At 35.5% G+C, this 50,664-nt stretch overlaps 3 protein-coding genes across 4 annotated transcripts; all 3 read left to right on the top strand.

Annotated features, from left to right (window-relative positions):
- Positions 1-12,835: 12,835 nt before the first annotated feature.
- LOC120179276 lies at positions 12,836-16,530 on the top strand. Its single transcript, XM_039184912.1, has 6 exons — positions 12,836-12,994; positions 13,533-13,768; positions 13,860-14,118; positions 15,509-15,688; positions 15,763-15,918; positions 16,020-16,530. Exons 1-6 carry the CDS (start codon positions 12,962-12,964, stop codon positions 16,191-16,193), a joined length of 1,038 nt encoding a protein of 345 aa, XP_039040843.1. The 5' UTR covers positions 12,836-12,961; the 3' UTR covers positions 16,194-16,530.
- Positions 16,531-17,718: 1,188 nt separating this feature from the next.
- Positions 17,719-40,728, top strand: LOC120179315 (polyadenylate-binding protein RBP47B-like). Of its 2 annotated transcripts, none has more exons than XM_039184946.1 (6): positions 17,719-18,198; positions 19,527-20,007; positions 20,368-20,450; positions 20,527-20,657; positions 20,882-20,993; positions 40,148-40,728. In XM_039184946.1, the coding sequence occupies exons 1-5, from the start codon at positions 17,812-17,814 to the stop codon at positions 20,991-20,993; spliced, it is 1,194 nt and encodes a 397-aa protein (XP_039040877.1). In that variant the 5' UTR covers positions 17,719-17,811; the 3' UTR covers positions 40,148-40,728. The 2 variants fall into 2 exon arrangements, with proteins under 2 accessions (XP_039040877.1, XP_039040876.1); XM_039184945.1 differs by having other exon boundaries at positions 20,858-20,993.
- Positions 40,729-42,933: 2,205 nt separating this feature from the next.
- On the top strand, positions 42,934-43,897 carry LOC120179316. Its single transcript, XM_039184947.1, has one exon. It carries the CDS (start codon positions 42,969-42,971, stop codon positions 43,893-43,895), a length of 927 nt encoding a protein of 308 aa, XP_039040878.1. The 5' UTR covers positions 42,934-42,968; the 3' UTR covers positions 43,896-43,897.
- The last annotated feature ends 6,767 nt before the right edge of the window (positions 43,898-50,664 follow it).

The following is a 50,664-nucleotide window of genomic DNA, read 5'->3' as shown; positions in this document are numbered from 1 at the left end:
GTGTTCTCAAATGTGATTAAGCTTCCTGGAATTGGGCCTTTGTTTTCTTCTCGGTTTAAAGATTTCGGCTTGAAAATTCTTCCAGAAAGTAGTTCATCATTGTCATCGAGCTGAATGAAATCGAACTCGTCAGGTCTTTAGTTGACAGATAACCCTTCTAGCCTTGAGTTATGTTGTAAATGATGTGCCTTGGAGCTGAGCGTAGTCGAACTCGAAGGTCTTTGTTGGCAGATAGCCCTTCTCGACTTAAGCTATGCTGCAAATGATGTGCCTTTGAGCTGAGCGTGGTCGAACTCGAAGGTTTTTGTTGGCAGATATCCCTTCTTCGTGAAGTTGAAACCGTAGATGGCCCCTTCGTTGTGAAGTTGAGCCACGAATTAGATATCCTTCGTCGTGAAGTTGAAATACAAGTAAGTTGTATTGTTCCAGGTCCAATATCCTCCGCCGTGAAGTTGAAATTGGCTCTGAAATTGAGAAGTTGTTTATTGACAACCAGCGGTCCCTTCGTCGTGAAGTTGAACTTACGTTGTCTGGAGTCCAATATCCTTCGTTGTGAAGTTGAAATTGGCTCTGAAATTGAGAAATGTTTGTTGACAACCAGCGGTCCCTTCGTCGTGAAGTTGAACTTACGTTGTCTGGAGTCCAATATCCTTCGTTGTGAAGTTGAAATTGGCTCTGAAATTGAGAAATGTTTGTTGACAACCAGCGGTCCCTTCGTCGTGAAGTTGAACTTGCGTTGTCTGGAGTCCAATATCCTTCGTTGTGAAGACGAAATTGGCTCTGAAATTGGGAAGTTGGTTATTGACAACCAGCGGTCCCTTCGTCGTGAAGTTGAACTTGCGTTGTCTGGAGTCCAATATCCTTCGTTGTGAAGTTGAAATTGGCTCTAAAATTGAGAAATGTTTGTTGACAACCAGCGGTTCCTTCGTCGTGAAGTTGAACTTACGTTGTCTGGAGTCCAATATCATTCGTTGTGAAGTTGAAATTGGCTCTGAAATTGGGAAATGTTTATTGACAATCAGCGGTCCCTTCGTTGTGAAGTTGAACTTGCGTTGTCTGGAGTCCAATATCCTTCGTTGTGAAGTCGAAATTGGCTCTGAAATTGGGAAATGTTTATTGACAACCAGCGGTCCCTTCGTCGTGAAGTTGAACTTGCGTTGTCTGGAGTCCAATATCCTTCGTTATGAAGTTGAAATTGGCTCTGAAATTGGGAAATGTTTATTGACAACCAGCGGTCCCTTCGTCGTGAAGTTGAACTTGCGTTGTCTTGAGCGACCCGATATCCTCCGTCGTGGATTTGAAATCGTGGATATTTGGCTTCGAGCTAGATATCCTTTATTGTGAAGTTGAAATCTACTCTCGAGCAAATTGTGAGTTCGAGAGAAAATTTTCAATCTGTCGAGTTGGTCGAAGTGTAGCTTCTTGCTGCCGAGCTAAGCAACCACCATCGTTCTTTAAAGACGCTTACGAATCAAGTATCCTTGACTCTAAAAGCTGCAAAAATCATGTATGCTAAAATGAGGAATGTGATGCACCTAAGTATGTCTAAGATGCATGCAACATGAATGAATTATGTGTTATCTCTTCGTGCTTTGTCTGCCAATCTGGTCCATGGAATCGATCGTGCCCCATTTGCTTCTCGAGCTTGGGCTTTACAGATATTTCATATATGAGATTGTTCTGTTTGAAAATGTTTTTCTCATTTTTCTTGTTTCAGGAGAGAAAATGATAAAAATGCTGTAAAATATTATTCGCAATTGAATCAAGTTATAAACGTGAGTTCAAAAAATATCAAAGGAATCAATAGCTCTTTTAACGTTTTCAGAGTTACAGCTCTTTGACAAATGTTCAAATGGATGGGTTGGCTTTAGCTTGACCTCCTTTCTAAGGTTTTGGAAAAAAAATGTCATTTTTTTTAAATATCGCAACATGCTTTGGCACTTCAATTGGGTGCGGACAAAATGACGCAACTAGCATGATCACTTACTAGACCTTTTATTTCAGTCCTCTGAAATCTTCTATTTGTTCAAGCTTTGTAGGCTCCTCTAACAAAGGCAGTGCAAAAACATCGGTCTAAAAACGAAATTCTTGAGTGCTCGTGTGTAGTTGACTATAACAGGTGTTTCTTAACTCCCTTAGTCCATTTTACCGAAAATTTCTTGATTAGATAAATTTGATTTAACTTGTCATTATCTGGCTAGCTGAATCCATAAAGCCGGGGCATTAAACCAATTGCTTTAGAGGGACAGCTTGATATTATAATCACTCTTATCAAGTTAACTGAAGGGTTCATCTCATCACAGAGTCTTCGGCTTGACAAGAGCAGTGGAGCAAACACCGAATTGCCAAGTGTCCGAGCAATGTCATGGTTTGAACGTAATCTACTCATAAGGCCAGGGCTTTCAAGTTTCCTCTATAACCAATTGCCTTAGCGGAATAGCTCAGTTTTTACGGATTTAATTTCTTAAGATTGTCAAGAAGAACCTGTCATAGTCTAGGTGTTTTTGAAAGTCAAGGAATCTCATCTTTATAGTTCAATTTTCAAACAACTGACCTAAACTGGATTCACCTACTCGACTTTTCATTTGTAAAGATCATCATCGTCATTGAACGTCCTAAATAAAAAGCATAGTAATGGTCATATGCAAATGATGCCCCATGTTGTCCGCACCTTATGAAAGGAAAAGGGTATATTGGTTAATTACAAGAGCAGGGTATGGTGTTTGAGGGTATATTCTGGATAAGGTCAAAGTCTTTTTTTTTTTAAACATGTTACTTTGTCAAAGATCCGTAACTTTGAACCATTAACAGAGTTTCTTAATTCAAATGGTATTCAAAGAATTGCAAGTTTGCAAATGTGATTTATTGCTCGTCATCATTAAAGCAACATAAATTTATTTAAAAGTCCTTGCAAAAACTTGAGAAAAGAATGAAAAAACAAATCCAAACAGAATGGCTCAAATGATGAAATGATCTTCTCCACTTGGATGCCCCCAAGTTGTTGAAGTCGATCCGATTCTTGTAACGTATTTTCTGTATGATTCTCTTGATTGTGGAGTAATTTTCGATAGTGCGCCCTGGTACTCCGCTATGATTTTCGCAATGAGTGTTCTCATCATACTACCTGGGGTACGGGGCTTCATGGACATCACGTGTGCATCAAACAACTGTTGGTAAAGCTCCTTATATGTCATAGGATCGAATATTCTCATTTTTGATGAGACATGTGAATGCAATGAAAAAAAAAAGGAATCATAATGCGAATGTAAAGAAAAGTAACAAAATGCACAACATGTCTGAATGTATGATGCATGAAATGTTCGAGGCATTGATCCGAAAAATGTGCCTATTATTCTGAATAATCCTTATTGGGGACAAAAATGTTACGTCTGAAGAGACAAAAAACTTTTTTGATGGTATAGATCCTGCACAGCCTCTGGAAAGTTGATTCGTCTTTCGCTTTTTCACCGGTTGAATACCCTGTCGAACCATTCCGGTTCCTTTGGCTAAACTTGTGCGGGTGATAAGTTGCTTGCCCCAAAAAAGGTCTCGAATGACTGCATCTCCGGCCTTCACTCTATGCCGAGCTCGTTCCAAACGAAAGTGCCATTGGAACCCTTCATCCGAAGTTCGTCGACTTGTTTTTGGAATTCATCAATGATGGTCTCCGGCTTAGCTAGGGTTTCACCATTTTGTTCTCGTAATTTTTGAAAGGACTCTCCAGGTCAGTAACCCTTTCCTCGTCTTGCCCCTGCAACCCTTGCCTCTGAGTATTCTTTGATCACGGTTGGACTTCTGAGCTTTTTGTCTCTTTGTATTATAACTCATTTGTCCATTAATGCAGATTATTTATGTTTAACAAACACATTTTTGGTGGATCAACACCTCGTTTAAATGATGCGAATGATGAAAACAAAACCAAAAGAGAACAATTAATGAAAAAGGTTAGTGATGTGAAAATAATAAAAAGCAATCATGAAAATAAAAGTCCTACCCCACATGATATCTACCCCACATGCTTATGATTCCTACCCGGACATGATCTCTATCCCGCATGTTAACTAGTCCTAACCGCATACATTTCTAGTTCACATGCTTTGAACAGAAAGTAAAGCAGGAAATAATTCCGGCATCCTAGGGTTTGAAATGAGGTTTTGAGGTGGGCTCTAACTCCTTGTAGTCTCCCGAGTTAGGTTCTAAAAAAACGGTACCCGAGTTCTCCTTGCTGGTGCCTCCTTAGGCTTATCAGACCCTTAGTCCTAAACTCATCACAGGCTTGTGTGGACTAAGTTAAACTCGAGAGGAAACATTCCCTTATGCCCATACGGAGAATAAATTCACACGAAGACATAAGGTATATGAATCCCGAAGGCTACTTGCTAGGCCCGCACGGTGAATAAATTCACACGAAGGCGTCGCTTTCACCCCCACTTAAATAGGGTTTGGAGCTCGGGTATAGAGCCTGAGATGAAAACTTTGAAAAATCTGAAATCATTAAAAAATGTTAGTACAACTATTTATTTGAAAATAATCAAAGATAAATAATTGGAATCAAATAAATAAATTAAAATTTAAACTTGTAATTTTCGCTAAAAAAGACAACCGAAAATTAATTTCGGCCTGACTCACTTACATGTCCCCAGCGGAGTCGCCAAGCTGTCGCAACCGTCTTTCGGTTGGGCCCCATAATTGGGCTTCGACTTGGATGAATGTGGATTGGGTTAGAGTCGCCACCGACCACTTTAAAACAAATTTAGGTGGGTCGGACACCATCTTACCTGATCTGCGTTGCACCAGAAACGTGTCGGGTTCGGTAGTCGATTACGGTTAAGGAAGGATTAACACCCTTAAACCGCCCTTTCGGTACCAATTAATTTGTCGGTTGTCTTTATTAGCGAAAATTAAAAATTTAAATTGAAATTTAAAAATTCGGTTCACATTACTTACATTTGATTAGTTGTAAAGTATCCCTAAAGTCAAAAATATTGTTAGATTGTAAAGTAAAAATAAATATGAAAAAAGAAAAAAAATATTAATATAAGAAAAATAAATATAATAAATAACAAAGAAAAACATAAGTTAGTAAAAAAATAATAATAAATAAAGTAATAAAATAAATAAATAAATAAAAAAGACCAAAACGAATGTTGTTCAAAGATGGGGACCAAAAGAAGGATTTAGCCACAAAATCTGAATAGCTATGGAGTAATTTACCCAAATAACTGAAGGACCATGTCTAGAATTTACCCCAGTCCACTTCACGTGGGTTTATTCAAAATAGACAAATCATGCCAATGAAACATGGGTCCCAATTTACTTTTATATTTCTCCATTTCTTCTGTCTGGTAAAGTTATTAGCCCGAGAAAGCTCCAAAAAGAATCAGATGGCTTAAAAGCCTTGAGAGCCAGAACACCTTGATTAAACCTTGAAGGATCGTAGATAGTGCACACACCCCTCCTTATATTCTCATGATAATTCATAAAGGTCTCGATGAGCTCGACTGTCTGATATGAACCCAAAATCGTTGATTGGTGCCATCCAACAATGTTGTTATCAACATTAACCTCCTTCAGGCATCGCATCATCTCGAGCTGATAATTAGCTCCATCAGCTTTAATCTCCTCGTCCTCCCTGCGGACAAAGCCGGTGAAAACTCCTTGCAGTGCTTGATTATTTTTAAGATAACCAGCCCTTCGATCTGCACAACTCGGAGAGGCGAAACGACCTCTTCCATGGCTGCAACTTGAAGGAAAGACCTCGCCGTCGAACCCGCTGCCATTGTCGAATGTTAGCAAAAATAAACTGAAGGAAAACGACGACCTCAGCAATATCAGAGAAGAGAAACCCTCCATTTGCTTTTGTTATCCGTTTGTGCAGGTCCCCCTGGCCACACGAGCAACCATGCATCAATAGCTTTGAACCCATGCTCCAGCAAACCCCCACGCTAGAAAGTGAAGGTGGTCCCGATTGTTTCACAACGGTGGGGTTTCTTCAATCTCTCTCCATGGCTGCTTGAAACCCACTCGTCGGAGGGATGAATGGAGCAATATTTAGAAGTCTCGATCGCGACATATTTAGAGATATGAAGAGACTGAGAGTCTTGGGGGTTGTTGGATTCGATTCAAGACTATCGGACCGCCATGGGGAGTGGTCGAACTGGAAGATGACCACCATGGCATGGTGGCCAACAAGCGGCCTCTTTGAGTTTGGTGAAGGTGATCGCGTGGGAGAGAGCCCCAATACGGGTTTTGTTTGGGAATAGAAATAGAGAGATTCTGAGCCCCCCCTTTTCCCCCTTTGAAGTGGAACTTCCTTCTCCTTTTTATTGGCACGGTCTGGAGCAAGTGTATTACCTAGTTAGTGGAGTTGTGGTTATGGACGTTGTGGGAGTAGTGGATGGAAGGGGAAAGCAATAGAGGTTCCCTCATTTTTGGGTAGTGGGTAGTTTGTTGGAAATGAGGGTTGAAAATATGGCCTACAAAATTAAAAAATAAAAATATTATTAACAATAATAATAATAACAATAATAAATAAATATATGATAAAATGTTTTTGTAGACCCGGACAAAAACGGGTGTCTACAAAATGTATTGATATAGCATGTATACGGTTGATTTATTTTTTCATTGTTTGATTGTGATTTTGTGAACGTTTTTCTTTACTTTTTAGACAATAAAATGAATTTATCTAAAAATAATAATCAAACTTCATTTAATATTTTCTTCAGTCACATAATTTAATTTTAACAAAGGGAAATACTATATTTTTTTAACAAATTTATAAAATTTTAGATAAATTATGTATTTAGTCATCCTACTATCATTTTGGTTCCATTTTATAATAGGTATTCAGGGCATTGGGCATTCAGAGTATTGAGCGAACACATGATTTTATATTAGAAGCAAATTTATAAAATTTTGGATAAACTATGTATTTATAATAGTTGGATGACTAAATATGTAGTTTATCTTAAATTTTAGGGTACAATACTATATTATTAATATAAATTACAAACAAAATGATAAATCAAAATTTTCAAGAGGGAGGATCCATCAAATGGTCTCATTGGAAAAAGAAAATATTATTCTCCCTAGAGGTCTTAAGCTTTGACTAGTTGTGTCTGTAAGGTATGTACATTGTCAATAGATTAAAAAAATTAAACATATATTATCTTATAATAATAATAAGTTATTAAAAAAATCATGAGCTAATCTCCTCTTAATTCATCCCTGTAGGCATTGAATGGCTATACTTGTATGGAGTGTCTAGAGATGATTTATGAGAAACCTATAAACTATCGACCTAATATGTTGGATGGATACGATGACATATAAATAGTAAAGAAATAATATAAGATGATACAATCAATGACGGTAGATGGAAGCTTGAGACATGCAACGACTATAAATTTAATTGCTTTTAATTGTCTAATCTTGTAGATGTATATAATACTCTAAAATACTATATACTATATTGTATATGGGTGGGATATGTTTTGCTGAAAATATCAAAGTGGCTTAGTTATTGGAGTTGTTAAAGTGATAAGATGTCATAAAAGAATTTAGGATTGTAGCAGATGGGAATTTAAACATAAATTGAATGCTCCAATCAAGTTGTATTTGTTCCCGAACAAGCATTAATCAGAGATGGCCCCTCGATTATAATATATTGCTTTGTTTAATTCTTCGACCATTAAAAGTTAAAAAATGATCACCTAACTATTCATATGTATCAAATTTGTCTTTTTTTCGTTTAAAAAATTGAAGTCGTATGAGCTAAACGTTAACTTGCTGATTGAGAATGATAAAAGCATATTTAAATGACGTCTATTAGCACCACAGTTACTTTCAAACATTGATTCGACAACATAATGTTTCAAGTACTGATTCTGCGACATAATGTAAATGGAGAATCGATCCACAAAATATATGTCAAACAATTATGAGATCATATTTTATCATATATCAGTAAGCAAGTTAACGTCCAACATAGACAACCACAAATTATTTGATAGAAAATAACAAATATGAAATATATGAATAATTCAGTGATCATTTTATAACTTTTAATAATCATATAACTTAATAAAATAATGTGCTATAATCGAGAAATTATTTAATAACTTTTAATTATAAAAGAATTCAATAAAACAATGTTATGTAATGGATCATTCATGTAGCTTGTCTTATAATACATGTACCCACTTTTTGGTTTGGCAATCAGAACTGGTCCCGTTGACATATTGACTGTCACGGTGCTGGTAAATCAGGTAAGGCTTTGTCAGCTTGCACGTGTTTAGATGCACTCTTCTTACATGTACACATTTATGAACCATCTAACTCAAACTAGTTCTTCATGAGTATATTTTCTTACTTTTTTTAAAAAAAATATATTTGAGATTTTTCTTATCCAAATAATCACATATATTTCAACTATATACAAAGTATATTCATATTTAAAACGGACATAATTCGTCATTGCAACAGTAGTTTAAAACAATGAACAGCAGGCGTACCAACATGTCTGGGGAAAAAATAAATTTCCCCTAGCATCTATATTTGAATTTTAAAATAATTATACAAATAGAAATTTATTATAAAAATTACATAAATCCAAAAACACAGAATACCTCCTGGCACGGTAGCTTTACTACACTAACCCTCAATAATTCCATAAAAAACATAGGCATGCAGCTACTGGACCATTTGTTTCCCGAAGGGTTTTCTCAATTTCAGAACCAGTCCTAATATATATATATAGACATTCATATAGTACAAAAAACCCATAAATAAAGTCTACTTTTGAGGCTATAAACATCTTTTCATCCTCAAAAAAGAAGATGAAAAAGCCCTGTGCTGAATGGCTTTCTTTAAGCATAAAAACAAAATGTTCTTTCGGGGACGGTAGGTGATGATGTCCACACCTGCATTTTTTTTCGTTTTTTAGTTAACGTAAGATGCATGCATGATAAAAATAGCATAAACCTAAAATAAAAGGATTCCACTCAAGAAAAGTGGGCTTTAGCCCTAAGCAGGCTTTAAAAATTCCTCAAAAAACAACAGAAAAATAGGAAAACGAGTCGTTGCCATCAGTTGAAGAATACGAGTCATCATCATTAATTCTTTTAAGCGTTTTGAAGTTAGGAGAGCTAAAAAAAACCCTATACAGATGGAAAGGGTCTTGGTCACCGAGGAGATATCACAATCGACCAAGACTACTATGAAAAAAATCTACATCATACTATATTTATATGTTAACGGGAGGAAATATATCTTGAAAAATTGTCAAACAAACACTTGTAGTTTTTTTACTATGACAATAGAGTTTGTAACATATTATGACTCATAAAATTTTATTACAAAATTTATCACTTGATTGTGTACTTTAAAGAAAGTAAAAAGATCACTCAAATTATTTTATGACAATAAATCACATTATATCCCAACAAATAATACAATCATGTCTAAGTCAAAACATAATGACATAAAAATTTTACTGTGAAAGAGAGTATGAAATGAAAAAACTATCCATAGAACACACTAGAACAAATTCCATGATAAAGGATCTACGCACAAAAGGTTTACTACCTAAAGTCTTTCATAAACACATTGCTCATATAAATGTTATATGATTTGAGGACATCATCATTTAATTGAGAGTTTGTAATTTATTTGTTTTTAGAAATTTATATATATTTTTTTATCAGAAATGAAGTATTTAATTTATTTACTCTTTTGTTATTTTGATACCAATCTCACTTAAGTTTAAAGAGAAACAATTAGACATAAATATGTTTGGTTCACATTGCATATAATTTCTATGATATGCATCCATGATTGATCTGTCATTTGATTATAATTGTATGTGTGACTAATGATGAATCTAATCATGATTAATATGAAAAATGTTACTTTGATCTTATATGAATATAGTTTATGGACGAGATTGTTATAGAATATATATATTATATGATAGAAAATTTTTGAGTTCACAAGGTTATACATTTATCATGTAAATATATGTTGTCCAAGTGGAAGATTGTTGGATTAAAATCCCTGATTGTGAGCATATATGTGTAATTTATAATTCTATTATAAAGTATGATACAAAATTAAGTGACTAATTATATTACATGTGTTATAGATATCAGTTTCAAGTTAGAACCATGTACATATCATTTGATATTGAATGTTTATACATATGATATACATGGTGCTCGAACATGAGATTTCAAGGAATAACAATAGTTCTTTAATCACTAAAATCACTTGATTCGTGTGTGCAGTTAAATCTTTGAATAATAATAAATTAAATGTTAATTTTCTTTGTAAATGATCTTTTTTTGTTTCCTCAATATATAACACAATTTTTTCCGATATATTCCATTGTCAGGGAAAACTATTAGATGGATCCGACTATAACCCCTAAACCCAACCTGGACATTATGATCAAATCTAGGCAGTCACATATCTTGTATTCAGAAGTTCTTTTCATATTTAAAATAGCGTTGAAATACATATATCAATATAATATGAAATTATCATCAGTGAGATTCATATGATAAACATATGTATACATATATCGGAAAAGCCGTATAAAACATATATAGAACAAAAATACAAATATATCAAAACAATAGAAAAAATACGTGTCACCAAAGTATAACAAAATGACATATAGAGTTATAAAATGATACAAAAATGAAGAGTAGCCACTCCTTCTGATACCAAGTCTGCTAAAAATACTAAGCATTTTTGGATTAACAGGCTTGATTCAAGACTTTCGAGTCAGAATTTGGTAAAACGGACAAGCAACTCAAGACGTCGAAAAACATTTGGATGAAGCTTTTCGGAAAAAGTCAACGATTGGCTGGTCGGATCAGGCAGGTAGATCGGATCAGCTTCTAGAAGCCCACTAGGCGGTAGACCTTCCCCACGTGCAAGGGTGGCGTATAGGGTGCGTGTGGGGCCTTTGGGGGTCGAAAAAAATCCAAAAAACTCCTATGTTTGATTTAAGGAGTTTAAGACACTTACCAAGCTCAGTTCACAACGGTGAACGCCAGAGAGCTCGATTTCACAACGTTGAAAACTTGTTCATCCTCACCCCTACACAAGCCGGCAGCAACGGAAACAAGGCAGACATCGATCGATTCGGGGCGACGTAAAGAACATTATAATATGGGAGGTGTAAAAAACGAAACAATGATCGACGACGAAACGTCGATTAAAGATTTCCTACTGAAAGATAAAAAGTTGAAGAAAAAGATATGAAAGGTTTAAACTTTCCAGAAATGGAAAGTTCTGGTTTTAGGGCTTTTGAACCCACATTTAGGGGGAAATGGTTTAATTGCATAAGAGGTCCTTTAGTTTTAGTTACCTTTTGAACTTGGATCCAAATTTAATCAAATTTTTACTTTAGTCCATGAATTTAGTTAAAATTTCACTTTGGTCCATGAATTTAGTTAAAATTTCAATTTAATCCCCAAAATTAATTTTAAGAAAATTTTAGGCCCTAAATTAGGGTGTGACACTGACTCATTATGTCATATGTGGTCTCAACCAATAAAATCCATAAATCTCATTTCTTAAGGTGAATCTTCACTTCTTTTCTACATGCAAATAAAGAGTAGATAGTTACTTAAAAGTTATTTTAAGATTGATAGACCTTATTAGTTGGAACCACAGATGACTTGATTAACCGAACCCATATAATAATTTCTCCATCATTGTGATCAACAATGTAGAAGATTGCTTGAAGTTCATGGGAGATGAAGTGTTGATTATGAGTATGTATTTATAGATTAAGGGTGACTGAAGTTATTTCTTAGTACCATAAATCAGAAAGAGAATCATTTTTAGCCATTTGTATCACGATATTTTATAATTTTTAAATTTTAATAATTAATAATTTTTTTATTTTTTATTTTTAATAATGTTTTATAGGTTTGTTTTATTTTTATTTTTAGTAATTTAATTTTTATTTTAATATATATTTTTAATTTTTTTAAATACTTTTATTTTTTAAAATTTAAAATATTTTTTCCTAAAAAAATTAAATAAGCTCTTGAAATAAAAAATCAATTTGACCATCGAACTCGATAAAAAAACTAATTTAAATCATGTCTTACGTCATTATTCATCGTGGATAGTCAATGTTAGCATCATGGATCATCACGTCAACAATATGTACTGTCATATTAACATCATAACAATCAACGTTTGATTTAGTCAAAGAGTCAAATTTGATTTTTTTTTCTTACTTTAATAGTTACATTGTGTGATTTTTTTTAAAAAATCACATGAATCTTTAAGAAAAATTCAAGGGCTTCTGATACAATTAAGTCTAATAATAATAATAATAATAATAATTCATTCAATCCAAAAACTCTCAAGAATGGACATTAGAAATGTCAATGGACGTCATTATGGCCCAACAACAGTTGTTGCAAACAGGCCCAAGGAATGTTGGGTTTGGTTCAGAAATTCCTTTTTTAGGCTCATTAAATTCATCTGCTACATTACCTTACATAATAGCACAACTAATTATTTAGTCAAATCTTTTAAAAGAATACTTTGGAATACTTCTTTATTACATTCTTTTTTTTCCTGAATAATTCAATCTAAATCTAACTTTTATGAATTATTCATACCAGAATAAGAATAAATATATATATAAAAAAAGGCAATTCTTCGACGCAAATGCAGGCAGGCACCAACACAATTATTTTTACAATATAAATACATTTTAATCATTAAAAAATATTATAAAAACAGAGGAACGGGCGTCTGCTCCATCAACGGCAAAGTCTATCGGAGGAAGAAACGAAGCCTAATCATTTTGTTCTTCACCAGAATCAGCCTATATTTATGAGGGTTTGGGGTGAAAGGAAAGAGAAAAACACATAGAAGAAATAGTTGCCAATGCCCCTTTTGATTGCTTTACTTTTTGAGGTTTAGAGCCATGGCCGACGATCTGTGTTTCTTCTTCAGCAAGGTTAGTGTCTTTTTTTCTCCATTTGGGTATGTTTAGCTGCTTACGTTGTCGTCATATAGAGTGATATTGAAGATTCTTTTATTAATTCTTTTCTATATATTTAGTGTCATGTGAAATATACTTTATTTGGTTTTCTGTACAACGATAATTCTTTTTTGTATTAAAACACGCATGATTTTAAGGGGGTTTGTTTCCCTTTTATCGCTTCTTTAAGATACAAGCAACACCCAGATTTCATTTTCATGAAAGATGTGTGTTCTATCCTTGTAGTTTCGATGTTGATGTTTTTTTCTCCTCTCACGTGAAACGTGATTAATCAATTAATTAATGTTCAACTTTGATTAAACTAGTGAAACTAATGTCTTGTTCAGCACACAGCTGAGATTTTCTAGCTAAATTAGATCAGGGTTTAATGCTACAGCAATGGCAATACCAATACCGTATCTTTCCAAGAGCCTCATTGAATGGATTATCATCAGTGAGGAAATGATAAGTTTTCTTTGGTTTTTTAATTACCGGGTAATTCGTTAAATTTCAGGATTCTTTCATCCTAAAGTTGCCAAAGAAGTCTCCGTTGGTGTTGAGGATGGTTGTATTGTTGTTTGTAATGGTTTGTGGTGTGTATATATGCTCAATTTGTTTGAAGCAAATTAGCACCAGCAGGACGTCTGAGTTTTTGAACATTGGAGTGATCCAAAAGCCGTGTCCAGAACCTAATATCGAGCCGTGGGAAATTCCTTACGTGCACCATCCGAACCCCAAAACTTTTAGCAGGTTTGAAGCTGATTTTATTGCTCCTGAGATTTGTTTTTTTTTTGTTTTTTTGTTATACGACTTAATAATGGGCTTTCTTGTGTGTGATTAGGGCTGAGTGTGCGTGCAATCCTGTCCGATATTTTGCCATTATGTCTATGCAGAGATCTGGGAGTGGATGGTTTGAAACGTTATTAAACAATCATACTAACATAAGCTCGAATGGGGAGATATTCTCGGTCAAAGTTAGGAGGACTAATGTGTCGACAATATTTGAGACTTTGGACAGAGTTTATAACTTGGACTGGTTGAGCAGTGCCTCGAAAAATGAGTGCACAGCTGCAGTTGGCTTGAAGTGGATGCTTAATCAGGTGTGCTTTTCATGGCTGAAACTTAGCTTCTAAAGTTCAGTCGCAATTTGCTAACATTGTTATAGCAGAAATCTGTGGCCTTATTGAAATATCTTTACATTCTTTACCTCAATGGTTTTTGAACAGGAATTAACCTTTTAAACTAAAAAATGGTTTACTGTATTGGTTATCCGAAGATGTATTTATAACAATTAGATTCATATTAGGAATGGCTAATATAGTGGGTTGAAGCAAACTCTACAATCAGTGTATTAAGCATGAAGCAGAAGACACCCAAAACATCCTTTATAGTTATAGTTACACCTGTGCTTATAGTATTAGTCTTCGAGTGACTGCAACTTTTTGAACTCAATAGTTTCTAGAGCATTGTCTTGAATTGGTCATCTCTTTCTGTGTTTCATTTTCTTTTTTCTTATTCGAATTTATCCACAATCTTTGTTTCTAGCTCTAGTTTTTTGCAATTCTCTTAGCATTCAGTTGTGTTTGCCCTGCAATTAGAAACACAGTCCCTGTTGCTCCCCAAAAGTATGACCATCCTAGCTTGTTTTACCAAAAAAAGAAAAGAAAAAAAAAAGACATTCATCCTATTCGTTTTGTTATTATTCCAAAATACCACCATTCATATATATTCTTAATCCAGCCAATGGCTTTCTGTATAACTACCACTAATTGGAGCCTTATTTGCATCTAGACACACCTTTTTACTTGGGCAGCATGGTGCGGTGTTCTTGCATTATAATTATCAGATACCATATAGTATTTCACATCTGAGAATAATTTAGGGAATAATTCTTAAGTGCCTCGTTAAAGAGGGAATAGCTGTTGCATAAGTTCTTCGTACTTTTTGGTTTTATTCATTTTCTAATGAGAAGCACAATTGTTGGTAAATATTCATCATTATATTGATGGGGAGCAACTATAAAATTTGGTAACCTTGAATGAATGCGATGGAGACATTAGCAAAATCATGTAAGGAAAACAGGAGAAAGTTTCTATACAATTTAACACAGGAAAGAAGAGATGGCAGGTTATGCAATTCTGAAGGAGTCAGATAATTGAAATCCGTGCTGGCCTGCTGGGAAGTTGAGAAAATGTGTATCAAAAGGAGATTATCCCCCTTATTCGATGTGCTGGGGACCCGAGAAAATGTATTCAATGTTCTTAGTAAAGTCGTATTTCTTTTTTGAGCCTTTGAAATAGCAACTTCTTCATGACTTGAGAACAATTGCACTGATGAAAATATTCATTAATGAAACAGTTTTCGTTGTGTTAAGAACAATATAAAGATGGTATTTTATGAACAGACGTTGTTCTTGGTATTGAATTCATAATTTAAATTTGTGATTATGCTCGTCTCTAATGTGTTCATGGTCATAATCCTTTACTGCAGGGACTGATGCAGCACCATAAACAAATAGTGGAATACTTTAATACTCGGGGTGTTTCTGCTATTTTTCTCTTTCGAAGGAATCTTTTGCGGAGGATGATTTCAATACTAGCAAATTCTTATGATCGGGATGCTAAGCTACTGAATGGAACCCACAAGTCTCATGTTCATTCGCCACATGAGGTTTTCATCCCCCTGTTTGTCTTTCTCTGTCACTCTCACGCGCCTAACTAAAACTCTTACATAATGATTTTCAGGCTGAGATACTTGCTAGTTACAAGCCTGTAATCAATGCAACATTGCTCATCCCAAATATAAGGCAGGTTGAAGAGACAACTAAAAAAGCTTTGGAGTACTTCAAAAGCATCCGGCATATCATACTTTACTACGAGGATGTAGTTAAGAACCGCACTGTAAGAAAACAAATACCAGAAAAAAAGTTGAGATATTTTTCTTGGTGAATATTGATCCAATCCAGGGTTATTAAGCGAATCATTTTCTGTCACTTGTGTAGAAATTAGATGAGGTTCAAGAATTCCTAAAGGTTCCAAAGATGGAGTTAAGGAGTCGACAGGTAAAGATACACAAGGGATCGTTATCGAATCACATCCAGAACTGGAACGATGTAGAGAAAGCACTCAACGGAACACATTACGAAAGTTACCTATATGGAGATTACAGGAGGTAAAACATCAGCATGATGTACATTCTATTCTTGACCCTTTTTTCCCTCTCTTTTTCGGTTTCAATCTCGAAATGACAGGAGCCAACAGGGGGGTTCTTGGAATTTTGGCCATATTGTTTCAACTTTGCTTCACACGGACTATTCTATTCATTCTTTGCCCTCTCAACACATCAACTCTGCTGTATGTTTTCAATCAAAGGGGAAAAAAAGTGCCTTTATTCTTGCAATGTATATGTTGATAATGCTATCTGTTATTTGTTTAGAGTATTATCCATTATGGATTTGGTAAACAAATAAGAATTTGGAAACACGTAATAAACGCCCTGACATTCAATTTTCAGCCTCTTGGGGGATTGGGCAAAAGCCACACTTTATTTTTAGCACACCACATCTCTCCTTTTTGACCACCAAACCTTTACAATTTCCAGACGCCATTTTCACTAAAATATTTACGTCGGTAAATTATGATTATAATATGCTCAACTACTTTAAAAGGGATTGGTTGCTCCAATAATGGTCAAACTAAGGTTAACAAACTATATATGAATTAGAACATAAAGAAATTAACAAATCCATGCCCATTACTCCGAACCTGACTTTGTTTCATTGCTTTATTGAAAATTATTAAGTTTGATTATATAATTGCAAGTGGTGCATTCATCCCTCTCTAAATTCTGTTACTTAAACTCATCATTACTTTTTTTATTATAAGTAAATAAAAAGTATAACAGATCTATTAGGACGGCTTGACACCGGCTCCAATTATTGTTTTGCTCCACTTGTTTTATTTTAATTTAATATTATTTGATCTCTTATTAGTCAGTTCAGTTCAATTCAATCAATTAATACTTAATGGTTTATATTTTAATTTGATATTATTTGAGCTCTATTTTTATAATATTATTAATTTAATTTAATTAATTAAATATTTTATGAATTTATTCTGTGACTTTAGTAGTTAAAAAAATGTTATTCTCTCTAAAAATTCTAAGTTTGAGCAACTGTATGTGTAGCATGTGTGTGTATTGTCAATAATTAAAAAATATTTTAAACATATTTTACCTTACGATCACTCTAAACTATTAAAAAAACTAAGTAATTTATGGATGATACTAATATTATGATGATAATGTTGATTTTTTTTTAAATGCCTTATTGACATAATTTGTTTTATGTCGGAATATTTTCTTTTAAAAAGTTGATTTTTTTTAAATGCTATTGACATAATTTGTTTTATGTCGAAATATTTTCTTTTAAAAAATTGCATTAATATTTTGTTGAAATGGGCAACACTTGGTTACTATTCCATCTAGCTAATGGCATTATGAAAAAGACATTATAAAAGTAAGATACATATATCAATCATTCTACGAGGACCAAAATCAAAATTTAACCAAAAAAGAAAGAAAACGCAAGCAACAACCAACGTTATAGCCGAGTTGTTTCACCCCACGAACTCAGATCCACGGCTCCCTTTATAAACTTACGTTTCTTGAGACAATAGTTTCTATCTTTCCGCTTGTTTTTCCTTCTATCCTTCGCCTCTCAACGGTGAAAGAGAGAGAAAAATAAGAAAACCCAAAGTGTTAGATCTGATCTTCTCATCTATCTATACATCAAGATGCAGTCCACTGGCGGTAATGATGTCAACTCGAAACAAGAACAAGAACAACAACCACAGAAGCAGCCGCCGCCGCAGCAACGGCCGCAGTGGGTGGCGGGACAGTGGATGGGAGCCATGCAGTACCCGACAGCGGCTGCGATGGTAATGATGCAGCAACAGATGATGATGTACCCTCACCATTACATGGCTTACAACAATCCTCAGTTCCAGTACCAACAATATCAACAGCAGCAGCAGCAAGGTAAACACCCGTACCAGCAGCAAAGCTACTCGCAGAAACAGCAAGTGTCTAACTCGGATGAGGTCAAAACGATCTGGGTTGGCGACCTTGCTCATTGGATGGATGAAACTTATCTTCATAGTTGCTTTTCTCAAACTGGAGAGGTAAAACTAAAAATGATTGCAGTTACATATATCATTAAATCATAGATGTATGTCTTGTTATATGTGAATCTCATTATTAGATCTTTTTGGTGGTTTAATAAATCGTGTCGTTGCTCTTTCTTCCTGGGGTTTTGTTTGTGTTATGGGGTTTAAGTGTAATTAAGGTTCGAGGTTTATGCTAGATTAGAGAAAGTGGTAATTCATTGATTGGTTAAAGAGTATTTATGAAATGGGTTGCTGTTCAGAGCTTGTTTCCTATAATTAAGTCGATCTTATCAATGTTAGGATAGAGGACAATGCGCCATATTGATCATTAAAGGTTATTGTCGACAATTTATGGTTTAATTCCTATAGAAGATACAAGAAATTATAAGTTTGTGGTTTACTTATAGACAAATAGTGTTTTCAATTCAAGCTAAACAGATCAATAGACGCTGCGTCCTGAAGCAAAATCCACAATCTGTTTCAAAACCTGAAGCAATAGCAGGGCCTCATGTACTTACTGTTAGAACTTTAATGGAATAGTTGGACCCTTTCTTATAATTTTAAGCTTTTAAGAATTATTGGTATTGTAATTTAACATAGTAAAAAAGCTCTCTGTTTGAATACTAGAAACACTTCTACCTTTTACTATTCTTTACCTATTTCCTTGTTGCCTTTTGACTGTATAATGCTTCTTTAAGCTTTCTTTCTATATCTGGGTTCATGTAAAAACCTGTTAATTGATCATCGGAATAGTTGTAATGTCTTTTCATGCTGGATGTTAATTTGGGGTGGGGATTTGGAGATTGGCCATTTGAAAATCGACTTTTTTTGTATTTTGTCTTGCTACATGGACTTATTAATATAAGATATTTAAGTTTGATAACTTGTTCATAAGCACTGGAAATAGAGCCCTCTTGATTTGGATGCAAAGTTTGCCAAGATGGTTATGTGGTAGTTTAAAATTACGGACAGCATTTGAAGGAAGTGGTTAACTCATTCTGGAACTATTTATTTATGAGAATAGCTCTCACATACCATGATCTTGTAGAAAGCACTCTTCATTTCTTTGCTTGTATTAATTGGAAAGTTTAACAACAGAAAAGCAATGAGGAGATGCTAACATGAGTGTGTTTGTTTTACTATTATTTGGAATCTTGAAATCTATGAAAACTGTATTCGTAATATTGTATTGTTTTTATTTCTTTTGAAGATTAGCTGCTTACTGTGTATCGTACGTTGATGTGTAACCAATACGTTTTTGAACATTTTACTTGTTTTTTCAATCAGACAGGCTCTTGTAAGTAAAAGAACCTTGTTTCTGACATTTGGCATTTCGAATACAGGTTTCTTGTGTAAAGATTATACGCAATAAGCAAACCAGTCAGTCTGAAGGATATGGTTTCGTGGAATTTTACTCTCGGACAGCAGCAGAAAAAGTTTTGCAAAGCTATAATGGTTCTTTAATGCCAAACACAGAGCAGCCTTTTCGTCTCAATTGGGCTTCATTCAGTGTGAATGAAAGGCGACCTGAAATGGGTTCGGAGCTGTCTATTTTTGTAGGGGATTTGGCTGCAGATGTAACTGATACAATATTGCATGAAACCTTTTCTAGTAGATTTCAATCTGTCAAGGGAGCAAAAGTTGTTATTGATTCAAATACAGGTCGTTCAAAAGGTTACGGTTTTGTTAGATTTGGTGATGAAAATGAAAGGTCAAGGGCTATGACGGAAATGAATGGTGTATATTGCTCAAGTAGACCTATGAGGATCGGTGTTGCTACTCCCAAGAAAGCATCTGGATATCAGCAACAGTATTCTTCACAAGGTATGATTTCTGTCACAAGGGTGATTGATATTTGGGTGGCCTTTGATGTAAATCTTCCTCTCTTCAACCTTGGAGCAACATCCTGATCTATTCAATGGTGAAAACCGGAACTTAAGTGGAGTCGAATTGTGGTTTTTCCTTTTTATTTCTTTCAAAGAATAAAGTCTTCATCTCAGGCTTGTTTGATATGGCGGAGTATAGTGTTTCAAATGTTCATCATCTTGTATTTTTTTTTCTTGAGCATGGAGTTCCCACGATGTTCCTTAATACTTCTATCATGTTGAATGTATTATATCTGTATCATAAAGCTTGATGTGAGTTTTAATTGAATCATTATATTTTCGTTTCTTATTTGGTTAGCTGTGGTATTGGCTGGTGGACATGCAGCAAATGGTGCTGTAGCACAAGGTTCTCAATACGTTAATGATTCAAATAATGCTACTGTGAGTCATTTTCCCTCCTCCGTTGCTATCTTCTCCCCTATATCTACCATTGATCACAAAGTTATGTTTCTTGCAGATATTCGTTGGAGGACTTGACTCTGACGTAACTGATGATGATCTGAGACAACCTTTTTCCCAGTTTGGTGAGATCATCTCTGTCAAAATGCCACCTGGAAAAGGATGTGGGTTTGTGCAATTTGTGAACAGGTGCCTCTCTATATGTACTCAACTTCACCACATTTTACTTCATTTGTCTAAGTGAGGTAACTATTGTTCAAGCTTCTTGTTTAGAGCTCCACTAGTGATAATATCATCAAAGTATTATGCACATCTTTAATTTAAGCGATGCAGATGATAGGTTTCTGACAGTACATTATTAATTTATTATCTACTCATGGTGCCTATAGTAATGTAATGTGTATGCTTTGTAGGAAGAATGCTGAGGAAGCAATCCAAAGTTTGAACGGGACAACCATAGGCAAGCAGACTGTCCGTCTTTCTTGGCGTCGCAATATAGGAAACAAGCAGGTAAATTCTTACTAGGTGTCGTAACCGGTTTTCGTCCGGGCACGAAATATTATAATTTGGCGGGGAAATTGATGTTAATAAATAATTTTGAAAATAATTTGTGAGTCGCCATCGACCTTTTGAATCAGGTAGGTCGAATACCTAAAAATTTTCTTTTAAAATAGTTTTTAAGAAAACCATATTTAAAAGATGAACTGATCTGCGTTTTATAACCAAAAATGCGTTCTTTTTAATAATAAAAAGGGATTCGTGGTCGGTTACGTTTAGGGAAGGATTAGCACCCCTACAACGCCCAAAATTGGTACTTTTTAATTATAAATTGTCTCTATTATTAAAATTTAAAATTCAGAAATATATTTAATTTATAATTCTATTATTTCAAAATTATATATAAAAAATTTATTTATTTAAAAATATCCGAAAAGAACTTCTAGGTGCCTTAAGACAGCTCTTTTCTTTGATATTGATAAATATTAATTTAAATAATATTGTTTATCAGAATAGGACATCCAGTTGTATTAAGACTGTCCTTTTCTTCGATATTAAAAATAAATATTTAAAAAATACTATTTATTATGTGTATATATAAAAATATTTAACAGTATAATAAAATAAAAATATCACTAAAATAATATATTTTAAGCAATAAAATGAAAACATGTAAAATAAATAACTAAATTATGAATAAAATAAAATTAAATCTAATTCCTAATTAATTGAAATTATAGGGATTAAATATTTTATTTTCTAATTTTAATAACTTAGTGACTAAAATGAATTTATTTAAAATTCAAATTTTATAATAAAATTAATTAAAAATATGAACTAGGGATGAAAACTTTATTTATTAAAATTAAGGGATTAAATCTGTCATTTATCCTAAATATATTATTTTAATTAAAAAGACTAAAATGAATAAAATTAAAATTCAAAGACCGAATTAAAATTCTTATAAATTCAGTTTAGTGACCAAAATGTAAAGTTTACAAATATGAAGGGCTGCGGAAGGGATTTAACTATTTTGTAATTACGCGCATAGTCCTTCCCGAAACGACGTCGTTCGGGAAGGACTATATAAGTCCCAAACCGGCTGGCCCTTCGGGCCAGCCATTTCATTTTCTTTTTTTTTCTTCTTTCTTAAACCGAGAGAGAGAGAGAGAGCCAGAATTCTCTCTGGCCTCTCTCTAGATTCCCTCACCGGAGGGAGTCCGGCGGCCGTCTGCCGCCGTGAGTTCTGCCGCCAGCCACCGCCGCCGGCCACCGTCTTCGGTGGTCGGAAAAAATTTTTTTTACACCTAAATGTAGATCGGACCGTCCTAATGACGGTCCCGATACTTTTTTCCGTTAAACTGCTCCAAATCGGAGCAAATCTAAAATAATACCTTCGATGTTTCGAAGGTTCTGACGAGATCCGGTGGTCGACGCTTCCTCGGTAAGTCTCTTCTTCCTTTTTCTTTCTTTTTTCTTCTGGTTCTTTGCTGCTGAGATCGTTGGTATAGTTTGTTTTTTTCCTTTTCTCTGTTTTTTTTTTTCGGTTCTGTTTCTGTCTCTGTCTCTCCCTTCTTTTTTTTTCAGGTGGGTGGTGGCTTTTATAGCCACCACCGGTGCGGTCATCGGACCGGGTAATAGACTACCCTTCGGTGAGTCACCGGACTACCAGTGGTGACTCACTGCTAGGGTAGCAACGTGGGTGGCCATCTGGGTCTTCTGAAGGCTTCGATGGAGGCGTGGCAGCGGCGGAGGCGGCGAGGGCTGTCGGTAGCCGCGTGGAAGCTGGAGCGGCGCCGCGTGGCCCTAGGGTATCAAACCCTAGGGTTCCTCTCTGGAGCCATGTGGACCGTTGGATCGTGCCAGATCCAACGGCTGTGATGAGGCGGCTGATTAATTAGGGTTAGGAAACCCTAACTGGAAACCTAAACATTTAGGGTTTCTAGTTAGTTTTGGACCGGTTTCAGTTGGTTTGTAACTGGACCGGTCCAGTTGTAATTGGGCCTGTAAATATTATTATGTATTTAATATATTTAATATAAATTAATAATAATAATAATAATGATAATAATAATAATAATAATAATAATAATAATAATAATAATATTAATAATAATAATAATATGGATAAAAAATTTAATATCTTCAGCTGCCCCTCTTTGCTCATTCTTGTGTTAACAAGAATAGGGCAAAGATAAAAAGATAATAAAATTTTTTATCCATTTGACTTTACTTTGATCATTATGGAGATATTGAATAAATTCTTCTTTTTCTCCAAATAAGTTCTTCTTATTATGAACTTTCTGCTGGGGTTGATGATGACCTCCTTTTTGTGATAGAGTCATTCAAAAGGTTGAATAAGCTCTTGATGAGTTCTTCTCATTATGAACTTTCTCTTCCTTCTTCAGATGAGTTCTTCTCATTATGAACTTTACCTGGCAATGTTGATCCATCAAATGATGAATTCAAGCAAAAGGTTGAACAAATTCTTCTCATTATGAACTTCTTCTTCCTTCTTCAGATGAGTTCTTCTCATTATGAACTTTCTCTGGAAAAGATGATCCACCAAATGATGGATTCAGGTAAAAGGTTGAACAAAATCTTCTCATTATGAACTTCTTCTTCCTTCTTCAGATGAGTTCTTCTCATTATGAACTTTCTCTGGAAAAAATGATCCACCAAATGATGGATTCAGGTAAAAGGTTGAACAAATTCTTCTCATTATGAACTTCTTCTTCCTTCTTCAGATGAGTTCTTCTCATTATGAACTTTCTCTGGAAAAGATGATCCACCAAATGATGGATTCAGGTAAAAGGTTGAACAAATTCTTCTCATTATGAACTTCTTCTTCCTTCTTCAGATGAGTTCTTCTCATTATGAACTTTCTCTGGAAAAGATGATCCACCAAATGATGGATTCAGGTAAAAGGTTGAACAAATTCTTCTCATTATGAACTTCTTCTTCCTTCTTCAGATGAGTTCTTCTCATTATGAACTTTCTCTGGAAAAGATGATCCACCAAATGATGGATTCAGGTAAAAGGTTGAACAAATTCTTCTCATTATGAACTTCTTCTTCCTTCTTCAGATGAGTTCTTCTCATTATGAACTTTCTCTGGAAAAGATGATCCACCCAAATGATGGATTCATCTTTGCTAAAATCTTTGAAATTCCTGTTAAAATTTCAACAAGAATAAAAAAGAATGAAAATGCATCTATTTTTGCAAATATCTAAATATGATGCATGAATGTTAAGTTGTTTGATTTCAGATTGGTGAATTGAGTATTTCTTCAATTGTAAAAACCCAATAGATCTTTCTTCTTAGAATCAGAGAATCTATCATCTTTGACAAATGTAGATGTAGATATAATGTCACAAAACCTCTTGAGAATAAAACTCAATAGTATAGGCTCTTGAAAAACTTGCATTCAGACAACATGTTGATTCTGATAACAACTCATCTGATTATGAAGTAACCTTTCAGGATGATTTCACAGATATCAATAGTTCTTCTAATACCGAGAAATCCTGAATTCTGATTCTGATGAAGTGTTATTCTTGACAAAAATGTGATTCTCAGAAGTTGAAACTTCAAATAGCTTTCTTCCGGTAAAAGGTGGGAAGCCATCATGTGATAATCCCAGTTACAAGCAAAGGCGAAACTCGTGCTATGATTTTTGGGAAAGGAATAAGCAAAAGAAGCTTGAAAAGAAACTTCTTAATGAAGACGATCATGCAGTTCATCTTTTAATTCTAATGATTGGTTCTGTAGTTCTTACCAAACCAGATCAGATAACTCAAAGAACACTTCCAGAAGATGCTATTAACAAATTCATCTTCTAAATTCAATGATTGGTTCTGCCAAACCAGATCAGATAACTCAAAGAACACTTCCAGAAGATGCTATTCTGTCTAATCAGATCAGATAACTCAAAGAACACTTTCAGAAGATGCTATTGGCAAATTCATCTTTTAAATTCAATGATTGGTTCTGCCAAACCAGATCAGATAACTCAAAGAACACTTCCAGAAGATGCTATTCTGTCTAATCAGATCAGATAACTCAAAGAACACTTCCAGAAGATGCTATTGGCAAATTCATCTTCTAAATTCAATGATTGGTTCTGCCAAACCAGATCAGATAACTCAAAGAACACTTCCAGAGATGCTATTCTGTCTAATCAGATCAGATAACTCAAAGAACACTTCCAGAAGATGCTATTCTGTCTAATCAGATCAGATAACTCAAAGAACACTTCCAGAAGATGCTATTGGCAAATTCATCTTCTAAATTCAATGATTGGTTCTGCCAAACCAGATCAGATAACTCAAAGAACACTTCCAGAAGATGCTATTCTGTCTAATCAGATCAGATAACTCAAAGAACACTTCCAGAAGATGCTATTCTGTCTAATTAGATCAGATAACTCAAAGAACACTTCCAGAAGATGCTATTGGCAAATTCATCTTCTAAATTCAATGATTGGTTCTGCCAAACCAGATCAGATAACTCAAAGAACACTTCCAGAAGATGCTATTCTGTCTAATCAGATCAGATAACTCAAAGAACACTTCCAGAAGATGCTATTCTGTCTAATCAGATCAGATAACTCAAAGAACACTTCCAGAAGATGCTATTGGCAAATTCATCTTCTAAATTCAATGATTGGTTCTGCCAAACCAGATCAGATAACTCAAAGAACACTTCCAGAAGATGCTATTCTGTCTAATCAGATCAGATAACTCAAAGAACACTTCCAGAAGATGCTATTCTGTCTAATCAGATCAGATAACTCAAAGAACACTTCCAGAAGATGCTATTGGCAAATTCATCTTCTAAATTCAATGATTGGTTCTGCCAAACCAGATCAGATAACTCAAAGAACACTTCCAGAAGATGCTATTCTGTCTAATCAGATCAGATAACTCAAAGAACACTTCCAGAAGATGCTATTCTGTCTAATCAGATCAGATAACTCAAAGAACACTTCCAGAAGATGCTATTGGCAAATTCATCTTCTAAATTCAATGATTGGTTCTGCCAAACCAGATCAGATAACTCAAAGAACACTTCCAGAAGATGCTATTGGCAAATTCATCTTTCATTTAATGTTTGGACTGGGATATCACAGTACTTATTCGATATAAAGCCAGAATTTGTAGATTCGAAGCATTTCCATGCTGCTACACTAAAAAAAAGTAATATTCATAATCTGCCAACAGAGTTTCTCTTATCATGCTTCATTCATGTGCTGATGCTTTTTCATTGACAAAGAATGATGGCTTTCATGGGATCCAAGAACAAAGTTGAACTGTTTATAAACATGTACAGGAAATGCCAAATTGACAGAAATGATCTGTAAGGCTTTTGAAGCTTATGACAATGAGCCACCTTCGAGTGTCCAGAAGTATGTTCTTGATGAGTGCTGAAAATGGAATCTAGTATGGTTTGGAAAGAATAAAGTTACTCCACTTGAACCTGATGAGGTGGAAATGCTTCTAGGTTTCCTTAAAAACCATATACAAGGATCTGTATAGAAACATGTTTCCCAGTGATATCAATGTCTTGTTTCTTTTTGTTGGAATCAATGCTACAAAGGTCATCTTCTACTGTTTTAGTATATCTTTGAAAACAGATGTGCAAGAACTGAATGGTGATCGGTTGGAGCAATTGATGAGTAGATTTGGCGGATTTGACCTTGTTGTTGGTTATATCTAGCATAACACCCTTATTGTTCAAAATGGTGATGATTTGCTTATTTTGTATTCCATGTATTTAAAAGTATTAACATAAAGTGATATTCAGAAATCTTTAATTTATTTCAAAATTATGTTAATTCAATAGAAAAGAATAAATTGAATTTCCAAAAATAAATTGAATCTCAAATAAATTGAACTTGAAATAGATATAATTGTATTCAAAGTTATGGCAAGCATAAGAATAAAAATTCAAATGTCTCAACAAATTACAAGCATAAGTATTTCTAAATTAATCAAGTTGACACAATTTAGAGTAATGATGGAAGCTTTTGTCTGGAAGATCTCAAACGTTGTCAAAATGCTTGTAGATGTGAAGTTTCTTCCAAACTGTCAAAATCTTAAGAGAGTTCAATTGCCGTATGCCTAATATCAACCTGCCTTTGAGCCGCCTTTTCAGGTTTTCAACTCAAATCCTTCATTTGGTTACAAGATGCCCTTTGCGGGTTTTCACCTTGACCCCCTTTCTTTTTCTTCTCTTTTTTCTATTTTCTATTTTTTTTTCTTTTTCTTTTTTTTTTTTTCTTTCTTTTCTTTTCTTTTCTTTTTTCTTCAAGCATAATATTTCTTGACAGAATCCGAGTTTATTGGATTTCTCAGAATTTTTCCATCCATTTCTGCCAAGATCAACGCTCCTCCGGAAAAGGCCTTTTTCACAACGTATGGCCCTTCCCAATTAGGCATCCATTTCCCACGGAAATCTTTATGTATAGGCAAGATCTTTTTTAGTACTAGATCACCCTCTTGGAATTCTCTTGGATGTACTTTCTTGTCATGAGACTTCATCATCCGTTTTTGATACATCTGTCCATGGCAAATAGCTTTCAATCTTTTCTCCTCAATAAGGTTCAATTGATCAACTCTAGCTTGGATCCATTCAGATTCATCCAGTTTTATTTCTCTCAATATTCGGAGCGATGGAATCTCAACTTCAATTGGTAAAACTGCTTCCATCCCGTAGACTAAAGAAAACGGTGTTGCCCCAGTAGATGTTCGAACAGTAGTTCGATATGCATATAGAGCAAAAGATAACTTCTCGTGCCAATCTTTGTAAGTTTCAGTAGTCTTTGTAATGATTCTCTTGATGTTCTTATTTGCTGCTTCAACTGCCCCATTCATCTTTGGACGATATGCCACTGAATTTGCATGTTTGATCTTAAACTGTGTACAAAGTTCAGTCATCATTTTGTTGTTCAGGTTCAGAGCATTATCTGTAATGATCCTTTCTGGTAAGCCATATCGGCAAACTATCTCTTTCTTTATGAACTTGCAGACTGTGGACCTCTTAATATTAGTGTATGAAGCAGCTTCAACCCATTTGGTAAAATAATCAATTGCCACAAGGATGAAGCAATGTCCATTCGATGCTTTTGGTGTGATTGCCCCAATGACATCTATTCCCCACATAGAAAAAGGCCATGGTGCTGTCATTACATGTAAAGGAGATGGGGGTACATGAATCTTGTCTGCATATATCTGGCATTTATGACATTTTCTTGCATAATCAATGCAATCTGTGTACATGGTAGCCCAATAGTATCCATATCTCATTATTTTTCTGGCCATGGAAAGACCATTTGCATGTGTTCCACATATTCCACTGTGTACTTCTTCAATGACATTTCGAGCTTCACTGGTATTTAAACATCTCAATAGCATTTGATCACTGCTTCTTCTATACATAATCTCTCCATCAAGAAAATATCCAGCAGCCATTCTTCTCAAAGTTCTTTTATCAATTTCTGATGCATTTGGTGGATAACTTTGATTTTTGATATATTGCAGGATATCATGATACCATGGTTTACCATCTACCTCTTCTTCCACACTATAACAATGTGCAGGAATTTCATACACTTGCATTTTGATTGGCATCATATCAACCTTCTTAGTTGCTTGAAACATAGCAGCTAATGTAGCCAAAGCATCTGCCATTTGATTTTCTTCTCGAGGAAGATAATTGAAGGTAACTTTCTCAAATTCTTTCACTAATTCGAGGGTAAAATTTCGGTATTCCAATAATTTGGGATCTTTTGTTTCCCATTCTCCTCGCAATTGATACACCACTAACGATGAATCTCCATATATCTTGAGAAATTTGATTTTTCTTTCTATAGCTGCTTTCAATCCCATGACACAAGCTTCATATTCTGCCATGTTATTGGTGCAAAAGAACTCCAGTCTGCTTGTAAAGGGATAATAAACATTTTCTGGAGAAATCAACACTGCCCCGATTCCTCGTCCCAAAGCATTAGATGCTCCATCAAAATAAAGCTTCCAAGTTGCAAATTCATCATTTATTCTGACTTCTTCATTCATGGATATGCACAACAAATCTTCATCGGGAAAATTGAAGTTCAAAGGCTGATAATCATTTGATACACGACTGGCGAGAAAATCAGCTATGACACTTCCTTTTATCGCTTTTTGGTTGACATAGATAATATCAAACTCAGATAATAACATCTGCCATCTAGCCATTCTGCCTGTCAAAGCTGGTGATTCCATTAAGAATTTCAAAGGATCAAGTTTGGATATCAACCAAGTAGTATGGTATAACATATATTGTCTGAGTCTTCGAGTAGTCCACACCAAAGCACAACATAATTTTTGTATTTGTGGATATCGAACTTCACAATCGGTAAATTTCTTGCTCAGATAATAAATAGCTTTTTCTTTCCTTCCTGATTCATCATGCTGTCCTAGTACACATCCCATCGAATTTTCGAAGACCGTCAAATAGAGAATTAATGGTCTATCAGGCATTGGTGATACTAAAATTGGGCATTGGATAAGTATTTCTTAATAATATCCAAAGTTTCCTGACATTCTTCATTCCAGACTTCAGGATTGTTCTTTCGAAGTAATTTGAACACTGGATCACATTTGTCAGTCAATTGAGAAATGAACCGAGATATATAATTTAATCTTCCCAAAAAGCCTCGAACTTCTTTTTTTGTGTTGGGTGGTGGAAGATCTTGAATTGCTTTGACTTTATCTGGATCAATCTCGATTCCTTTTTTGCTGACCACAAATCCCAAGAGTTTTCCAGAAGTTACCCCAAAAGTGCATTTAGCGGGGTTAAGCTTTAATTGATACTTCCTCAATCTCTGGAAAAGCTTCCTCAAATTTTGAATATGTTCTTCTTCCGTTCTGGATTTAGCAATCATGTCATCTACATATACTTCAATCTCTTTGTGCATCATGTCATGAAACAAAGTTACCATGGCTCTTTGATATGTTGCCCCTGCATTTTTCAATCCAAATGGCATCACTTTATAACAGAATGTGCCCCACATGGTTATAAATGTCGTCTTTTCCATGTCTTCAGGATTCATTTTTATCTGATTATATCCTGAAAAACCATCCATAAATGAAAACCATGCATGCCCTGCAGTATTGTCCACCAGTGTGTCTATGTGGGGTAATGGAAAGCTATCTTTCGGACTAGCTTTGTTGAGATCTCTGTAATCCACGCACATTCGAACTTTTCCATTTTTCTTTGGTACGGGAACAATGTTGGCTACCCATTCTGGGTATTTAGATGCCTGTAGGAACCCTGCATTGATCTGTTTCATCACTTCTTCTTTGATTTGCAACAACATTTCTGGCCTCATTCTTCTGAGTTTTTGTTGGATTGGTTTATATTCTGGATTGATTGGAAGCTTATGTATCACTATATCTGTGCTCAAACCAGGCATATCTTGATAAGACCATGCAAAGATATCTTTGAACTCTTGAAGGAGATTTATCAATTCTTGTTTTATATGGACTGTCAGAGTGGTACCAATTTTCACCTCTTTTCTGTCTTCATCTGTTCCCAAATTCACAGTCTCAACCTTTTCTTTGTGGGGTAGAATTTGTTTGTCTTCTTTTTTCTACCAATCTTAATAGTTCAATAGGAATATCACATTCCAGTTCATCTTCACAACCATTGATTTCTTCCAGACATATAGGCTGCTCTAAATTTATCACTGGATTAAATTTAGGAATACACATGCTATTAACACTGTGACACCTGCAAATTTAAATCGGAACATTTCCGAAAGAATATAGTAAATTTATGAAATGTAAAAATGTAATAAAATGTAAAGAATGATTGCCATCTGAAAATTTTAAAGAAAATTTCTTATATTTAACATAATTTCTTTTACAAGATAACAAAAAGTTTTCATATTTTTGAGCAAAACATAAAGATTAGTTCTGAATATTACTCTGCATTAATATTAAAAACTATAGGAAGATCTTCAGTGGTCCAATTGGTGAGTGTTTCTCCAGGAAGGCATGGTCGAATCATATCCAAGTACTTGCCAGTCTTGTTGTTATTCGTGATCATGTTGATAAATAATCCATTCATAGCTTCTTCAACTATGTCTTGATCTTTCGTCAACTTTTCTTCTTTAAAGGCTTCAACAAGCTGCTGTTCCACATTAATTGTTCCCCCTGATCTGAATGTTGTCCTCAACTGTGGGAAAAACATGTGTTTCCAAAGGATTTCTCCTCCTTTCAATTTTGCCTTTCTGTCTTCACATCTTCTTTTCATCTCTTTGTTCTTTTTGCTGAAGATTAGGCTTAAACCCTAGCCCAAAACGATCCTTTTTCATCTGTATACTGACAGGAACTGAAATCCCTTGGAGATTCTTTCCTAGACCTCTCCCAGCTTTAGCTCCGATGCCTAAAGTTTGTTGTACCGTCATCTTGGTGCAATCAGACAATCTGGGATATGGAATTTTCCTTCCTTCTGCAACAAAGGTTGTATTTACAAATTCAAGAGCTCGAAAAGAGCATTCAAGAGCTTCATCATTGGTGTCGATATATGGAACATCGCTTGTTACAGACGCAATGATTTCTTCTTCAGCATTGACGCATATTAGTTGTCCATCAACAACAAATTTCAATTTCTGATGTAATGAAGAAGGAACGGCTCCTGCTGAGTGAATCCATGGCCTCCCTAAGAGACAATTATATGTGGGGTGGATGTCCATCACCACAAAATCAATATTGTACACGACTGGGCCAATTAACAAAGGTATTTCCATTTTCCCAAGCACTTCTTTTTGGGTACCATCAAAGGCTCGTACCACATTCTGATAACTCTTCATGTGTGATTGATCCAGAGGCATTCTTTGAAGTGTAACTAGAGGCATCAAATTGAGGGCAGACCCATTGTCAATCAATACTCCTGGCAACACATGACCATGACAATGTGTCGTGATGTTTAAAGCTTTTACTGACCCCATTCCGCCTTCTGGTATTTCATCATCTGTGAAGGTTATGTAATTGTCAGCGGCTATATGTCCCACAATTCTGTCAAGTTTATTGAGGGATATATCTTCGGGGATAAATGTTTGATTGAGGATTTTCATCAAAGCATTCCTATGCGCTTCTGAATTCATCAAAAGATCAAGAATAGAAATTCTCGCCTGTTGTTTGTGTAATTGTTCAACCACACTATACTCACTATGTTTCAAAAACTTCAAAAATTCTTGAGCTTGCTTTTCTGTCACAGGTTCATTGAATGCTGGAAGGGATTCATCCTCAAATACCTTCTGAGATACTGCCATGGCTTTTCCTTTTGCTTTCACTTGTTCTGAAGCATTAGATGTTTCGGGAGAGTAACATCTCCCACTTCTCGTAAAGAAACCGACTTCGCTTACTGCTTCAGATGTCGATGTAATACTCAGACTTTGTATTTTCTCTTCTGTTTTTTCTAAAGAAACAGGTCCTCCTACCATTGAAACATTGGTAGTATAATTCCAAGGTACCCTACGGGTATCTTTGTATGGAAATGGTAGAGGAGTGGTGATAATTACTTTTGGCCTTATTGGTGCAGGAATCATCGTGGATGATTTCACATTAATGATCACAGGATCATTTATTCTTTGACTTGGTTTAGAATCCTCTGATGAGCAAACATAATCTTCTTTTTTCCCGGGTTCTTCTTCAAAGAATTCTATTTCTCTGTTGTTCATCAATTTTTGCACCAAGTTTCTAAACTCAGGACATAGTTGAATTTTATGCCCTTTCTCCTGATGATATTCACAATAATTCTTGCCTTCATTCTGCTTTGGCATGAATTGTTGTGGAATTATACCGGCTAAAGAAAGTTGTTGGAATATCCAAACGAACGGAGATTTAATTTCAGAAATGTCAGTCTTTGCTTTCTTTCTGTTCTCTTCCTGAATTGCATTCACGTTTTTATCTCCATGATTTGGCAATGGATGACTTGATGCGGATGGTGTATTGAATTCCAACTTCCCAGTGTTGATCAAATTTTGAACCACCCTTTTGAATGCTAGACAGTTTTCAATAGAATGTCCTGTAATTCCTTCATGGTAAACACAGTGTGCCTTTGTATCATACCAAGGAGGGAATGGTGGTTGCATGGGAACCAAAGGATAGGGCCTTATAACATCTGCTTTTAACAGCGAATCATAGATCTCTGCATATGGTACTGGTAAAGGTGTAAAAGACAACCTTTCATTTTCCTTTCGAGATCCTCTGGACTCTGCTCGATTAGTGTTTGTTTCCTCTTTCTTAACCCTTGGCTGGGTTATTGTAACACTTTTCGATGAATCTTTGCTGTAAGAATTGGCATTGTTGACCTCATTCTCCTTTTTCCGGTATGTAGGTCTTTTGGAACTAGACCCATCATTTGATTCAATCTTGCCACTTTTCAAGACATTTTCAATTAATTCTCCAGAAATGACCAAATCTGCAAAATTTCTGGTTGCATTCCCCATTAGATGGTTTAAATAAGGAGCCTTCAATGTATGGACAAACATCACTGTGGCCTCTTTTTCTGACAAAGGTGGTTGAACTTGGGCTGCAATGTCACGCCATCTCTGGGCATACTGTCTGAATGTTTCATTATTCTTTTTCTCCAAGTTTTGAAGAGTCCATCTATCAGGGACCATGTCTGTCACATGGCGGTACTGCTCTAAAAATGCTTTAGCCAAATCTTTCCAGGATTTAATGTTGGCTTTGGTCAATTGAGTATACCATTTTAAAGCCGGTCCTGTCAAACTATCCTGAAAGCAGTGAATTAACAATTTCTCGTCCTTTACATATCCTGCCATTCTTCGACAAAACATAGTGATGTGGGATGAAGGGCATGTAGTACCGTTGTATTTATCAAATTCGGGAGCTTTGAACTTGATAGGGAGGATTAGGTCTGGAACCAAACTCAACTCACTAGCATCAAACCCATAGAATGATTCAGTTATTTCCACGGATTTCATTCGTTCTTCTAAGCTCTTGATCTGTCTGGTCAGCTCTTCATTTACTTTTTGTTTCTCATTCAGCTCATTTAAATCTGGGATCAACTGATCAGTATTAAGATCCCCTATTTTCACATCTGATATAAGTGGATTTTTGCTTGAAGATGCAGGATCCACTTGTTGATCTTCATGTGATTTGACTTCTTGTAATGCAGATGTACGAGCATTGATTTGTATAGGGGTAGTACCAGAGTGATAAATTGGTTCTGGTGGAAAACCTAGAGGATATATGGGTTCTTGGTCAAAAGACACAGGATTTTCATGCATTTTTCCACTGATAGCCTGCCTTTTAAACATGTCCTCTATCTTCTTCATCATACTGTCCTGTGAATTTGCAATGCTGGCTTCAATTTTTTCCAGCTTTATTTTCATTTCTTCTTGTTCTTTATGATGCTGTTCCTCAATACGCTGTATTTTATCCTCCATAATTCTCTTAGTGGCTTGTCTAGTACCGTAGTGATGTAGTATTTCTCTTTTGGCCAGAGTAACTGCGATTGAAAAATCTTTTAATATTATTTCTTCAAATTTTAATTAATGAATTTTAACTTAATAAAAATGATAATTCATAGCGAAAATTATGAAATGAATGATGAATGTATGAAAAATGCATGTATGTAAAAACATTGATCCCAAAAGTTAACTGTCATAGAACAACTTTCATCGGCATACAAAAGTTTCTTTATAATATTTCATAACTACAGATAAGGCGTAGCTTTCCTATTAAGCTCTATAATTTCCTTCATTAACCATGACACCTTCTTTCCACACTTAGAAACTGGATCAACTTGATGCTCAATTATTTTGGCTTCAACAGCTAGTTCCCCAACATATCTGGCAACCTCACTCATTTGAACCATGGCCTCGAACACCATATTACTTCTTTCTTCACTTCTTTCGACATAGAACTCGGTTGACTTTTGCCATTGCTCATTTGTTCCTTCAAGAGTTTGCTCTAACTCAGTGATTCTGACTTGGCAATTGTGCAGAATTTTTTCAAGATCTCTAATGCGTCTTCGCAGTGAAGCATTTTCCTCATTACTTTCTTTGAGATCATTAGGTCCTAGACGAACCTTTTCTTGAAACAATAATTCTTCCAGTTGCAAAATGTAAGCATTAAACTCTGAGTTTTTGTTTCTAGACTGATCCAGATCCTCTTCAAGTTTTGTTCGTGCTTCTTGCGTTCTTTGATTAAGCTTCTGGATTTGAACATCTTTATTTCTGCATCTATGCATCCAATTGCTAGCCACCTCCTGCTCTACCTCAAGTCTGGTGTTAAAATTTTTCCTTTCCAGCTCCCATTTTTCTTTTTCAACATTGGATTCTTCCATCTTTTGGCCTCTGACTTCAAGTTCAGCAATCAACTGGTTCATCTCAGATTCAAATCCCTTGAACATGCTATTTTTCTCGCCTTCAAATTTAACAAAGATGTCATTCTTCATCTCTTCTAAATCTTTGGCTCGATCTCTTTCTCTTTGCATTTCATTCATGATCTCACGGTGTTCAGCCTTGTGTTTTATAATTCGCTCTCTTCTGTCGACCTCGAAATCTTCCATTTTTTGCTTTCCTTTTTCCAGGCTTTTGAGTAGACGGCTATTCTTTCCTTTCAGATCTTCAACTCGTCTTTTCTCAATGTTCAATTCTCTGGTCATCTGTACCGTCAATTGGCTGGGTCCTGATGCTTTTCGGGATTTATATAACTCTTGGTAATCTTTCTGTAAGGCTCTGTACTCATCCTCACCTTTTTCTTTATCTTTTCTCAACATTGCACATTGTGATGAATGAAAGTCAATGTCAACCCCCAACATAGCTTTATCTTGTCTCATTTGATCTAACTCTTTCGACCAACCTTCTCTTTCTGCTTCAAACTCAGCTCTCAGGATTTCAATCTCTGATGGAACCACCTTAATGTGATCTTCCATAGGAATATCCTCATTTTGATCTGGTAGAGGAATATTTTCGTTTTTTCTGACAGATCTCCATTCTTCATAATCAGGAGTTAGCATTTCCTTTGCTGCTTTAGCTCGAATACAAAAAGTTGTTTTCCAAGCTGTAACGGCTTCCATGATGCTTCTTTTATAATTTTTGCTGTGGAATGCGAACTCAGATGACTGTAATCCAACAGTGACAGGTACAAATTGACGACCTTCATATTGTCTTATAACCAGCAGTGGTGCATATCCAATTCCTCCCCATAATCCGAGCAGCATTACCCAGTTGTAATCACCACACCTGTAAAGGAACTCCCTTTGTATTTGCCACGGGGCGCGCCAAACAATATCATTGCTTTGCAGATTTCGAAAGGCATTAATCCACATATCTTTCTTAATTTCTTTCGGCCATTCTTGCTCCAGAAATTCCTTTAATGGTGAATAATCCGTATTGAAGCGTCGGTATGAAACCTTTTCCGTTCTCCAGAAATGACTACGGATCCAAACATATAACAACTGAGTACACCCTGAGAATCGTCCACCTCCTAACCTTCTGCAAGCATTTAATGATCTGAAGGTCTCTGCTAGGATGGCAGAAACAGGATTAATCTTCTTTGGTAGTTGTTCAAACAAGTCTACTACTGCAGCTTCAATATATCCCAATACTTTTGGGAAGATGACCATACCATATATACCCAGAGCAAATAGATCGAATCGTACTTTAACGTCTGGATGACTCTGAATAAGCTCTCTGATGTTGGTCCAAGCAATGCCTTCGCTTTCGCCTTTTTGTTTTGTACGGGATGCTACCCATTCTTCTCGTACCCCAGCAATCTTTGCTAATTTAACTCGAAAGGGCTGAGTTTTAATTGACTTTGAATATATTCGACTCTCCAAAGCACCTTCAAGATGTAACAAAGTTGTATATTCTTCAATAGTAGGGACCAAGTCCTCCTTATTGAAAGTGAAGCAATTGTACCCTGGATTCCAGAATTGAACTAGGGCTCTGAGTAATTCATCATCAACTTCAACATAGAGCAAATATGGGATGTCTCCATAAGTCTGATAAAACTGCAATTTTTTGTTTGAATCCCAACTTTCCCAAATACCTCGCAAATCTTGCAGATCATTTCTTTTTAGTGAAACTGAAGCATAACTGGCCAAGTCAGATACATAATCATCCTGCAGACTGTCTCCTTCTTGTCTTTGTAAATCTTCAGCCCACTGTCTTACTTCTGAGTTTAGAATTACTTGACTTGAACACTTTTTATCCATAGATGAAGGCTTTCCAATGAGACAATTAACACAAGGATCAATGTCTTTTATCCTGTATGATGCAATGCAAACAGAAAAATAAAGAACACACAAAAAAGAAAATAAATTAGTTTACATAAAAAATTCAATAATAACATTTATTTAATTTAAACATGCTTTTCTAAATAATTTAAATAAACATGTAATTTAAACAATAAATAAATTAACAGGAAAGACATAATTCATTTCTCCTGTGTGTACACCTATTTTGGACAAAATTTCGGCATGACTTCGGATTGGAAGAGTTTCTAAGGTTTTTTATATGCAGGGTTTCAGATCTAGGAGTAAAGGTACCCGAATTGTCCTTGTTAGTGCCCCCTTGGGTTGCTAACCCTCAATCCTAGTCCATTACAGACTAAAGTGGATTGAGTTCAATTCGAGGGGATACATTTCTCTATGCCTGACACGGAGAATAAATTCTCACGAAGACATAGAGCATATGAACCCCGAAAGTTACTTGCTAGGTCTGACACGGAGAATAAATTCTCACGAAGACGTCGCTTTCACTCCCACTTAAAAGGGACAACTCAATTATAGAGCTTTATGTTATGCAATGTAAGTGTTGTGTGTGAGGAGAAATGTTCAAACCTTTGACAGAAAAAATAAATACTGAAATAAAATACTTGCAAATAAAAATAAAACAGATAAATATTATGAAAATAATAAGTAAATATAAAAATTTTGAAAAGATAAAATTAGAAATTAAATATATGAATTTTTAATTTTTATTTTATAGAGACAATTCATAATTGATTTTTAAAAGTTTGACCAGTCCCCAGCAGAGTCGCCAAGCTGTCGTAACCGGTTTTCGTCCGGGCACGAAATATTATAATTTGGCGGGGAAATTGATGTTAATAAATAATTTTGAAAATAATTTGTGAGTCGCCATCGACCTTTTGAATCAGGTAGGTCGAATACCTAAAAATTTTCTTTTAAAATAGTTTTTAAGAAAACCATATTTAAAAGATGAACTGATCTGCGTTTTATAACCAAAAATGCGTTCTTTTTAATAATAAAAAGGGATTCGTGGTCGGTTACGTTTAGGGAAGGATTAGCACCCCTACAACGCCCAAAATTGGTACTTTTTAATTATAAATTGTCTCTATTATTAAAATTTAAAATTCAGAAATATATTTAATTTATAATTCTATTATTTCAAAATTATATATAAAAAAAATTTATTTATTTAAAAATATCCGAAAAGAACTTCTAGGTGCCTTAAGACAGCTCTTTTCTTTGATATTGATAAATATTAATTTAAATAATATTGTTTATCAGAATAGGACATCCAGTTGTATTAAGACTGTCCTTTTCTTCGATATTAAAAATAAATATTTAAAAAATACTATTTATTATGTGTATATATAAAAATATTTAACAGTATAATAAAATAAAAATATCACTAAAATAATATATTTTAAGCAATAAAATGAAAACATGTAAAATAAATAACTAAATTATGAATAAAATAAAATTAAATCTAATTCCTAATTAATTGAAATTATAGGGATTAAATATTTTATTTTCTAATTTTAATAACTTAGTGACTAAAATGAATTATTTAAAATTCAAATTTTATAATAAAATTAATTAAAAATATGAACTAGGGATGAAAACTTTATTTATTAAAATTAAGGGATTAAATCTGTCATTTATCCTAAATATATTATTTTAATTAAAAAGACTAAAATGAATAAAATTAAAATTCAAAGACCGAATTAAAATTCTTATAAATTCAGTTTAGTGACCAAAATGTAAAGTTTACAAATATGAAGGGCTGCGGAAGGGATTTAACTATTTTGTAATTACGCGCATAGTCCTTCCCGAAACGACGTCGTTCGGGAAGGACTATATAAGTCCCAAACCGGCTGGCCCTTCGGGCCAGCCATTTCATTTTCTTTTTTTTTTCTTCTTTCTTAAACCGAGAGAGAGAGAGAGAGCCAGAATTCTCTCTGGCCTCTCTCTAGATTCCCTCACCGGAGGGAGTCCGGCGGCCGTCTGCCGCCGTGAGTTCTGCCGCCAGCCACCGCCGCCGGCCACCGTCTTCGGTGGTCGGAAAAATTTTTTTACACCTAAATGTAGATCGGACCGTCCTAATGACGGTCCCGATACTTTTTCCGTTAAACTGCTCCAAATCGGAGCAAATCTAAAATAATACCTTCGATGTTTCGAAGGTTCTGACGAGATCCGGTGGTCGACGCTTCCTCGGTAAGTCTCTTCTTCCTTTTTCTTTCTTTTTTCTTCTGGTTCTTTGCTGCTGAGATCGTTGGTATAGTTTGTTTTTTCCTTTTCTCTGTTTTTTTTTTCGGTTCTGTTTCTGTCTCTGTCTCTCCTTCTTTTTTTTCAGGTGGGTGGTGGCTTTTATAGCCACCACCGGTGCGGTCATCGGACCGGGTAATAGACTACCCTTCGGTGAGTCACCGGACTACCAGTGGTGACTCACTGCTAGGGTAGCAACGTGGGTGGCCATCTGGGTCTTCTGAAGGCTTCGATGGAGGCGTGGCAGCGGCGGAGGCGGCGAGGGCTGTCGGTAGCCGCGTGGAAGCTGGAGCGGCGCCGCGTGGCCCTAGGGTATCAAACCCTAGGGTTCCTCTCTGGAGCCATGTGGACCGTTGGATCGTGCCAGATCCAACGGCTGTGATGAGGCGGCTGATTAATTAGGGTTAGGAAACCCTAACTGGAAACCTAAACATTTAGGGTTTCTAGTTAGTTTTGGACCGGTTTCAGTTGGTTTGTAACTGGACCGGTCCAGTTGTAATTGGGCCTGTAAATATTATTATGTATTTAATATATTTAATATAAATTAATAATAATAATAATGATAATAATAATAATAATAATAATAATAATAATAATATTAATAATAATAATAATATGGATAAAAAATTTAATATCTTCACTAGGCAACTATCTTATAGCCTATTTGTTGCCCTGCTCATTGCAAAATGCCCAGGCATCTGTCACTGGAGAGAGGGAATAGAACAAAGTTACTTTATATTATAGAAAAAATGGAATTTCTTGGCTAAGTCCTTACTAATATGCCTGAGGCTACGAAATATCATTGTATAGCATGAGTTATACGGTCTCCTGAAGGTGGAGATGCACACCCTTCTCTGCTAATGTTTTGCTTACTTCGTAAAACTGGTTTTGACAGTGGAGAGGCAATTCCAGTAACCAGTGAGATGGAGGATATTACCAAGGGCAAGGGTATAATGGTTATGGTTACGGCTATGGTATGCCGTCAAATCAGGATCCGAGCACGTATACTACTGCAGCTGCTATTCCTGGTGCATCTTGACAGGGGGCATAACAGATGGATCAAAGGATGTATGACAATTACCGGTGGCTATGTAATATGAACTATCAGGTGAAGTTTATTTTCCATCAGATTTATAATTTAAGCAGGATGGGGTTTTGCTTGCTGCTTTAACGGGTTAAAGAATTTTGTTCCTGGATTTTATATTTTTAAACCTTGGGGTTGTTTTAGAACCGTATTGATATGCCATTTATAACTTCAAATTTTGTTGTGTTCTTTACTTCTTTCTTTTGGGTGTGCTTGGGAAGCCTTAATTTTTATTTTCATGTTATTTTATTTGTTAAAAAATTCACAAACAATGAAAGAGGCTGAGCTTAATCATTGATTCTTTATATGTTTGAGCAAATCAAAAGATTGGGTTTATGTTGTTTTGTGAGTATTCTACTTTCTGTTGCTATCTCAATTACTTGTTTAGCCTTTTTATTAAAAAAAATCCAATTACAGTAGTACATATAGAGTTGAGAAATAAGAAATATTTACTAAAATAAATTAAGGAGTTAATTTTAATCGTATATTTTTACTCATTTAATGATCATAAATCTACGTGGAATTAAAATATTGCACCGTCTAAGTCATCATAATCCTAAAAAGATTACGCATTATTTAAATTAATTAACAATATTATGAGAACTGAACCTTTTTTTCTCCATTTCATCGTATTTTCAGAATAATCTTTCTTTTTTCAACCAAAAGAATCTCAACTTGTTCACACTGCTTTCGGTAAATCCGTTGTCGTTCAACGTTGTTTTCAGTGAAGAAAGCTGTCAAATTGAACTTCTCTTTCTAAAAATTTAACATTTCACACCATTAACGGAACATCTTGTAGTAGGGCCCAAAGTTTTATGCTCCTCCTTCCCTCAAATCCTTCGAGCTTCTCCAATAAGTCAAACTAGGTTAGCAGATACTCCTCTCTACAACTCCAGACCTTGTTTAACTCATCCAACCTAGAAAATTGAAGCACGGACAATAACCCATACCAGATGCTAACTGTAACGTTAATGCCAGCCAACTTAAGTGCCTCCTGGACTACTTCCTGGTTATACATTCCTTTGGCCTGACCAACGAGACTGAATCTTCTCCATTCGCAATCAGCCTTTGATACAACAATGTCATTTTCACCCACCTCGTCTTCGCCATTAGTTTCTTCATCTTGGTTTCGATCAACAAACCTAACTACAATGGGTGCCATAGTGTTTCCGATAATGGAACAGTCCCCAGGCATCAACTCCGGACCGCTCTTCCTAGTCAAAACTTCCTTGAATGATCTTACATCCCTCATCGATGAGACCCTCCTCCATTCCTTACGAACAGTCTCCCTAGTCTTTGTATTATTTTCCGTAGATGCAAGGAATACCTTGATAGCTAGTCCATCAATTAGCATTCCATCACCTTTTTGAACAGCAACCTTAGCTTCTCCCACCGTATTGAATCTGATAAACGCAAACGTCGACTTTTTAATCTCTCTCTTTTGGTTCCAGTAGGCTATATAGACATCCTGCACGGCGCCATAACGCTGAAAAGCTTCTCTCAAGGTTCGTTGGTGAACTCTCTTGCTGACGTTATCCACAAAGACGGACACTCCGGACCGACGGCGATCACTTGGCCTCCTTGCAACCGGGCTTCTTCTCCACGACGAAAATGCTCCCGACCTTTGGACTCCCCGCATGGTTAAACACATTACAATTGTTTATACTACTGATATCTAATTTATTAATAAATTAATTTAGATAAAAAATTATAGATATTCAAAGCAAAATACTTATCTCAATTTAAATTATTCCATTATAATATCATGAATTATTAAATCTAACATGTCATCTCATATAAATTTTCTCAACCTTTTTAATTAATTTTTTTTAACGAATACTAATACATCATCAATTATCATGTATATTATATTTATATAAACAAAAAAATAATGTCAACATCTCAAAGATTGCATTATCTTGAACTTAAAATATTCTTAAATTTAGTCAAAACTAAAAAGATGGAAAATTAAGCATAGGGTATGCAATGACTGATTTTTTTAATAATACAAGATAATCATAATATAATATTTGTTTAGAATCTTTTTTAATTATTGACAGCATATATTTTGTGCAGTTATATAAAGATAATTACTTAAATCTAAATATTTTAAAATAAAAACATTACTTTTAACAACTGAAATCACTTAATCGATTCGATTACAAATAAAATCAGCTAACTTAACACATGTAACACTATAGGTAGACTTATACAGGCGGCTCTCTCGTGAACCATAACCAAATTTCCCATTAAACAATTTCCCAAAATTTTACACCCTCTTCTTCCTCCTCTCACCTTCCCCCATATTTCTTCCTTATAAAACCCTCCATTTCTACCTTTAACGTGGCTTTTAGGGTTCAGTTCCCAATCTTCAAGAATCCATGGAAGTGGTGGTGCGGGTGCCGGTGGACTTCAATTTCGACAGCGCGTGTTCGTCTCCCTACATCACTGCTCCTTCCAGTCCTCAACGCTTTGGCAGGAGCTTCTTCTTCAGTGCTCCCACCAGTCCCACTCGTGCTTCAGCAGCGGTTCCTTTTCAATGGGAGGAAAAGCCTGGTATCCCTAAAACAAAAGGTTTCCATGGCAGACGAGACGAAGAAGACGATGAAAATTTCGAGTTCGACTTTAGTGGGCAGTTAGAGAGTACTTCTTTGTCAGCCGAGGAGCTCTTCGAAGGTGGAAAGGTTCGGCCTTTGAACCACTTCGATCCATTCGAAACAGCCATCGACAAGTCTCGTAAAGGATCGGTACGGCCAGTAGAGCCGAAACAGCAAGGAAGGGATCGATCCACCGCTTGTTCTTCATCATCATCTTCAAGCTCCAACAAGTACAACTACGTTCACAAGAAAAGCAGGTCATTTTCTCCTTTTAGAATATCCCATGACGCCACGTTCGAGCAGGAGACAATAAGCAATCCCAAATCCTATGTTTCTTCAATCCTGTCGTCTATTTCGTTCTCGAAAGGCAACTGGAAGTGGAGGTTGAAAGATCTGTTGTTGCTCAGGAGTGCATTGGAAGGGAGAGCAACGAGTAATGGTTCTTTCAGAAAATATGATGTTTTGTCTAAGAAAGACGCCGAGGATGTAAACAATTTAAGCTTCCGGTCGATGGAGAGTGTCGGGTCGAGTTCGAGACGGAGGGGGCGGGTTTCAGCTCACGAATTGCATTACACGGCGAACCGGGCCATGTCGGAGGAGATGAGGAGGAAGACATTTTTGCCATACAGGCAGGGCCTTCTCGGATGCTTGGGATTCAACCCACGAATACATGAGTTTTCCAGGGGTATTGTATCTTTGAAACGTGGATGATCAACATCTTCATAGGGATGACTAACCAAATTGAGAAAAGTGAAAAATCCATTCGAACTGAGCCATGTAATTTAGTTTAGTTCATTTTTCATTTTACTTTTTAGTTTCAGTTCTATTCAAAAATATAATTGTACAATTCGGTTTAACTTGGATCTGTTTATATGAATACGGTTTGTTCCAAATCAAATCGAATTAGAAAAAGGAAATAAAATAATAATTCAAAACAATTTTCTTTTTGAATTTATTATAAGATAAACTTAAATAAATAAAATCTTAAAATTAATAATATTTTTTTATTAATTTAAATTTGTATATTTGACTCAATTTAAGCTCTAAATTTTCTTTGGACGTTGATTTTGAAAATTAGGAAACAATAAAAAATCGTAAAATTAAATCAAATCAAACCGAACCAAAAGCCATTATTTTTTTGCTATCCGATTCAGTTTCAATTTTTAAAAACACGGAAAGTACAATTCGATTCACATTTTATTTAGAAAATCAAACCGAATTAAACCGAATGCACCTCTAATTGATACAATGACTTTTTTTTAATGATATCCGATTTTTTTAACAAACTATATATATTTTCTCTAAAATATAATTGCATCTTAAAAATATAATTACTTAAATTTAATATCTCTAAAATAATAATATTCTTTATTACTATAGAAATAACTCATTAAAAAATTTTATAGACTTGTGTAAAAATCTTAGCAAGGATGAAATGTGTTACCAGTTACTACAAAGCATGGACATGGGAAGGGAAAAGCCTCTTCCAGTTACCAAAAATATCTTATAATATACGATTTTAATCAACTTTTTTTGGATTTGCCAAAATAACCAATGAAATCGCAATGCGATCGATAATTCGCAACGCGATCTCCGGTATCGCAAATCAATTTCCAGATTCGCAACGCGATTTTACGTAAATCGCAATGCGAATACGTAAATCGCAATGTGAATCTGACTATCGCAATGCGATTTACATAGCGCCATTCGTATTAACGCGTATTTTTTTTTTCAAATTCCAAACACGAATATATTAATATATCATAACACTGAACCGTCCACAGTATATCCCGTAATCGCAACTCATAACCTAAAACCCTAAATCACAACTCATTCTCATCTCCATCTCTCACTCTCTAAGGCGACATCCGTCCCCATCTCCGACGAAATCAGTCCCCACGACGATAACAGTCTCCATCTCCGGCGAAATCATTCACGGTCAGAAATGGAAAATCAACCAAATCAACCACCGATGGTTAGTTTTTTTAATTATTTTTATTTTGAAATGTTTGCATTATTATTAGGTTTTTCATATTGAAATTGAGGATAAGTTTACTGGTATTTTCAATAATAGATTAACCATTTCACTTAGATTGCTTATTATATTCATTCGATTGCTGCCAATACTGCTAAACTGTTTAGTCTTTAACCCTGTGAAGTTAGTATTTGTCTTTGTTTTGTCTTTTGGTTGAAGTAATGCAATCCATTCAAGTTTCTTTCAATTTTAGTATTTGAAACAGAGAATGACTATCGCAACGAGTGAATCGCAACGCGAAAATGACTATCGCAATGCAAATTTGACTATCGCAACGAGAGAATCGCAATGTGATTTTCATTTCGCATTGCGATTCTTGCGTTACGATAGTCAAATTCGCGTTGCGATAGTCATTTTCGTGTTGCGATTTTCATTTTCGTGTTGCGATTTAAAGTTTCAGAAACTATTCTTCTTTTGTAAATTGAAACTTGAATGAATTGCATTACTTCAACCAAAAAACAAATATTAAATTCACAGTGTTACAAATTTAAGTTTGAAGAATAAACTACTACTCTTTATGTTTATTGTTCATATCTTCATAGTGTAGTTTTTGATATATCTAAATTGGTATGTTTATTGTTTTTGCATAACTTTTATTCGGCTCAATTGACCTTAAGAAATAAAGTAAGCCTGGCCAAAACAATTGCGTCGAAGCTTTCACCTGCACAAAGAAAAATATTTGAGGATACTTGCTTCGGGCTATGGCTGAAAGTACAACATCCGGGTGGAGATGCTATGTTGACCCATCTGTTTCTTCAAACCATGACTAGCGATCTACCAGAGACTATACAACGTCGTGATGAAGAGATATGGTTTGATTTTCCACCGGCTTATACGTGTTTTGGGCGGGAGGAGTTTTGCTTAATCATCGGTCTACGCTTCGGACACGATGATGTAGATCGGTACACTAGACATATTACCCGCCTATCATGGTTTTCCCGGGTTTTTCCTGAGCAGTCAACGGAGAAGTCGAATTTACACGTGGAAGACTTGACGAGATTATTGAATAAGAAAGATGGTTTACTCGGATGGATGACGTCGATGTTGTCCGAGTATGCCTTCTAATACTTTTGCAAGCCGGCTTTTAGGCAGAGAGGCCCGACAACCTATTCCTAATGATCTAATTAAATTGGTAGAGGACATAAATGCATGGAACCTATTTCTGTGGGGTTCGTATCTATGGAGAGCTACATGGAATAAATTGTCGTCTGCCTTTAATGATCAGAAAAGTTTGCGTGGCGATGGTTCCAAATACACTTTGTCAGGCTTTATTTGGGCCTTCAAGGTAATAATTTTTATATAATGTTTCCAAAATTATAATTAATTCTTTAACAATTACTAATGTTTGTTATTATATTGTTTTTAGATTTGGATATTTGAGGCCTTTCCCGCCATGCGGACATATACATTAAAAACTTCTAATGATATTCCTAGGCTATTTCCTGGAAGAGGAAATGGTCCTTGCAGCAATGGGAAGATTTACTACCGTATACTACAATAAATAATGTAAGTTAACACAAATACTACCATATGTTTATAAACAAGTTATTACTAGTACACGTTTAACTTTGTCTGAGCTTTTATATTGTTAGGAGGCCAACACTCCATTACAGAGGCTGACACCCATGGAAGCTGAGCTTGCCACTGATTGGTGGCAAGCTAGTAAGCTTTTTTTTTATGGCACGGATGATGAGCAGCCACCACTTCGAGAGCCATCACCTCACCCAGAGCCATCACCTGATCGACCCGAATATACACCTCCACAACAAGAGTCATCACCTATTCTGTCACATCATCGAGCCTCTTCTACACCATCACCTCATGATAGGCGATCGGCAAAGATGTCAGGACGTTTATCTCCCTATTCTCCACCTTCACCTCCACGGGATGAGTTAGGGGAGTTACGTAATGAGGTCAATGCCTTGCGTGAGGAGGTCGGTACTTTACGCGATGACAATGGTGCATGGCGTGTTGAGGTGTCTACTTTACGTGGTGAGGTAACAGCTCTACGTGAGATTGTAGCATCGTTGCAGAACGAGGTTCATACTCTACACAACGAGGTAAGTTTAATATTTTTCATATTTAACTTGATGATAAATTTACTCGTAATTTCACTTAGATTGCTTAGTAAATTCATTCGGTTGCTGCCAATACTGTTTAACTGTTTATTCTTTAATCCTGTGAAGTTAGTATTTGTTTTTGTTGTCTTTTGGTTGAAGTAATGCAATCCATTCAAGTTTCAATTTGCAGAAGTAGAATAGTTTACTATCGCAATGCGAAAATGACTATCGCAACGAGAGAATCGCAATGCGAAAAGGACTATCGCAATGCGAATTTGACTATCGCAATGCGAATTTGACTATCGCAATGCGAATTTGACTATCGCAATGAGAGAATCCCAATGCGAAATGAAAATCGCATTGCGATTCTCTCGTTGCGATAGTCAAATTCGCATTGCGATAGTCATTTTCGCATTGCGATAGTCATTTTCACATTGCGATAGTCATTTTCGCATTGCGATTTTAAGTTTCAGATTCTATTCTTCTTCTGCAAATTGAAACTTGAATGAATTGCATTACTTCAACCAAAAGACAAATACTAACTTCACAGTGTTGAAATTAAGTTTCAAGAATAAACTACTACTCTTTATTGTCATTGAACCTGCACTAAACCTATATGTTGTCCTTTTAAATGTTTATATAAGTGCTTACTTCTGGAATGTTATCTGATGCATTTTGTGAACAATGATATAATAATGACTTGGGTGAATACCGTGCAAGTTTGAAATATATTTGTCTTTATTCTCACTGTTTAATATCATGTCTGTTTATTTACTGATTTATGTATTAATTTATTTTTAGCGGCCCGCTAAGGTGGATGCTCTACGTCAGGTTTTTCTTGCAAGACGGAGTTCACGCATCAGACGGCGTGCACGTGCCATTACGTCTCTATTCACCCCAATAGTGCGATGAATCCGTAAGAAAAAGCCCGACTCACCTGTTATCGTTCAAGAGGCCTCCCCTATCGTTCAAGAGGCCCCTATCATCCCTCAAGAGTCCCCTCCCACCGTTCAAGAGGCCACTGTCATCGTTGAAGAGGTCCCTCCCAACATTCTAGAGCCCGATTCACACGGTGTAATATATCGAATTATTGAGAAGCCCCCTCACGTGCCGGACATGATGGATGACTGTTGGCTTTCGTATAAGTTACCGGCCAGTACCATTCCGACAGATGAAGTGGAGAGGAAACAACTACCGGAAACAATTCTGGATAATACCCTTTGGGCTAAGACCGTAGTTGATTTTTATCTACATGAGCGGAGCCAAGGGTGTTACACTGACATATACAAACTCAACGATGATATGCATTTGTTGATTGAACGGTCTTGGTGGGGTGTATTATTAGGGGTTGAAGACAACAACTATTTCGATGGGGGGTAAGTCTTATATTTCTTATATTTCAGTTTGATTAATTTTTTTAAAATTTATGTAATTCACTAATATATGTCTTTTTTTGTAAAACAGCATATTGATGCATGGGTGACACATCTTCTAATTGTAAGGAAATTGAAGAAAAATATTAAAAAAATGTGATATGCAATTATGCCGACGTCTTTTCACGTAGTTCACTTGAAGAATCAACGACAGGAATCATATGTTGGCTAATGGACAAGCTAAACTTTATCCTGCATGGTGGGAGGTCGATAAGGTTAGTATATTTGTTTAAATATTTTAAGGGTGTTCATAAATAAGTGCGCAATTTGAATTATTACATTTCGATGCAGGTGTTTATCCCTGTTTTGGACCGTACTCATTGGCTTCTCGTTGAGCTTCAGCTCCCATCCCTAAAGACAATAGTATATGACAGCATGATAAATTATATATCATTGTCTGATTTGAGAGATCATTGTCTGATTTGAGAGATATGATTAAAGGATGGAGCTCTCATTTGGCTAAATTCTTGGATGCAATTGATTATTGGACTAAGTCTGGAAACAAGAAGCCAAAGAAGTTCAATGTTACAGTTATCAGAGACGATACCGCGCCACAACAAACGAAGGAAGCCAGAGGGGATTGTGGTCCTCTCGTATGCATGTAATTGGAGCGTTTGATGACAGGAAGTACATATTTTCTACCTCTCACCGATAGAGATAGAGGTACAGTAGGCTTGTGGTTTGGGTATTTTATGGCTAGAGCGATATATGCGAGACGCTGCCTACCTGCATCAACATTATGAAAGTGTCCATAAACAATTTGTAAGTCAAATGCAAGTGTTGTTAAACATATTTACTCTTTTTGGTTTGAAAATGTTTGGTTAAGTAGCTAGAATTCAATAATTTACTGTTTGTATGTTTTAGATGTGTAGAAAGTGTTGTTGATTCAATGTTTGGTTTCTGCAGGTTAATCCTGAAGTGAGCTGCGTGAAATGGATGTATGGGTGCAAAAGTTGATTTCATTATTATTTTTTGATTGTTTAATTGATTTGTAAAAGATGATTTGTAAATGTTGATTTGTTTAATTGATGTGTACATAATATTTGTGCTTGTTTAATTGATTGAAATGTAATAGTTGATTTGTTGATTTCAATCTGCATTATGTTGAATGCAAAACAGACTATCGCGGAAATGACTATCGCAACGAGAGAATCGATGCGAAATGAAATCGCAACGAGTGAATCGCAATGCGAAATGAAAATCGCAACGAGTGAATCGCAATGCGAAAATGAAAATCGCAACGCGAAACTAATTTCGCGTTGCGATTTTCATTTTCGATTTGTTTAATTGATGTGTACATAATATTTATGCTTGTTTAATTGATTGAAATGTAATTGTTGATTTTAATCTGCATTATGTTGAATGCAAAACAGACTATCGCAACGTGAAAATGACTATCGCAACGAGAGAATGCATTGCGATTTTCATTTCGCATTGCGATTCTCTTGTTGCGATAGTCATTTCCGCGTTCGATAGTCAGTTCCGCATTGCGATAGTCATTTTCATGTTGCGATAGTCATATTCGCGTTGCGATTTACGCGTTGCGATAGTCAAATGAATGTCTAATAAGTGATATCAACTGAACATATCATAACAATGTTCAAACTCAAGTTACTAATACATGCCTAACTGAAATGTTAAAAATTCACACATAATACAACGTTTGCATTTAAAAATCACCTAAGTTAACAGTCCCAAAAGGTGAAGCCGGTTGTGATTGGGATTTTGATGAGGATCCATATTTGGTAGAGGAAAAGATGATTGTGATGGCACTGGTGATCCACATGTCAACCTTGTATGACCACTTTCCTTGCACCGACTACATGTCGATCTCTTCTTCTCTTCACCCTTAGACGGTATACGATCGTGACTTTTTGGTCGCCCAAGTAGCCTTCTCTCCATGGCTGGTGGCAAAACTGTTTGTAAGTCATCTGGTATGTCCCACTCAGAAG

This window comes from Hibiscus syriacus, unplaced genomic scaffold (genome assembly GCF_006381635.1).
Source record: "Hibiscus syriacus cultivar Baekdansim isolate YM2019G1 unplaced genomic scaffold, ASM638163v2 tig00112411_pilon, whole genome shotgun sequence".
In the NCBI taxonomy this organism is placed as follows: Eukaryota; Viridiplantae; Streptophyta; class Magnoliopsida; order Malvales; family Malvaceae; genus Hibiscus; species Hibiscus syriacus.
The sequence above is the reverse complement of the archived record's forward strand: the minus strand, read 5'-3'. Positions and strand labels throughout refer to the sequence as shown.

Coding starts and splice junctions, on each gene's coding strand:
- LOC120179276 (XM_039184912.1), top strand. CDS start 12,962: ATGGCCGACGATCTGTGTTTCTTCTTCAGCAAG. Junction 12,995..13,532: donor TGTGTTTCTTCTTCAGCAAG/GTTAGTGTCTTT, acceptor GTTAAATTTCAG/GATTCTTTCATCCTAAAGTT. Junction 13,769..13,859: donor AACCCCAAAACTTTTAGCAG/GTTTGAAGCTGA, acceptor GTGTGTGATTAG/GGCTGAGTGTGCGTGCAATC.
- LOC120179315 (XM_039184945.1), top strand. CDS start 17,812: ATGCAGTCCACTGGCGGTAATGATGTCAACTCGAAACAAGAACAAGAA. Junction 18,199..19,526: donor GCTTTTCTCAAACTGGAGAG/GTAAAACTAAAA, acceptor TTTCGAATACAG/GTTTCTTGTGTAAAGATTAT. Junction 20,451..20,526: donor ATGATTCAAATAATGCTACT/GTGAGTCATTTT, acceptor TGTTTCTTGCAG/ATATTCGTTGGAGGACTTGA.
- LOC120179316 (XM_039184947.1), top strand. CDS start 42,969: ATGGAAGTGGTGGTGCGGGTGCCGGTGGACTTCAATTTCGACAGCGCG.